The 69165-nt window shown below is 44.2% G+C and overlaps 7 protein-coding genes and 2 long non-coding RNA genes across 14 annotated transcripts; 7 read left to right on the top strand and 2 right to left on the bottom strand.

Moving 5' to 3' along the window:
* Window positions 1-482: 482 nt before the first annotated feature.
* Window positions 483-7426, top strand: LOC125543572 (uncharacterized). Of its 6 annotated transcripts, none has more exons than XR_015617394.1 (9): window positions 483-2313; window positions 3341-3398; window positions 3558-3598; window positions 3777-3835; window positions 4257-4470; window positions 4964-5403; window positions 6219-6401; window positions 6508-6923; window positions 7029-7426. XR_015617394.1 is itself a non-coding variant. In XM_048706975.2 (8 exons), exons 1-8 carry the CDS (start codon window positions 1020-1022, stop codon window positions 6661-6663), a joined length of 2388 nt encoding a protein of 795 aa, XP_048562932.2. In that variant the 5' UTR covers window positions 483-1019; the 3' UTR covers window positions 6664-6953. The 6 variants fall into 6 exon arrangements, 4 of the variants coding, with proteins under 4 accessions (XP_048562932.2, XP_048562908.2, XP_048562928.2 ...); XR_015617393.1 differs by having other exon boundaries at window positions 6508-6920; window positions 7029-7425; XM_048706975.2 differs by lacking the exon at window positions 7029-7426 and having other exon boundaries at window positions 3780-3835; window positions 4311-4470; window positions 6508-6953.
* A 7641-nt stretch (window positions 7427-15067) lies between these two features.
* Window positions 15068-19817, bottom strand: LOC147988617 (uncharacterized). Its single transcript, XR_015617387.1, has 4 exons — window positions 19571-19817; window positions 15992-16059; window positions 15776-15874; window positions 15068-15572 (listed from the first exon to the last, which is right to left on the bottom strand). It is a non-coding gene; the product is annotated as an uncharacterized LOC147988617 (long non-coding RNA).
* LOC147988618 (uncharacterized) lies at window positions 16208-19574 on the bottom strand. The gene has a single exon (XM_087544889.1). The coding sequence runs from the start codon at window positions 18562-18564 to the stop codon at window positions 16480-16482; it is 2085 nt and encodes a 694-aa protein (XP_087401015.1). The 5' UTR covers window positions 18565-19574; the 3' UTR covers window positions 16208-16479.
* A 23292-nt stretch (window positions 19818-43109) lies between the features above and the next one.
* LOC147988616 (protein FAR1-RELATED SEQUENCE 11-like) lies at window positions 43110-45123 on the top strand. Its single transcript, XM_087543927.1, has 4 exons — window positions 43110-43408; window positions 43502-43726; window positions 43927-44191; window positions 44279-45123. Exons 2-4 carry the CDS (start codon window positions 43551-43553, stop codon window positions 44975-44977), a joined length of 1140 nt encoding a protein of 379 aa, XP_087400053.1. The 5' UTR covers window positions 43110-43408; window positions 43502-43550; the 3' UTR covers window positions 44978-45123.
* An 8663-nt stretch (window positions 45124-53786) lies between these two features.
* LOC147988615 (protein FAR1-RELATED SEQUENCE 11-like) lies at window positions 53787-54415 on the top strand. Its single transcript, XM_087535277.1, has 2 exons — window positions 53787-54083; window positions 54185-54415. The coding sequence occupies exons 1-2, from the start codon at window positions 53787-53789 to the stop codon at window positions 54413-54415; spliced, it is 528 nt and encodes a 175-aa protein (XP_087391403.1).
* LOC147988614 (uncharacterized) lies at window positions 54365-55453 on the top strand. Its single transcript, XM_087543972.1, has 2 exons — window positions 54365-54472; window positions 54565-55453. The coding sequence occupies exons 1-2, from the start codon at window positions 54443-54445 to the stop codon at window positions 55339-55341; spliced, it is 807 nt and encodes a 268-aa protein (XP_087400098.1). The 5' UTR covers window positions 54365-54442; the 3' UTR covers window positions 55342-55453.
* A 2849-nt stretch (window positions 55454-58302) lies between these two features.
* On the top strand, window positions 58303-61659 carry LOC147988613 (uncharacterized). The gene is made up of 13 exons (XM_087535271.1): window positions 58303-58449; window positions 58539-58691; window positions 58770-58832; window positions 58918-59170; window positions 59294-59371; window positions 59654-59734; window positions 59829-59987; window positions 60319-60520; window positions 60598-60793; window positions 60885-60983; window positions 61062-61318; window positions 61388-61463; window positions 61564-61659. Exons 1-13 carry the CDS (start codon window positions 58303-58305, stop codon window positions 61657-61659), a joined length of 1860 nt encoding a protein of 619 aa, XP_087391397.1.
* Window positions 61660-63203: 1544 nt separating this feature from the next.
* On the top strand, window positions 63204-66233 carry LOC147988612 (uncharacterized). Its single transcript, XM_087543893.1, has 14 exons — window positions 63204-63427; window positions 63541-63693; window positions 63789-63842; window positions 63906-64137; window positions 64225-64269; window positions 64361-64426; window positions 64553-64621; window positions 64706-64843; window positions 64930-65001; window positions 65216-65371; window positions 65480-65575; window positions 65656-65821; window positions 65904-66110; window positions 66188-66233. The coding sequence occupies exons 1-14, from the start codon at window positions 63212-63214 to the stop codon at window positions 66231-66233; spliced, it is 1716 nt and encodes a 571-aa protein (XP_087400019.1). The 5' UTR covers window positions 63204-63211.
* Window positions 66234-66399: 166 nt separating this feature from the next.
* LOC147988611 (uncharacterized) lies at window positions 66400-67114 on the top strand. The gene is made up of 3 exons (XR_015616398.1): window positions 66400-66624; window positions 66721-66796; window positions 66892-67114. It is a non-coding gene; the product is annotated as an uncharacterized LOC147988611 (long non-coding RNA).
* Window positions 67115-69165: the final 2051 nt, after the last annotated feature.

Genomic DNA, 69165 nt, shown 5'->3' with positions numbered 1-69165 from the left:
CCTTCCTTCGAGCACTAAGGGTGAAGTAGGAGGGCGGAAGCACACGGTGTCGCCATGTCGATCAATGTGAAATTCGATGCTCCCAAAGCGCACGGTGTTGGCGGGGGAGGGCGGCATCACATCGTAGAGCTTAGCCATGATGGCCTTCACTCAAAAAAATGTGTGTATGGATTTGAAATGTTGATACAGGCTGGGGTTGGGTGGACCCCATGGCGTCGCCCTCGATACAACCCTACGGCGGAGCCGTGCCGGGTTTAGGCTGGACTTGAAAAAGCCTGATGTTCAACAAGCAAGCCCGAGCCCAGCCTGACATCATGGCACATTTTTGCATTTTACACAAGCCCGAGGCCGGCCCGACGCAAAAGCCCTAAGCCCAAGCCCGGCCTGACATGACACTTTTTTTGTTACAGAAGCCCGAGCCCGGCATGATGTGACAAGCCCAAAGCCCCAGGCTCTTCAAGGTGACTTTTGGGCTATCCGCCAGTGCTACTCCCAGAAAACTTAAAAAAAAAGAGTAGAGTTCAGTACTGGATCCGCTGCTGCAACCGCCGTCGAGCCGCCGTCGAGGAGCGCTCCACCGTCCGGCCGCTGCGTCGGACAGCAGCCACGCCCCCATCTTCTCCCCGACCCCGATCCAGCAGCACCCACCCACATTCCCCATCTTCTCCCCTGTCCAGCAGCCACTCGTCGCCGTCCGGCCGGCCCACCTCGCCCGCATCTGCCGCTGCGAGCCCGCGCGCTCGTCCCTACCCCTCGACCTCAGACGGGCAGGCCAGCATTCCCCCCGTCCGGCCGCCGCGTCGCAGCTTCTCTCCCCATCCGGCAGGTGCGGCGCCGCATCTGCTCCGTCCACCTCCGGCAGCCGCGCCCCTGCCCCCGCGCGCATTGTTTCCTAGGCATGGCGAGCGCGCGGCAGCTGTAGGGATTTCTCCGTTGGCGTGCAGCGGTGCTGTGGCGGAGGTCGGGATTTGGGGATCTCTCCACTCGCGGGCAGTTTGTGCGCCAAGTGCTCGTCTCTGATGGCTGAGGAGGAGGAGGAGGGCCCTGCAGATGCAGCCGTCGTCGCCAACCCCCTCCACGACGGCGATATCCTCAGGGAGATCTTGCTCCGCCTCCCGTCGTCGGCATCCCTTGCCCAAGCCGCGCTGGTCTCAGGCCGCTTGCGCCGCATCGCCTCCGACTCCAAGTTCCTCTGCCGCTTCCGCGAGCGCCATCCGTCCTCGCCCCTCGTCGGCCTCTTCGCCTCGGATGACGGCCGCGGCTGCGCGCCGTGGCCCCATTTCTACCCAGCCCGCTTCTGCAAGGGTCCCGACCGGGACATCACCGCCGTCACGCGCAAAGGCGACTTCTTCCTCACCCGCTTCGACGGCGAACCGAGCCTGCGCCTCCGGGACTGCCGCAACGGCCTCCTCCTCCTCTCCCTGGAGGACAGTTCCCTCTGCATCTACGACCCTGTCTCCAAGCGGCGAGTGGGTATTCCCCGCCGGCCACATGATGGCATGGCGGGCAGGCAATGCTTGGCAGACTGCTTGCTCGACGCCGGCCGTGGCACTGGCACGTCCTCCACCGTGCGGCAATGTGGCCCAAGGACGATGCCACAAGCCATGGAGTCCTTCCGTGTGGTGTCCCTGCAGCAGCAAAGCCAGGAGATACGAGCCCTTGTGTACGACTCCAACACTCTCGAGTGGCACCACCACCCGTGGGTGAGTCCGTGGACGGACGGCATAAAAAGGCTGCCGAAATGGGGCACCACGGCGATGTACGCAGCCGGCAATGTCTTCTGGAGGTGCGCCCAACAATCTTTGGTGCTCGTGCTTGAGACGAGCACCATGGAGTTCTCGCTGCGCCCTCTCCCGCCGGACTTGAGCTTTCGCGTGCCTTCAAGGTACGCCATCGGAGAGATCGAGGACGGCAAGGGCTGCCTCGTGTGCCTTACAGGCCTGACTGGCGAGGAAACCCCCACCTTGCAAGTTTGGGTACTCGATACCAACATGTGGAAGCTCCACTCATCATTGAACAACAAATCGTGGAAGCTTGACTCATCGGAAAAATGGTGGAGGCTCGAGAAGAAAATCCCTGTGAGCCGACTGCTTGGCGAATCTGCTCAGGTGCGGCAAGTTCGCATGGTGATCAATGGACTAGCGCTGCTTTGCAAGGACGACCACGACCCCCAGTTTGTGGTCGACTTGCAGAGCATGGCTCTGCTGGCCAAGTTTCAGTTTTGGGGATACCCGTACCAGATGTCATGGCCGCCTGCTGGGTTGGCCGCAACTAATTCCAGATCCACATCTTCTCTGAAAGATACCAACATAGGTATGGATGCACAAAGTTTCTTTGTACTCCCTCCGTTTTTATTTAGTTCGCGTATTAGATTTGGTCAAAGTCAAGCTTTGTAAACTTTGACAAAGTTTATAAACGAAGATATTAACATATACAATAATCAATCAATACCATTAGATTCATTATTAAATGTACTTTCACATCATATAGATTTGTTATGGTAAATGTTTATATATTTTTCTATAAACTTGGTCAAACTTTACAAAGTTTGACTTCAGTCAAACCCAATATGCAGAGTAAATAAAAACGGAGGGAGTAGCTCAGGCTACATGGAACCTCTTATCCTCAACCCTCCAGCCTTGCTCCGTACTCTCCAACTAACTTATAACAAGCAGATTTCTCTTTTTTGTTTCTCTTAAATGAAATAATATATGAACTTCAAACTTTGCAGATTGAACAAACATTAGAACATCAATGTGTGAAAAAACTTTCAGATTTTTTGGTCTGATGTAAATATAGAAAATGAGATTTTGTTTGACTAGAAATATTATTTTAAGCATTTAAAATGCATGAAAAAATCTGAAAGTTTTTCCCCAGATTGTAGTTAGAATGTATTGTTGTTCTGCAAAATTTGAAGTTTATATGTGTGTCGTTTGAGCAAAACAAAAAAGACAAATGCGTCTGCACGGATCGCGATGCAGAAATGGATGGCAAAGATAAGGGGTACCATGTAGCCTGAGCTACAGAAAACCACACTCGGATGGATGTTATGCTGCAAAATGGAATCTTACACTTCTCTGTCTTGAAACACTAACAAAATATAGCTCGATCACATTGCTTGCTTATTCCATAGCGCCGGTAGTTTTTTTTTAATCTGCCATCATTTTTCCTTTTTGTTTGTGAAGTGACTCACATGTCATACTATTTTTAAATGACTCACAGTTCTTACATTCGTATATCTGCTAGGATGAGTTAGGTGAGATGCTTGAATGTTGTGCAACATGTAAATGCACCTCCTAATCTAACTCCTGTTTCTTCTTTTTTGCTATTGTGATCCTAGAAATTGCACCAGTTTTACCTGAAGGGGAACAGAGCGAGAGCGGAAGCAGAAAGAAGAGGTATGATTGTCTAGTAGGGCCGTGCAATAAGTTCAAACCATTCGATGCCCTTAGAAATGCTTTCCTGCATCAATATATTTACTTCAAAAATAACAAAAAGAAGAGTTGCTTATCTTAACTGTGTTATACGGCAATAGTAATACAAATATTCTTGCGCAGTGATGAATCGGGTATGCATCTAGAAGAAAGCTGCAACCCTGGTACGCTACTATGATCCTTGATTCTCTATTGGTGTGGAGAACTATAGATCTTCTCTTAAAAAACTCCACCTTGCCCCTAATTCGAACCCTTAAAGGAATGCACAATTGCATGCTAGTGAGTGTGCTACAAATATTATTAATGAGAGTATAATATCTGAGTTCCCATGAATCATGCTAGCAGGATTCAAGGTTAATGGTGATGGTGATCATGAAGTTGGTAATCTTCGCAAATACCATGTAAAGCTCAATCCCTCTGTTTCTCTTGTTTGTTTGTTTGTTCTGTTTTTGGTTATTTGACTTTGAGAAGGGAGAGATGTGGATAGTTAAATGTGCTAGAATAGGCTTTCATAATTATTGCAAATGTTCTTTGCATGTTCCATAAAAAACAAAAACAAAATACTTCCGTAACTAATGACTAGAATATGAGAGCTACTTTGTGTGTGTGTGTGTGTTTTTAGAGAATTCTCAATGAAGTTTGCTTATTTTACCATGGTCTAACGTGTCATGTTAGCTAGTTCTATCTAAAAAGAGGCTTTCATAATTAATTCTATTATTTGGAGGGCTTTTTTGGCGAGAATTCTCAATGAAGTTTGTTTGTTTACTTTATTCTGGGACCTGGCATGTTGGCTTGTTCGTTAACTTCTGCTTTGGATGCCAGAAGCTTCCAGGGAATTATAAAAGGCCAGTAAAAATATTTCGATATGCATTCCAGGAAGGCACTCTTCTGCAGTCTGAAAATGCACGATTTCCAGAGATGGAAATGACGGGGTCTACATCGAGTGTTGGAACGCTGCTGGACAGTATGCTAAACTTTAAAGATAAAGATGGATCACATCTCATCAACGGCATACAAGCCCCACTCGTATCAACAGGTACTGTGTTTTCTCCTTCGAATTAAGGTGTTCTTTCCCCCAATTTCATTTTCATATAATTAGTAGAACATCATACATATAGTCTTTCTAGTTCCAGAAGCAAAAAGAGAGAGAAAAGAAAACAGCAAGCACCCCACACAGCACTGCAACGTGCAAACCATAACCACTACCATCATCCTTCAACCAAACAAACGTAGCCTTTTTGCCAAGCAACATGCCTGGAACACAGCCACAGCTTCTCCGACAGCAGCTGGTGAGAACAGAGCTTGACATGTACTGTAGATCTCTAACCATTTATCAGTCTCATCACCATCGGGGCCCAACCTTGTCTCCTGTGTAGGCTGGGGAATAAAAGGATAGGATGGAAGGGGAGAAATGGGGTGGATGTTCCTTATTTTATTTTGCGAGGGAAAGAGAACATATATTAGATGTTCCTTATATTTGTGCCGTTCCTGAAATAGATTCAGGTATATAACATCGTTTCGTACTGCAGAACTACACAGCAGCCAGACTCCTCTAAATTCAGAGCAACATGGCATTGGTGAGAAATCAAGTCAAGATCTGCATGGTTGTAATACTAGGATTCAGCTAATGGAAAAGGATCCGTGTCATGATGAACTGACTCTGCAAACAGCTGGTGTTTTCCCTTCTGAAAGCTGTAACGGGGATATTCTAGAAGATAAATCTGGAACCGACAACCTGCCAAAGAATACTAGAGAAGATACTGAAATGTTGGAGCAACAGAATAGTGATAAGGCTAACATAGAAGTCAGTTGCGCCGACAAAATGAGTGAAGTGCTCTATGATGATAACAACACCTTGGAGAAGAGTACAATCTGTGGTGGGAAGGTTACTGTAGAGTGCCACTTGGCCTTATTACACAATAAAAGTTCAGAAGCTAGGAGTAACGCCATTTCATCTCCAATGCAGAAGGTATTACTAGCACATTGGCACACACAGCTGCACGTGCAACATCATTATTCTCATAGATATAAATTTTTATATATGTATTTCTATTGTTTACCGAAAAGTGATTATAAGTGAGCCAAAAACATATTATAATATCCTCACTGGTTACATTTTGAATATTTTTTGGTTGCTTTGATTATAGCCAGTAGAGAACCTACACAATTCTAATAGTTTTTGGGAAATTATATGAAAAGCGTAATATTTAACATAAAATTTCGTAACAACTGGAAATCTGTTAATCACTACAATTGAACATATATAGCCACTGATATATGTGGTCAATGAAACACTAGCATTTTTGTTCTTCTATAAATTTCACATAATATTCATCTAATTTCTATGGGATCAATCAAACAGCCTTCTTTTTACCCGTCTTGGTATTTCGTATTTACTTTTTTTGTTCTCATTTGTATTTTTGTATTATGCTCTGTCCTCTCCCTGCTTCTTCAATCCCGAGGTCACATGCCGATTTCTAGAGGCTACAGTTCCGTTCTCCATCATATTTGTTTAGAAAAATGTATCAATTGTGAAACAAACTATCAGTATTGTTCAAATAGTGTCATAATTGTCATAACAAAAAGTACACTTGTTAAAGAAGAGCTTGGTCAACTTTAAAGTCTACTATCTTATGTACATCTAGTATTTAAAGTTAGTCAAGAATAATAATCTTATGTAAATGCAAGTGTGTAACTTCACTTGTATTATTTGAAAGTGAACTTTACTTTGGATATCGGATTACGATTGCTCACATATATGTATATCCTTTTAAAATGTTTCAGAGGCCCTTTGCGTGCCAGTGCCATGTAGATGGTCGCACCATGAGCTATGACAGTAAGAACAATTTGGCCAAGCCTTTTAGGGAAGTCCATAAGCAGAAGAAACGTTTCACGCGGAGATTCACTGTGTGTTTTTCTTCAAAGAAGAAAAGGAAAATCCATGAGGGATCTAGTGCTCACGTTGAGGTAAACACAAAGCAACCATCCCATACCACATAGTTTACCTCCTGTACCCATGCCTTTCTCTTTCAGAAGTTTATCAGACACACACCAACTGCTTGCCATTTTGTAGCTTTCCACCAATAGGATTAATTGTGTCAGCACCTCTCCTGCCGGTGGACCAGAAGCCCATGAAGAGCCCAGGCCCGCACAAGTGGTGGGCCGTCGCACAAGCAACCGACCACGTAAACCAAACAAGCTAGTGAGTGGAGACGACTGGTTCGTTTGAGAAGGGCAATTTAAGCAGCTCACATTGCCAGGAGGGAAGTCGTCGAAGATCAATCATGGATCATAGTTTATCTAGGCTCTCAACCCTAATTAACCCTCCCAATTCTTGGTTCTTCTATTCCGCACAATTGTGCTTGTATCAAGCTTGTAACCTGAATCCAGCATATTTCCTGAACCCTGTCTAGTGAATTCAGTGCGTGAACTAGATCCCAGTTAACAAAATGCCACTTCAAGGACTGCAGCACGACATTTACAAGGGTGGTATTTGCATTCTTACATGTTTTTTCTTTCTTTCATGGGTTTGTTTCTCTGAAATTTACTGCAAAACTGTTTTGGTTTTTCATTCTCGGCAACTTTGAATTTCAGAGACATAAATGTACCAAGCATTACAAGGAGCAACAGGAGCAGGGGAGAAGAAAGGACATATGTACAGAGAGCCTTACACATATGTGCTGGAGACACAGCCTTGCAGTCTGCACAAGTCTGAATCTTTTGTGTTCGTGCAGTATTTTTTGTACATGTTTTCCGGATACAGTTGCAGCAGTGTTTAGGGTGAGTTCTTTTTTTTTTGTAACCTGGCATAAATTATGAGGTGTCGTGGTTATGTTTACAGCATGGCTCCAATTCTTCTTCTAGATGCAGATTCTGTTCGCTGTGCTGTACTTTTGCACAAACCAAAAACTGAAGCAGATCAATGTTCAGAGTTGATATGGCCCCTTTCCTGAAGAAAATTAACTGTTGCAAAGTTTCTTGTGTGCGGTCCCATTTTTTTTTTCAGTTTCCAATGTCCTGAAACTTCCAGAACCACCCAGCATTTTGCATCTCTCCAACAAGTTTGCAGGTTTTAACTGAGAGAGGAACTTGATGAGAGTTGGATTATGTTCGCAAGCCGAATTAGTTTAATTTTCTAGCTTTTGTCCTCTCCCACTAATCTGATAATTTGCTTAACTATTTCCTGTACTAGGTTCTGAATGCTCTCACCTTTTGCTTTCGTCCTCTCACCTTTTCACTGCCGATGTTTCAGATGTAACATGAACTGATTTCTTTTGGATCCTGTAGTTTCTGCAGGCATTTCAATATCTTAAGACAGGTTAGCATCACAAGTTGTTGCCTATACTTTAGTGAAACAACATTTAATGATCTAGGCACTGCATAATTGTTATACATTCATATTGCAAGCTCCCATATCTTAGAACAGCCGCAGGATGGCAAGGACAAGATGGGGCTCTGCCACTGAAGAAGCCGAGCAGCAACTGGAGCTTGACTGGTTTGAGAAATTTGGCGCCAATCCACGTTGAGTTGGCTACATCATAACACGGCACCGCAAAGATGTTCACTTGACTGTTGCAGGAGTAATATGTCAGGTTCTGGGTAAAGGTGACCTGTGAAGAGTAAGGGCCTGTTCGGAGACTCTCCCGCTCCCCAAGTCCGCTCCAGGAGTTGGTGGAGCTGTAACTAAAAATGGTGGAGTGGGGAAAAGGCAGCTCCACAGATTCTCAGATTTCAGGGAGCTGGAGGACTGCCGAACAGCTCCTAAGTATGCATAATCTTTGGTTACGTTCGCAGCTTCTAGCCTCTGGGCCATGCACAGGTTGTATCGATCCAGTTGCAGCTGTGTGTGTGGTGGTCGTTTTGTATATGCTGGAATTATATGAAGCAGTATGTTGAGTTTAAGACTGTAACTTTGCTTATTTGCATCAAGTTGGTGTTATCATCGTGGATTGTAGCATCGATCAGTGTTCAGAATTAATATGGTTCTGCTACTAATGTTCATTCACTGTCAGCACGTTGCTTTTCTGAAACACAAGTGGACGAACTGTTAAAAAGTTTCCTGTGCACCTGTGACGTAGTTTCCCCGCACATTCAGTTATCCATGTTTTGGACATTATTTTTTACCACAGTATTTTATACCTCTTGGCCTTGGTTGGCCAGAGTCTCTAATTTCCTACATGTTCGCAGGTTTTGTTACAGTTTAGTGAGGTAATTAATGAGAAGTGGATTATGGTTGAGGTATGATCTATATTTTCATGGCAAATCCCGAACCTCTTTTAAGTCATATGTTTGCACAAAGTTTTTTTAGTTTGCGTCCCAAGATATTTTCCTAATTTTATCTTATTGGACAGGTGATATTTGCATAAATCCATTATTGTTCTCAATTACTATTTTAAAAATGGCTACTGGTCTTCCTATTGTTCAAGTCCCTTAATCTGTTCCTTGTCCAAGCAGATGCTTTGTAGTTGAACCACTGTGATATACAGTAGTACTGAATACTTGCTTAGATGCTTGTGTAAATATAAGATCTTGTTGATGTATTTGTGTAATCTTGGATACTTTTGTGTTCGTTAGAAGGAAACAACATGAGATTAGAAAATCCTGCGACACATCTTTCTTGTTACTGATTAGAAATATGACAAACCATATAGTAATCAACTACAAGATGTAATCAACACTACTAGTCACCCCCAAGCACCAATCTATAGTTCCGGTACAAAGATTGAACACAAGTAATCAACCACTTGGTTTCCGACTTGATCAGCATGACACCAGATCCTGCATGTGAAAGCCATCCCATCAAGTTCATTTTCGCACAACACTACACCATTCGATTTCTGACGCAGACAGGATAATCATTAGATCCTGGATGGGAAAACCATCACGCTGAGTTCATTTTCCAAGCATTGTATATGGTGGCATCACGCCACTATCTCTTAGAGCACAACAACCCACACCAAAAGGCATGGATTGCATGAAACACCAAAGCTGCTGCCCCACACCATCTACAGCCCGTTTTGGGCCCATCACACATATTGGTCTTTTAAATTCAAAATATGTTTTGGACTCTCATAAGGAAAAACCTTTTAAGTGTAAAACGTGCGGCAAGAAGTTTCCAAGAAAAAACAATTTGGACGGCCATGTTGAGAGGTTCTATGGATCAAGGGGGACACCCTTCACGTGTGGATTCATTGGGTGCAGTGAAGAGTTTCCTTCCAAGCATCAAAAGAACGAGCATGAGAAATCTAAGGCTCACATTGAGGTAGACACAAAACAACCACTCCCATTAAACAGAGCTTAGCTCCTGTAGCCATCCCTTTTTCTTTCAGAATTTTATCAAACACACGCCTTTTTTGTAGCTTTCCAGTGGGAAGATTAAAGGTCTCTTGAAGGACTCCACCCAGACATTTACAATGGTGAGATTTGCAATCTCACATTCTTTTTGCTTTCATTGATTTTTTATCTATAATTAACTACTTCAAAACTGGTCTGTTTTTCGTCTCCTTCTTCTGAAGGCATATCTCCGAAAGGCCTGAAATAAATCCAGGAAAATGCGATGTGACCACCAGTGCCAAGTCTAGAACTTGATCCCTGGTGGGTTGGTTCCACCACAAGGAACCTAACCATCTGAGCTACACTCAGTTCTTGACTAATAATTACTAACTTGAGGGGTGTGATCTTGATGGACTGTTTGTGGAATTCTTTTCTTGGTCTTTACGTGCAGTGCATCACTACATCTCGTTACCAGTTTCCTTTGTTGAGAAAAGTTACCCATTTTTTCCTTCACTTTTGGTACAATTACCTAACTCTGATGGTTGAATTGAGTTGGAGTATAATTGGTTTAAGTTAAAGTAGTCTAGATCTTTTACTCAAGATCGAAACATGGGAGGCCACATGGTCTGACGCACCGTTTGTGAAACCTTCTTTGCGGGAAGAAACGAAAAGAAAACACATCATTATCATGGCCTCTTATTGTGCTAGGCTGGGCTTGTATGCCTTTGAGTTTGCCAATATAGATTACATTTCTTGAATCTATGGCCTTAAATTTACTCCCTCCGTCCCACAATATAAGATAGTTTTTCACAATGCGGGTCCATGTAATCAACAACCAAATGTTTCTAATTATTGTGGGAATTTCTAGTATATCACTATATCTCTATTTGTTACTGCTATTTTGCTTTTAGTATACACTAGATATATTTGTGTTTTTTAGTTGTTATGTGTTGTCCTCTCGCTGCTTACTTCAATCCACGTTGGCCGTACATTCAAATGTTTAATATGCTCTTGATGGTCTTATATTCAAATGTGTAATTGAACGATTTTAGTGTGTGCACAGAAAAGATACTTATGCTCATAGCAAGAAAGAAAATTATATTTGTGTTGTTGAGCAAATAAATATTATGTCGAAGGAACTCTGCCTTGGATACGAGATACAATCATTTTTACGCATGTCCTTTCGAAATTTTGCAGAATCTCTTTACTTGCCATGAAGTTGATAACCCCAAGAGCTATAGCTATCCGTGTCCATATGAAAACTGCAAGCGTATCAACCAACCATTCGCGGATGTATGCTCTGCAGATCTCACACATTGATTTTTCTTCTTCATGGATTTGTTTTTCCACGATAAAACTGCAAAGCTTCTTTGTTTTTCATTCTTGTTAACTCTGAATTTCAGAAAGGCAGATTGAACAGGCATGTTTTGGACTGTCATAAGGAAAAAGCTTTCAAGTGTAAACGGTGCGGCAAGAAGTTTCCAAGACAAACCAATTTGGACGGCCATGTTGAGAGGTTCCATGGATCGAGGGGGGCACCCTTCATGTGTGGATTCATTGGTTGCAGCAAGACGTTAGCTTCAAAGCATGAAAAGAAGAAGCATGAGGAATCTAAGATTCACATTGTGGTAAACACAAAACAACTACACTCCATGCCACATAGTTTACCTCGTGTACCCATGCCTTTGTTTTTCAGAATTGTACCAAACACGTACCGAACGCTTGCCATTTTGTAGCTTTCCACCGGGAGGATTAGATGTCACTTCAAGGGCTGCACCATGACATTTACTATGGTGGGATTTGCAAGCTCGCATTCCTTTTTTCGTTCAATGGTTGTTCGTCTGTAATTAACTGCAAAACTGGTTTGTTTTTTCACTCTCGTCAACTTTGAATTTCAGAAACACAACTTTACAAAGCACTATGAGGAGCAGCATGAGCAGCCACAAGTATCCGGTGAGGATTAGGGTGAGAACACCTTTGTCGTAGGCCCTCCTAGTATTCTGTGTGGTTGAACTAGAAACATACTCCCTCCGTTTCTTTTTACTCCGCATATAAGATTTGGTCAAAGTCAAACTGCACAAAGTTTGACCAAATTTATATAAAAAAATATGAACATCTACAATACTAAAACTATATAGTATGAACATACGTTTCATGGTGCATCTGATAATGTTGATTTCATATTGTAAATGTTTATATTTTTTAATATAAAGTTAGTCAAACTCTACAAAGCTTGACTTTGACAAAACTTTATATGCGGACTAAAAAGAAACGGAGGAAGTACTTACAATATGCTATGTGAGCCCGATCATGCTAAATCACCTGTGTGCAACGATACGCTGGGTATTGTGGGGAACGGGCAGCTGCCAGGTCCAGCGATAGAGGCCACGGAAAGGAGATTCGGTGCCCGTTCATGTCGCCCATGCCCCATGGAGTAACAATTCATTGGTCCAATTGTAAGGCTCCAGCCTCCAATTGCAAGAGAAAGAAATATAGCTATTTGAATGTGGCAATGTGCAAATAGTGTAGCAACATAATTACTAATCTGCGAAGTGTAGGATGTAGTTGTACACCACCTGTTTAGTTGAATTCTTTCCTCCTGCATTGACTCGAACAATCAACTAGGCAATAAAACACGAAATAGTGAAATGAAGTTCAAGTTCAGCATACATAGCAACATACTAAATATAGCATACAGGAACAGGATTATCGCCTCCCACGTTGTGTGCACTTGATCTTCGTGAAAGAACTCTCTCAAACTGTTGTGACAAAATACTAAATCTAGTAGGTAGTTAAAGGCAAATAGTAGCAGCCCAGCCCATCCCCGTGTACATACACAGCACATGATGTGTGTATTCTTTTGATATGGAGCTGTACACACATGAGATGGAACTAGATATGGATATTTATTCTGCATTTTCATCTGCTCCTCTGTATGACATATACTCCCTCCGTCCCAAAATAAGTGTCGCTGATTTAGTACAATTTTATAATTTAGTGCCACTTCATTCATCCATCATCGTGTGTTTATATCTATCATTCACCATTGTCTGCTGTAATCCCAAAGTTTACTGGTTCAGTCTCATAGAAAATTAAAATAGACACTCTTTTTCAGTTCAGTCAATTTTATAGTAGTATTGTAATTGCAAAGGATGAGAAATGGTATGCAAGTTCTGATTACTCTATAATCTACTTTGCTAGCACTTGGGATCCATCAAGTCCTCTGCTAATTGGGTTGAACGCACAACTCTGTTTTTGCTGCTGCAGCTTAGCAGGGCTTGGGAGTTGATATCGTCAAGCTACCGTTTCTGTCACCTACTGTCTGGATTTCAACCAGCACAACTACACAAGCTAATATCAATACAAAGTCAGGCACTCGCACTTGCCTTGATCCTGCATAGATTTGCTTCTTTTTCTCCGCCAAGATCGACTAATTTGCTGTCGATTCCGTCATTGTGCTTATCTATTCACTCTCTTTGGTTAGGGAATGATTCCATCTCATTAATTCGCCTAGCTTTGTCCGATTGTTATGACGTATTAACATTGACCTGTCATAGTGTTACTAGTAGCGTTCCATGCAACATTAGACTAGCAAGGTGAATGGCATACGTATTGCTGGTAAGCCCCATGGGAAAATTTATGCCTGCACTAGTAACCGTAAGATAGCACAACTGAAGGTCACTAGGTCCATCATGTATTTCTCAAGTTATCTCAGGCTCCCCTACTATTCCATGGTACCCCCTCTGTAAAAAAATATAAGAGCGTTTAGATCACTAAAGTCTTACATTTCTTTACGGAGGGAGTACATGACAAGCCTATAACACAAACTCTCACATTCAAATACATGAACATTCTTGCATAGGACAATTCCCATTCCGAAATTATACCTCAATAGTGGCACATGACACAAACCCGATGGAATGTCTGTGTTACATCAGATAGAAACAGAATACAACAGAGACAAACTTTTTCAAGTAACTAAAAAGGGAAGAACACGAGATACTGAAACAGAATACACCGTGGTTTCTCAAAAAAAAAAAAACCACAGCGAGGAGGAAGAAGAGCACGGCGCCGACCGCGGTCACAACTATGGTGACGACAGGCTATACATCAGTTGACTGAAAATCATTTTGCGGTCGGTCACTTTTTTCCGTCGCACTGTTGTATGTGAATCAATATCGCTCGAGGTGATTGAGGTGCCGAGGGCTGCACTGTTGCATGTTATTCATGCATATCTCGTGCAAGCATGGTCCATCACAATTTGTGCATGCGATTCGTACCCCAGCCCACTCATCCTTGTTTATCCTACAACAGCCCGTTGATGAACAAAAACCACTAAAAAGCAACAAATGAAACTTTCTAGTGAAAAGTTAATTAGTTAATGCACAAAATAATGAAAAAATGCTCTATTGTACAATATGCAAGAATAAGTATTAAGAAGGATTTTAGTGACATTGGTACTTACCCTTTTAAGAATAAAATTAAAATTAGAACAAATAATGACAAATTTTGCAGACAATTTACACATAATTTTTCTTTTTATAATATGAAAAATAAGCATATAATAGTAAAATTTTCACAAAAAAGTGTTTTGTAAGAAGTAAACTCTGCCATAGGTATTACCCTTAGAAAAGTAAATAAAATAAATGAAAACTAAAATAAATAAATAAATAAATGAAATAAAAACTAGAAAATAAAGTTTTTCTAAGAAAGAATGAATTAGTGGAATTGGTATTATCCTTGCAGAAGAAAAAAAATAGTAAATCAAAATCAGGATAATAAAGTTTTCTAAGAAAGAATGAAACATGTTAAGAAGAAAGAAAGTGAAAACAAAAACCTTTAAAAACTTGGACACAACTTTACACCGAAATTGCACTTTTTGGAATATGCAGAGAATAAGCATATAAGTGCAATTTTCACATTCTACGATAATTTACACACATATTATATAGTATTTGCATGTATCCTTAAACACGCAAAAAAAATATTTTTGTCTAAGAAGAAATTAATTAGTGACATTGATATTACAAAGAAGAAACATAGTGAAAAGAATAAAAAATGACAAAAATTGCACACAATTTACACAAAAAATACTGTACTTTTTTATAATATGCAAGGATAGCCACATAATAGTGAACTTTTGCAAAAAAAAAAGATGTTACTAAAATGTAATAAATTAGTGACATTAGTATTACCCTTACAGAAGAAGAAAGAAAATAATATAAAAAGTAAAAAATAAAATAATGAAGTACTCTCTCCGTAAAGAAATGTAAGAGCGTTTAAATCACTATTTTAGTGATCTAAACGCTCTTATATTTCTTTACAGAGGGAGTATATATTTACACTCACCCAACATGAAAACCAACTAATAAAGAAAAGGAAAAACACACATAAAAACAAAACAAAAACAGAAAAAAAAAAGGAGAAAGAGGAAGGCTATGTCTCACAGTAATGGGCTTTGGCCCATTAAGGAATTGACTGGCCCAAATATGATAAAGCATAAGTAAGCATTTTTCATGAACTACACATCAATTACAAGAATCAAATTCTAGCGGAGCAAATTTTTGACAAGGAATACGTCAATAATTTTATCATCTGTTCATCTGCATAGGTCGGTTATCTCGGGAAAGAATGGACTGCTTGACAAACTGCTAGGTTTGATCAATGGACAAAGGCAACATGCATTATGTTTCTAGTCTTTTACCCATCTCCGTTTCCTAGGATGCCCTTGCCTTGCTATATAAACCCGGCCATAGACCCAGCTTCTTCAAGGTCCAGACAGAGATCTCCGCAGAGCAATGTCAAAAACTGAAGACATCCTGTGCTTTGCTTTTATGCTCTCACAGAATCTACATACAGAACTAACTGCGAAATTTCACCATATCAGTGAAGAAAGTATTGGGAAGGGATTGCAGAATATATCGCTGTGCAAAAAATTGATGTAGATTTAGCAAGATCGTAATTTGGTAAAAACACAACAGCGATCAGGTTCCCATTGAAAAAATGTTGAAAACCATACATTTTGGTACTGCAAAATCTGTACGAAATTTACAGGTAATTTCACATACCTCGAATTCAGTACGGTACTCCAACGGACACTCGCAGGCATGGCATTTTGCCTCATGGGGTGCTTCAATGGATTTATCCGTCTTCACAAATGCAAAAACCTAGCAAGAACATGCTTTGCTTACTCAGATGACCAAAATGTCGTGCTCAAAGAAACATGGATCAATTTTTAACACTAAAAGGAGCCATGATGGGCTGCTTCTAGAAGCAAAACTGACCTGCTCAATATCAAATCAATATCTCTGCTTCTAGAAGAAAATCAACATTCACATTATCAAATCAATATCTGCATCAAGAAATAACTTTCATATTGTACATCGTAAGTATTATATATGTTGATATTTTTAATGTAAGTTTTGTCAAACTCCACTAAGTTTGACTCAAGACAAATCTTATATGCAGAGTAAAAAGAAACAAAATGAGTAAATAAAAGGGAGAACAGGGAAGAACACAATATGAGATACAGAGATAGAAAGCAATCAGCCTGAACTGGAATTCCGAAATGCTACATGACCATTGTTGCATTGCAAATGATAATTCTGAAATGATACATCAATAGTGCAGTGACACGCACTATTGGAATGTCGAGTTACACCACATAGAAACAGAATACAACACAGACAAAGTTTTTCAAGTAAATAAAAGGGAAAGCAGGGAAGAACACAAATGCGAGATACTGACAGAAAGCAATCAGCCTGAATTGGAATCACACATTCGCTTGGGATGGTCGGCGCCTGGGCATGGCTTTCTTATCTTCCTCCCTGTCAATCTTGACTACACCCGCATGAGTCAGGAGCACCCAGATGTGGGTCAGGAGCTCTCCACCTTTCGCAAGAAGTTCCATGTGCCCTTTAACATTATCTGTTGGCGCGATGTAGAGAATCTTCTCAGCCCAGAAGTCTGCAATTATCTGCCAACCTTCAGCACGGTTTGGCATGGCCTTGAGCTGCTTTCCGAGCTTCACGCCTCTCATGAAGATACTCCTGCCTTCCTCTTCGTCTTGGAATTCATCCATTGCCTGCCCAAGCAAACCCAGGGGTGCTTGAATTTTGGAGAAGTCGTCTTGTACATCAGCCATGGCCACCTTTGTATCTCCGCAATTTCCTGGAAGCAATTCTGGGGCAGACTCCATCAAGTGCGCACAATATCTTGATAGGCTCAGTGAAACTAGCACGTTGAACTCTGCGTCTTCTTCAACATAAGGTCTCACAATACTGAAGTGAAAAGTCGCTATATTCCAAATTAACATGATCTCTGCCTGAGACTGACCTCTCAATGCCCAAGAAAACTCTGCAAGCACGCCATTCCGCCTTAGCGACCCTTCTCCATTAGTCGGAAGACCATCACAAGATACCAGTGACTTAACAATAGCTTTCTTGACTGTTCGGAACTCACCATCAGACAAATCAGAGTAAGTGTTCCCCGAACTTACCGAGTACAGGCCAATCTTGTTCTTCCAGTACCCGAATAAAGTAAATCTGCCAAGACAGCTGATAACCTTCTCAATGAAAGCACTGCGCTGATAACAAGATCTTGTGACATACCTACAGATAAGCGACACCTTGCACCAATCCGAGGCCAAATAAAATGCAGCTTGCAGTACCTCCACCAGCAGGATTGTGGCCAAAACAAGGAGAGTGATGATGTCGTCAGCCCTTTTGGTCTGCACTTCAATGATGGCGTTGAGTGTCTTGACGGACAGTGCACTTTGCAGGACAAAATACACAACTGTGGAAATGAGAAAAATCCTCACCAAGAAGAGAGAGAAGAATCCTGCCTCCAGTTCAAATATGACAGCATGTTTGGTAAAGAAATGGTCATGGCAGAACCCCAACTCCATTTCAACAATCCTGAAAGCCCTCTCATAGTCACCTTTTGGCTGCAGCAATTCATTCAAGAAAAAATCACGGGTTACATCCAGGCATTCCTCCGCGAGTGCCATCCCATAGTACCGCTGTTTCAATAGCTGATACATGGAGAAGGCCACGCACTTGTCCTTGAGTCCTCTGCTGTGATCAGTCTCTGAGCTGAGGAGCCTGCCTTCACACTGCAAGATCTGATCGATGGTGACTACGTCCCCATCGCTACCAAATCCAACAAAGTGAACCGGGTGTTTGTAGCCGTTCATCATGCTGGCCACATTTCCATACCTAGTTGCTGCAGGCAGCTTCTTGGTGAACTTGGCAACTCTTCTGATGCCGAAAAGATAGCCGCGCTCAGCCAACACGCACGCGAGCTCTCTACCCATTAGCGCCGTGACCAGGATAATCGCAGCCAGAAAATAGATCACAACTGCAGGAGACCTGAGAACTGCAAACTTGTTGAAGTACTGGTGGAAATAGTTCTTTATGTCAAAGCTATAGGGAAAAAGCAGCCAGGTGATGAACGTGACATAGATGGCATACTGGTAGGTGTTGAATAGACCTCGCCTCCACTGCTTGTTGTCGGCGAGCTCGTAGACCTTGACGGCGTTGGTGCACCCGGCAGCCATGAGCAAGGAGAGGGCCCAGATGGGGTACATGGCGTTCTTCACCGGCGAGGACTGCATCAGGCCCAGTGTGTAGGCGATGGCTGGGGACGGCAGAGTGTAGGCCACCCAGGTGCCAGCTTGGACCAGCCGCCCGGTCGACTGGCGTCTGAAGGAGCCGAGGATGAGCTGCAGGAGCAGCAGCATGATGACCCCTGCAGTGAAAACCTCTACCTGGATGACGGTCCTCCGGGGGTTATTCAGAAAGGGGGAGAGAGCCTCCATTGCTGCTGTCATGTTGATGGGCTCTTGCTGCTGCTTCATCGTAGCAACACTACGCGAAGCAGCTTAATTTGATATAGCTTCTCTTCTGGTAGGTTGTGTCTGTATGTTGAGCTTCTGGGCTGACTAACTGCTTGGCTACAATCTCATTCCTCCCAGAGAGAAGGTTGGGTGTGTGTTATATATTGCTCCCCTCTTCATCACCAACTAGATCTGACTTTTCCTCTGCCAGAGATGATACCAATACAGTAAGACACGGATGCTGGGCAAGGTCTTGCATTTGTGCCCTGGTAACAGCACCCACCCCACACCCATATGGCCATATGAACAAAGACTTGCATGTCCATTGACTAGCTTTCCTCTAAAAATATTGTAGCCGCACTTCTGCCCCTGATCTATCACTATTCACTATGCGTCCACTTAACCCCGTACCGAGGATTAGCGATGATGTGGCTGGGATTGCATCATGCCATAAAAGCCACGTCAACCCGGCATTGAGTGACGAGGCTTACGATTATCGAGACCTGAACCACGTAGCACCAATTAATCAATCTCCACCTCTTTTTATCCATTTTTCGATCCAGCGAGATCGCTACATCCCTGGGCTTGTTCTCCCTGGACATTCCTGCGATGCGACACGGTAATCCTCTGTCTTTTTTCCTTCCGAAGAATGCTGTCCTGTCCTTCACCATTCATGAGTAGCACCTGCTGGTGTTCGTGGAGGTCCGGGTGCTGTCTGCGTGACTTGATAATGTGATGCGATTGTATTCGGTTTTGCGCGGCTATTTGGTGATTTTGCAGGTGCCCCTGTGGTGGGTTCTTGACGAGCAGGTTGCATTAAATTATTAAGAACAAAAAATAAGCCTATGTATTAAAAAAACTTATTCCAAGTGTACAAGACATCACCAAATTCCTAAGAGGTTGCATTAAACAAATCCTAAGAGGTTGCTAGAAAAATCCTATCATGGTTGGCAAACGTGCTCGACGTGATCTGCTTGACCTTTACGTAGCCGCAGTATGGAGAAAAGATGAGCGAAAGAAGACAGACCGGCGGTGGCTGCTGCACCCGGATCGGACGAGCTTGAACTAGCGGCGGCGGCAGCTCCGCCCCGCGGATTCCCCGTCGTGCCACCCCATCGTAGCCGCCGGGAGATCCTCCGCGCTGGCGGCGCCCACGCCTCCGGCCGCCTGGGACCTAGTCTGCCACCTCACCTCTGCGCCTCCGCCGTGCGCTCGCCCGAATCGGAAGGATTCCCGAGAACAATATCGAAAAGGATTGGTAATTTGGAGTTCCACTTTTTCTTTTATTTTTTCTTCAAAAGAGAGGGGGAATTCGAGCTCCCTAGTTGGTTAAATTATTACTCCTCCCTTCCTAAATATTTGTCTTTCTAAAGATTTCAACAAGTAACTACATACGAAGCAAAATGAATGAATCTATACTTTAAAATATGTTTATATACATCCGTATATAATAGTTCATTTAAAATTTTTAAAAAGACAAATATTTAGAAATGGAGGGAGTATTTTTTAAGATGTAGTCGGTTAATTTCTTGATGACGATGTTCCTGCGTGGCAAGCTACAAACAAGTCCAAACAAAAATTGAGTTGGCAAGCTAGTACAAACGAGCAAATTTTGATAAAACTAGAAAATGTGCACCTCGCCGTGCTCTCGTTTTTTTTTGAAACTGTTGATCTATTCATCTTCAATCATAATAGTATAACGAACACCAGAAATAATAAGAATTACATTTAGATTCATAGGCCACCTAGGGACGACTGCAAGCATTGAAGCGAGCCAAAGACGCGTCGCCGTCATCGCCCCTCCCTCGCCGGAGACAGGCACAACTTGTTGTAGTAGATAGTCGGAAAGTCGTCGTGCTGAAGTCTCTGTAACGCCCCGAGACTGTTGCGCCAGGTGTCTTCCAGTTATTCGCTGTGGTTGCCTTGCCTTTCGTTTGTGTGTTGCATCTTGCCATGTCATCATCCGCATTGCATCATCATGTTTTCAAAACTTGCATTTGTCCGGGTCTCTCCGTTCTCTCCGTTGTCCGTTCTGAGTCAAGACACACTTGCACGCCCCCGCGACACGTCCGAAATATTATTTTATAAGTGGCCGGAAAATGTTCTCGGAATGGGTTGAAAGTTGGCGTGTAGTGTTGTTTTGTTGTCAGTAGGCCGCCTGCCAAGTTTCATCGCATCCGGAGTCCGTTTGACGCCCCAACGGATAACTATAGCGGCAATATAGCCGGTCTATCGTCAGAAGTTTTCGGTCTCCGGAAACAGATGCCGGGCTCCCCCTCTTTCTTCTCCCCTCGCAGTCTCGCCTCAGCCCACCTAGTCCATCCGCCTACCCCTCTTCGCGTCCGGAGCTGTCCGATACGATCGCACGATCCGAAACTCTCTCCGCGCAGTGCATCGAACCCCTTGCGCGCGTCCGGAAGTTGTCCCGAACCCGACCCGAGGAGTCGTCACCATTGGGTCCGGATCATCCTCAAACATCTACAAAACGTCTCCGTTTTGTTAATTGGACTTCCTAACATATTTTTTCTTGACCGTCTGATTTCGATCGGAGGGACTCGGTAGCTCCTAACCTATTCCCCTACCTATATATGAGCCTAACCCTAATCATAGGATGTCCCATCCGTCCATTCCGCCCACCGCCGCCAGCCCACCTGGTCTCCTCCTCGGCTTCCTCACCAAGCCAACCACCATCCATCCCGATCCACCCCCTCCAACCAGAGCCTCCGACCGCCTTCCATGTTTTCCACGCAACCAAAAAGATCACCAGCAGCCGCAGCTCCTGCCCGCGGAGCCCCTCGTCCCCGTGCCCCTGGTTCGCTCGATCCAGAGGAGAGGAGCACACCATTGTCAAGATCCTCCCGCTTGCTCCTCCCTCCATGGCGTCGTCGTTGCCGGCGACTGAACCTGCAGCAAGCCTCAACTCCTGCAGGACCCCGCGACCATGAGGAGGCTATGCGAGCGGCGCTGCTGCACCTCGTCACCATTACCTGCCCGCCGGAGCCAGGCCTCCTTGTGACTCGCGGCTACGGCGACGGTCTTCTTCTACGTCGCGCACCTGCCCCTCTCGCCTCCGCCCGGTTCCTCCTCGCCGGAGTCCTAGCACCGCCGCCGCGGATCTTCAGCGTCGCCGGAGCGGGCCTCACCAGCTTGGTCGCCGCCCGTTCATCGCCCTGCTATCGGACTTGGCAAGCTCCGGCCTCCCTTGTCTTCTCGTGTCACCGGAGTCCTGCCAGAGTCCACCACCACCGCAGTTTCGCGTCAGATCCGGCCGGGGACCGCCGGATCTCGCCGCCTCCGCCATGGATTCCCCATCCCCGATCTCTTCTACTGCTTCTAATGTCCCACCGCCATCTTCCCGGAGCCCCTCGCCGCCCCGCATGCCCTGCATCCCCTGCTTCAGGTCGAGCAGCGCACCACAACGCTCGACCGCGCGTTGACTGCGCCCGTCTCGCGCGTGGGTCGCCTGCTGGCCTCCCGATCAGGCCCAGCCACAAGCCCCGCGACCAAGCTGACTCCATGGACCTGGGCCTTGGGCCCAGGGTAAGTTACCTCCCCCCCCACCGCGCTTGTTTCCTGTTGGGCCCGTGATCAGTTTCAGCCCAATAGTGTTTTTTTCCTCTGGACGATTTTGTCTATTATTCCAGAGAACGCCAGTTTTACAGAAAAGACCCTCATGTTCATTCATTTAATATCTCACAAACTAAGCATCACATGTAAAAACTTTGTATATGAAATATGCTTAGTTTTTCATCTAGTTTCATAATATGCCTTTTTCATCCATGTTTAAAAAGTTGTTTGCATATAATTTGCCTATTGCCATGTTAAAATGATTTAATTCATAACTAAATAACCGTAGCTCCAAATTTAACAAACTTTATATGTAAATGGGGTGGAAAAATACCTAGCTTAACATCGTGGCTTTACTTTGCATGTTTAACAACTCTAAAATTGTGTTTAGGGCAGAACAGTACCATAACCAAAATATGCATATGGGGATTTACCGGAATTGTTGTTCGTTGCTTCCGGCCTCATTTAAACTTGACTAGATAGGCAGTTTTACTTTGCTTCACCCTCTTGCGATGTTTAACAACATTTAATATTATTGGGTACATAAATGAGATCGAACTAAATAACTTGAATGTGGTGTTTCGTCAATATGCAACGGAGTTGCATATTGAGCTCCACTTAATTTGTAGGGTTGTTTGTGCACTTTGCCATGCCATGCCTCATTAAACCGGACATGCATCATACTTGTTTGCGCATCGTGCCATGATTATATGATGTTTGTTTACTATGTTGTTTGCTTTCTTTCCGGTGTACTTCTTCTCGGTAATCCGGTAACGTTGCGTTTGTGAGGATCCGTTGGCTACGTCCGTTTGTCTTCTTCATGGACTCGTTCTTCTTCCTTGCGGGATCTTAGGCAAGATGGCCATAACCTCGAAATCACTTCTATATCATGCCTCCCATATTGCTAAGCCAAGCCTCTAACCCACCTTGTCCTAACAAATCATTGTTTGGCTATGTTACCGCTTTGAATAAAACTCCTCCAGCAAGGCCCAACATTGGTTTTACCATTTGCCACCTAGCCTTTTCTTTCCCTTGGGTTCTGCAGACTAAAGGGTCATCTTTATTTAAACCCCCGGGCCTATGCTCCTCTGAGTGTTGGTCCAACCTGTCAGCTGACGGTGGCCACCAGGGGCAACTCTGGGCTGGCCTACCGGAACCTTGGACAATCCGGTGTGCCCTGAGAACGAGATATGTGCAGCTCCTATCGGGATTTGTCGGCACATTCGGGTGGCTTTGCTGGTCTTGTTTTATCATTGTCGAAATGTCTTGTAACCGGGATTCCGAGCCTGACCGGGTCTTCCTGGGAGAAGGAATATCCTTCGTTGACCGTGAGAGCTTGTGATGGGCTAAGTTGGGACACCCCTGCAGGGATTTGAACTTTCGAAAGCCGTGCCCGCGGTTATGGGCAGATGGGAATTTGTTAATGTCCGGTTGTAGAAAACATGAAACTTAACTTAATTAAAATGCATCAACCGCGTGTGTAACCGTGATGGTCTCTTCTCGGTGGAGTCCGGGAAGTGAACACGGTGTTGGAGTTATGCTTGAACGTAGGTTGTTTCAGGATCACTTCTTGATCACTTCTAGTTCACGACCTTGCTTTGCCTCCTCTTCTCGCTCTCATTTGCGTAAGTTAGCCGTCATATATGCTAGTGCTCGCTGCAGCTCCACCTCATACCTTTTTCCCTACCCATAAGCTTAAATAGTCTTGATCGCGAGGGTGTGAGATTGCATAGTCCCCGTGACTCACAAATTACTTCCAAAACCAGTTTGCAGGTGCCGATGAAACCGTGCAGGTGACGCAACCGAGCTCAAGGAGGAGCTCGATGAAGATCTCATTCATTGTGTTGTGCCGTTTCAGTTGATCAGTAGTGGAGCCCAGTCGGGGCGATCAGGGATCTGTAGCATTAGGGGTAATCTTCTTTATTTTGGTTCCGTAGTCGGACCTTTATTGTATCTGGATGATTGTAATGCTTTATTCATGTATTGTGTGAAGTGGCGATTGTAAGCCAATTTTGTACCTCTTTCTTATTCAATACATGGGATGTGTAAAGATTACCCCTCTTGCGACATTGCCTTCAATGCGGTTATGCCTCTAAGTCGTGCTCCGACACGTGGGAGATATAGCCGCATCGAGGGTGTTATAAGTTGGTAATCAGAGCCTTCCCCGACTTAGGAGCCCCCTGCTTGATCGAATCGCTGGCGTTGTTGAGTCTAGAAAAATATTTTGAGACATTTAGGATTATATATATATCAGAGAGTAGGATTCTTTTTACTCCTCAGTCCCTTCGTCACTCTGGTGAGGCATCCTGACGTAGAGTTTTGTCACTTCTCTTCTCAAATTTCACTAAAACAAATTTAGGATCACACGGGTATCTTGGAATCGTTCCGATGGTTTTATGACAAGAACATTGTTCTTGGTGCCTCCTGACATTTAGGGGTTGTGGCAGTGTCCCGGGGAGTTGAGCTCCGAGGTGTTGTCATCACAATTTTATCGTTGCAGTTCTGGAATACCTGAGTTTCGCCGACATCGAAAATCTCTTTTATGCAGTTGTTGGTGAGATAACCTTGACGCCACCCAGTACTGGGGCGGGAGTTCGGGAGTATTGCCATAACTCGTATAACGGATGCTTTTCGAAGGTTGAGGTAAACGATTTCCGAAGATTTCTTGGTTATGTGTTGAAGGATGGATACAGCTGGATGTAGGATTTGTGTAGTTTTGGGTGAGATATTATGCTTCCCCTATATCCCCAACACCTGATTGCATAACCGGAAAGTTTCAGGAGTTTATAAGTGGGAATTCAAGTAGCTCTTAGGATATCTTTCCGGCAGAGGTATGATATGAAATTGGGGTTCGACGTCTAGTGGTCCGCCTATTCACGGTTGGTTTTACAGTGGTCTCGTTGTGTCTTAAAGAGTCCTTGGCTATGCTGACTCGGGGACGCTTCGTATGTCATGTGCACTACCTTGTACATGATGGTGCTATACGATCGAGCCCGTGTAGGCCCCACCACAAAAACTTCGGACGAAATCTCTATCATATGTTTGTTCCGGCTTATTCTGCAAGTCAATCATTTGTTTTGTTTTGTTGTGGTATTTGAGTTGCTTCGAAGTCAAATGTTGATTCCATACCTTCCCTAAGCGGTGTTCTCATACTCCTATGTGAATACCAATCCTTCATGATAATCGATATTGTCATGTCAATCCTTTTCAACCGGCGTGTTTCTCTTCAAGTGGAACCGATCATTTCAACATCAGCAAGATCAATTATCAGTTATTTGCAACGGTGTTTGTTTCATTCATCCCAAGTAGTCTTTGTTTTCCCGCCCTCCCATCCCTTTTTCTTCAAGGATTCGGAGTTCTTAATCAAGTACCTTTTATTGATGTGAAGTCTCTCCATTCTTTTCTGTCAACGTTCTTACCCGGTGGTTCTCTTGAAGATGCTCTACTAGCTCATCATTCTTCGTTCTCTTTCTTCTCTGGTGGATTCAAGTCAAGCTTTGTTGATCATATCCCTTTTTCCTCGTTTCAAATACCTTCTCATGCCGGTGCACCTCATAATCATTCACTTCTCGCTATTCATTTGTTCGGGAGTGCTAAAGATATCTCAGAAGATTCAAGCTTCCATTCTCAATTCGTTCAAGCTTTTGCGAGGATGTTACCTCATTCAAGCCATTTATTTCAACCGGCGCAATCTCTCTTTTAAATCTTTCAACTGTGTTTCTTTTGAGTGGGCCCTAACCCACAGGTTTTTCCCAGGATCTTACCTGACTCTTCTATTTTCCCGGAGCTATCCTAAATTCTTTTGAAGTTTGACGTAAGAATGAATTATCATCAGTCAATTGTCTTCTCCAAGATCTGTCAAAATCTTTTCATCGTTGGCTCAACCTCTTCACTTTTGATTCTTCCGGAGTGTCTAAACAATTCTTGGTGATGTTTCCCATCGTCATTCTCGGATTTTGAAGACCGAAGAAGAGTTTTTCCTCCATACCGTATCCGCTCTCTCAGAGATTCATGGTTCTAGCTTGATGTCATCCTCTCATAATTGTTTTTTCGATTGTGAGAATTATTTTCACCCATTCGGAGCATTTCAAGAGTATTTCAGTTTGTTTTCTCCGAAGCCCATCATTTTAGAAGATTTTTACATTCTAGCTTTCAGCTCTCGTTCTCCAAATCTTACCAGTGTACCGTGCAAATATCTTCTAATCAGTTCGTGATCTCTTCGTTCTCATGTATCTAAATCCTAGCAAGCATCTTCGTTCATTTGCCAATTCTTCCCGGTGTTTCTTTATCTGCTCTTCGTCCATTTTCAATTCTTACGGTGGTTTGTTCCAAGATTCTTCTTCCTTCATTGATCATATCAATGCATTCGTGCTTTCCAAATTCTTACGGTGATTCGTTCAAGAGTTCTCTTCCTTGGTTATCATATCAATTTATTCGTTGTTTCAAATCCTACCGGTGGTTCGTTGAAGACCTTCTCAATTTTGTTTTATATCTCTCTTAATCCTCTCTACCGGAATAAGTTGTATGCTATCTGTTGCTTGTCATCAATTTAATTGATGAAGGATAAGCATAATGTAATTCTTATTCTTGTTTCATCCAAGTGATTAATTCCTTATTCCGGAGGTTCATCATATCACATTCTCGATTCGAGATGCTTTATCTTTTATTCCGGAGTTCCAAGCTTCCACTTTATCTCGTCGCAAAGCTTCATCTAATCATTGCAAGGTTTCATCTTACTCTTTTCATGCTTCTTTTCCTTGCGATCTTCTTTTTTTACCGGAGTTCTTCATGGACACTCTACATGATGGTTCATCAAGGATTTAATTCCTTTTCGAAGTGTTCATCGAGATTCTTTTCAAAGGAGCTTAAGCATTCTTCATCTTGAAATCCGGAGTGCAATTCTTTTTACCTTATCTTTTGAGGTGGTGTTATGTCATTGTTGACAATTTCCCTTCATGTTTTATGATTCAAAAGTTGTCAGGAATGAGATATGTAAACCCACCAATCTCTTCATTGGAGTTATATTGTGTCATGTTTCACCTAAAGCTTTTCCCTAAGGATTGTTGCTATTTATGGTGTTTATAAATGACCCAAGTTCTTCTTTTATCCTCCCGGTGAAATACTTTCTCGTCTTCTTGTTCATATCAATCCAATCTTTTGTTTCCATTAGTGGCAGAATTTCACCTCATAGTTTTGAAATGTTCTCCATAAGCCCACTACAACCTTGTCTTTTCGTTGTTGGTTTTCCAACAACTCCGCTCGAACTTTCCCCTAAAGATGATTTTCAAGATCATTTTAGATAGAAGATATTGTTTTCTCCTCCATTCATTCCATTCCATTCTTTCATTTCTTCCGGAGGCATTGTGATGTTGCTCTCTTCAACCCATCATCTTGTTTTGTCAAGATCATGTTCAATTCCTTCCATTTACAGTCGGAGTGCTGCCCAAATTACATCATTCTTATTCCTTCTATATCTTGTTTAACCGGAGTGTTGTGTCTAGCATTCCTCTTCTAACCGGAGTCTCATCCAAGTGCTTTCATTTTGCCAAGGTCATATTCTATGCCTTCCATTTCTAACTGGAGTGTTGTCGTAATTGATCCTTATCGTTCCTTGTACATCTCGTTCTACCGGAGTGCTTGCATGTACTTCTTGCCCATTGCAACCCTTTTCTCATTTCTTTCAACCTACAGGGTTCTCGTGATGTTCCTTTTTCCTCTTTTCTAACGGAGTGTTTTCAACTTCGTTCATCTCCGTTGTGTTCTTTTCTCGAAATGGTTTAACCTCTCAAGGTTCTTTGGTTTCACTCGTTTGTCAAAGAAGCAACTTAGTTTCACCTCACCTCTTCCTCTCCCTTTTCCCTCCGGTGCCATTCTAGATCTCGGGACGAGATCCTCTCGTAGTGGTGGAGTGTTGTAACGCCCCCAGACCGTTGTGCCAGGTGTCTTCCAGTTATTAGCTGTGGTTGCCTTGCCTTTCGTTTGTGTGTTGCATCTTGCCATGTCATCATCCGCATTGCATCATCATGTTTTCAAAACTTGCATTCGTCCGGGTCTCCCCGTTCTCTCCGTTGTCCATTCTGAGCCCAGACACACTTGCATGCGCCCACGACACGTCCGAAATATTATTTTATAAGTGGCCGGAAAATGTTCTCGGAATGGGTTGAAAGTTGGCGTGCGGTGTTGTTTTGTTGTCAGTAGGCCGCCTGCCAAGTTTCATCGCATTCGGAGTCCGTTTGACGCCCCCAACGGATAACTATAGAGGCAATATAGCCGGTCTATCGTCAGACGTTTTCAGTCTCCGGAAACAGATGTCGGGCTTCCTCTCTCTCTCTTCTCCCCTCGCAGTCTCGCCTCAGCCCACCTAGTCCATCCGCCTACCCCTCTTCGCGTCTGGAGCCGTCCGATGCGATCGCACGGTCCGAAACCCTCTCTGTCGGTGTCAAAACCAGCGGATCTCTGTTAGGGGGTCCCGAACTGTGCGTCTAGGTCGGATGGTAACAGGAAGCAGGGGACACGATGTTTTACCCAGGTTCGGGCCCTCTTGATGGAGGTAAAACCCTATGTCCTGCTTGATTAATATTGATGATATGGGTAGTACAAGAGTAGATCTACCACGAGATCAGAGAGGCTAAACCCTAGAAGCTAGCCTATGGTATGATGGTTGTTCGTCCTACGGACTAAAACTCTCCGGTTTATATAGACATCGGAGAGGGCTAGGGTTACACAGAGTCGGTTACAATGGTAGGAGATCTACATATCCGTATCGCCACGCTTGCCTTCCATGCCAAGGAAAGTCCCTTCCGGACACGGGACGAAGTCTTCAATCTTGTATCTTCATAGTCCAGGAGTCCGGCCGAAGGTATAGTCCGGCCATCCGGACACCCCCTAATCCAGGACTCCCTCAGTAGCCCCTGAACCAGGCTTCAATGATGACGAGTCCGGCCCGCAGATTGTCTTCGGCATTGCAAGGCGGGTTCCTCCTCCAAGTACTTCACAGAAGATTTTGAACACAAAGGTAGTGTCCGGCTCTGCAAATAAGTTTCCACATATTGCCATAGAGAGAATAATATTTACACAAATCTAATCTGCTGACGTATTCCGTAGCGTGTCATCACACCACGGCCAAGTCTTTATTCGAGTCATTTTGTCGTCCCACCTCAACGCGTTTAGCGAGGCGGTTTCCTTGGCACTTCTTGTTAAAGCAGAGATCGTGTCCCCTTATTCCGGGATTCTCATCAATACGGGTGTGGGTAACCCAACCGTACCCGTTGGTATATTTTCTCGATCAAAGGCGAGTCCCAAACGGTCACGGGGAAGGCCCTTGGTATTCAACCTCTTATAAAGAGACCAAGGCCTTACTCCTTTCTTTCAATCTCAAACGAGTTCGCCCTTCGCCTCGAGTTCCAACACCCAAGGCTCCAGATTTCAGGCGCTTCGGACCTTCGACAATGTTTGGTTCCGACCTTCGAGGCCGATGGATGCCCTCCCCCGTCACGGAGGAGGACGTGCTGAAGTTGAGAGAGGCCAGGTTCTTGACCGGCAAAATCTCGCATAGGCTGCCTACTCAAGGGCAGGTCATTCCCACTCCCAAGCCCGGTGAGAGTGTGGTGTACATGTCTCACTTCCTTCGGGGGCTAGGCTTCCCGACGGATCCCTTCGTGAGGGGGCTCATGTATTATTATGGGCTGGAATTTCACGACTTAGCCCCGGAGTCCATCCTCCATATTTCCTCATTCATCGTCATGTGTGAAGCCTTCCTCCGTATCACTCCTCACTTCGGACTATGGCTCAAGACCTTCAAAGTAGAGCCGAAGATGATCGAGGGACAGCATGCGGAGTGCGGAGGTGCTTTTACAAGCAAGAATGCTGGTACTCCATGGCCTGAGGGCTCTTTTCAAGAGGAGTCCAGCTTATGGCAGCGAGAGTGGTTTTATATTACCGCTCCCAGGGCCCCTAAGTGGGTGGCGCCACCTGCCTTTCGCTCGGGTCCCCCGCCACGACTGGTATCATGGGTCAATACGGGGCTGGACTGGGGGCCGGCAAAGGACGTGCCCCTGTTGCAGGGCCACATCCGAGATCTCCTAGAAAGAGACATCAGTCTGGTCATGGTGACGCAGGTTATGTTAATTCGCCGAGTTCTGCCCTGCAAACGTCGCCCCCTCCGCCTGTGGGAGTTCAACCCGGAGGGACCACGAGTTCTCCAACATTTTCTTGGCATGACACCCGTGGAGATGTACAAATTGTTCTTCGGACCACAAGTAGTGTGTCAGGATTCTACGGAGGACGTAGATCTGAGCTGCAATCGTCCGGATACTCAAGTAAGTAGCCTTGTGCCCAGAGTCGCTATCCGTATGTTTATCATAAAATTGCCCCTAAAAGATCTGTCCTTTAAACAGGAGTGGATAGCGAAAGCAAAGCTAATCAGGTGTCCGGCCCCCCTCCCTGAGACCATGCCGGGTCCCGTGCTAGTCAGGATGTTGGAGGTTGTGCCTTCAAAGGGAAGCGAGGGAGGGGACAAGGGAGCTACAGCCTCCTCAAAGGAGGTTGTCCGGAAGGGGGCAATCGAAAATTCTTCTCCTCAGGGGAAGAAGAGGACCGCCTCTGAAGACCCGGAGACCATGGCCTTAAAGCGGGGGAAGAAAACTTCGCTAGAGGGTCGTATGCTGGGGGATACTTCGGCCAATTATGCCCTCAAGGGGATCAGCCCTCCACCGAAACGTAAGTAGAGAGAAGTTTTTGTTTTTAAGAAACGAGAGAAATCCCTGCTTTATATCTGAGAAAAGTAATCGAAAATTTACCTCGTAGCTCGGACCTTAGCCCTTCTCAGCAGAGCTCGTCTTCGGGGGATCTTCTTCCGGAGATGATGGAGAGCGGAACGCCTGCCCCTGCCGTACCGCCTTGCGAGGCGGGCGACCCTGAGGTATTGTCGCGGAGGGTTTCTCCGAATCCGGCAGGGCCGGAAGGTAGTCATATGGCCCCCCAAATCCCTCCGCGTCCGGCCTTCGAAAAAGGGCCATTGGACGAGTTCGGCGCCGTCTGGTGCGCGGTCGGAGGAGCTGAAGGATCTGCTAGGGCGAGCATCTATCTCAGAGGAGCACCGTGCATTGATGGGTACGGTGATTGAGAGGATTTCATCCGCGGAGAGCGGATTGCACGAGGCCGTCAGGAGTTTACTGACAGGTTTTGAGGTACGCGAAATAATGTACCCTTTTTGGACAGTTGCGCATAAATAAGATGCGCCATGTGTAGATAGTAGCCTCTGAGACTCCGTGTGTTGTCAAAAGTGACGGCGCACAGAGGATCATAATCCCAGGTCTAATATGCCGCCTTTATACGTAGGTGGCGAAGTGTCTGGTGGCCAGCCGGACTGATGGATTTGCCGAGCTAAAGCGGCAACTTGACGTGGCAGATGCCGACATCGCGCTTGTCAACAAGCGGCTTGACGAGGCACAAGGTATGTAATTCCTTTGGCGGCGCCTGGTAAGAGGAGCTTTATGCCAGTATCTTACGATGTGTGCGCTTGATGTAGATGGTGCTGCTGCCATGGAGAATCTTCGGGCGGAACTTGCCCGAGCCAAGGAGCAAGCCAGGAAAAGTGATGCGGCTGCCGGAAAGGCAATTGAAGAGCTGAAAGCCGAACAGGCTGCTCACTGCCGAAGCAAGCAGGAAATGGCCGAGATGGCCGTGAAGCTGAAGAACGCTGCTGACTGTTGCAAGCTTCTTGAAAAAGAAGATCGGGCGGAACAGACGGACTTGAAGAAGGCCATTGCCGATGCCAAGGATGCTCGCTCTGCGATGAGAGCTGTGAAGGAGGAGCTGCGTCAGGCCGGAGAAATCGCGGCTGGAAAGACCTTTATGCTGCGGAGGAAGTTCTGTGATCCTAAACATGCTCCGTTAGACCAGATGTGGAGTACAGCGGACACCTATCTGGATTTAGCAGCGAGTGCCGCAGATGCGACCGAGCACTTCTGAGATCAAGAAGATCGCGAAGTGGAAAAGCTCTTCTGGTCGCAGTTCCACAATCCAGAGCGTCCACTGTCATTAGCCGATCGTTTGGCCGAATGGGCCGAGCTAAATAGGTTGCCCGGACTCGCCATGAAGTATGTCATGAGTCATCTGTGGCCAGAGAGACCAGAGCCGAAAAGTTATTTCAACTTGGTGCAGCAGTTCCTTGGTGCGGCGCCGCATATCAATGCGATGAAGAGGTCAGCATGCATAGAGGGTGCGCGGATGGCTCTTGCCCGTGTCAAGACATACTGGGCGGAAATGGAAGCCACCGCTGTTGCATCCCCAGACTCGGATGGAAGCCGAGTACCTGCCGAGCGCTATTTTCAGGAAGTTCTGCAAGGCGCTCGTTTAATAGAGATACAGTGCTCGAAGGATACTATATTCGAATAGCATGTATTATTGTAAAACAATATTTTGATAAATTGTAGAAGCTTTTTATACTTGTGCCTGCAAGTATTATGATACCTCCTGTGCGGCCGTTTAACATATATTTATATATAATCTGAAAGATGGCAGTCGTCGGCTTCAGCCCCCACGCACATAATGCGGGGGTGTTCGCAGAAGGCGCATTTTCACACTTGATCCAACGTCTTGGTCCTACAAAGGAGGTGATAGCGCAGCGAACTAGGCAATCGGACTATGATGCTTTATCACTTTCACTTAGCCATAGGAGTTTGACATTGAGGCTACTTATATAGCCCCTAGTGGCGCCTGCGCTCGCCCGAACTCGGGGCGCGTATGTGCCTGGCCGGGAAACGGCCCTTCGTTAATGCGGAGGAATCCTAAAGATTCCGGTATGTCATCGAGTGGTTGACCAGTCTCACGCTATATCATGACAGTCAGTTTTCGGCTTTCTCTACTGAGGTGCTCGCCTGGCCGAACCGGGGCACAATCGCAGTAGTTCTCCTGGTGCCGCCTTAGCCGATAGAGCGGAATGTAAGGCAGCAAAATACAGGAGCCGGGCAAACCCAAAATTTGACCAAAGACATGATTCGGAGCTGATGCATATAAGGCCAAACTCGCGACGCCGAACACTCCCTAAGGTATTCGGTCTTTATGAGGGCGGGCGGGATAACGCCCTTAGTAATAAGCCCCTAGTGTCCAGGTACGCACAAAACTCTGACGTGGCCACATGCCAAAACGCCAGCCTCCTCCTTGGTTATACCAAGAAACCAGGGGATGTGTATCAACAAGAGACAGTAAAAAAGGTTTACGCAGGGTCTTAATCGGAAAAGAATCCTTGGAACGGGTCCCTGCTGCACGTCTGCGCCTGTGTCTCCGTTGTGCCGTATCCTGCACGGGCGTAGCACGGTGTTCATCTGTAAAAGAGAGGAACTTAGTTAAAGAAAGATCGTGCCGAACATGAGTTATACTAAATAAACAAAGTATGAATCGAAATGGGTAAAATTGAGCTTTATTGTCTCTTGTTTTATATGCGCGGAGCCCCTAGTACAGGGGTATACGGCTATTAAGCCTTTATCAATTGTATGTTTATGCCGGACTCGTCTAGCCGTGTCCGTGGTCTTGACGACCTGTTTAGATGCTTTGGCTGGTGAAGCTGCTTTATTGTGGGGCTGTCAAGGCAGCCGCACTATTTTCCGCGCGGGGAGGAACACTCAATGTTTTCCCTTTAATGAGATGATGCCTCATGGACCGGGCATCTTAAGCGTAAGAGATGCATAATGCGGTATTGCGTTAAAGCGGGCGAAAGCTTCGCGTCCCAGCAGTGCTTGATAGCTACTTGAGAATGGGGCGATGTGGAAAGTTAGTTGTTCGCAACGGAAGTTATCGGGGGAGCCGAACATAACTTCTAGACGGAGAGAACCCATGCAGCGGGCATCCGGGCCTGGCGTTACCCCTTGAAAGGAGGTTTTGCTATGGCGAATTTTTGTTGGGTCTATCCCCATGTTGCGGATTGTGTCCTGGTATAACAGGTTTAGACCACTGCCGCCGTCCATCATGACATTTGTAAAATGGAGTCCGCCGATTATTGGATCTAATACTAAGGCAGTCCAGCCTGCGTTCCGGATACTTCTAGAGTAATCCTGATGGTTGAAGACGATTGGTTTTAACAACCATTGGCGAGACTCCTCTGGGATAGGCCTTATGGCGCGTATCTCTTGTGGCGCCGTTCTGTTCGTCACGTGAAGTAAGTTTACTGTTTTGACTTCTTGTGGGAAATCCTTTTGTTTCCTGGTGCTCTGCTTGTGGGGTTCGTCGTCGTCCTCACTTGGTGTGTCGAGCCCCTTGTGTTCGGCGTTGAGCTTGCCGGCTTGCTTGAAAACCCAACAATCTCTCTGGGTATGGTTCGCAGGCTTCCCGGGAGTACTGTGTATTTGACATATCTTGTCCAAGATTTTGTTTAAGTTGTTTAGCTCGTCCCTGTTATCCTTGAGGGGCGGCTTTCTCTGATTCTGCCGCGAGCTTTTGAATCCGGCGTTGACCGCCGTGCTCTTTGGGCTGTTTCCCTTATTTCGGCGCTGGTCCTTGCTGCGTCGGGGTTTTCCGTTTCCATCCCTAACTTCGGATGTACTTGGGTCGCTGGTGCTGCATCTTGCCAACCAGCTGTCCTCTCCTGCGCAAAAGCGGGTCATGAGGCTTGTCAATGCGGCCATTGTTCTTGGCTTTTCTTGGCCGAGGTGTCTGGCGAGCCATTCGTCTCGAATGTTGTGCTTAAAAGCTGCTAGGGCTTCGGCGTCCGGACAGTCGACTATCTGATCCTTTTTAGTAAGAAATCTGTTCCAGAATTTCCGGGCTAACTCTCCGAGCTGTTGAGTTATGTGACTGAGATCGTCTGCATCCGGAGGGCAGACATAGGTCCCTTGAAAATTTGCCCGGAAAGCATCCTCAAGCTCTTCCCAACTTCCAATGGTGTTTTCGGGAAGGCTTTTGAGCCAATGCCGGGCTGGCCCTTTAAGCTTGAGGGGTAAGTATTTTATGGCATGGAGGTCATCTCCTTTGGCCATATGTATGTGGAGGATATAATCCTCGATCCAGACCCCAGGGTCTGTTGTTCCGTCGTACGCCTCTATGTTTACGGGCTTGAATCCCGCTGGAAATTCATGGTTCAGCACCTCATCGGTGAAACATAGGGGGTGTGCGGCGCCCCTGTATTTGGGTGTGCCGTGATGTTCGGATATTTGTTGTGTTGCATTGCTTACTAGAGCTTGCTTTCTTGGCCCGTATATAGATCTGGCTGGGCCGTCTTTTTGATGCGGATCCTTTGGTGGATCGCGTGCCGGCTTGTGTGCGGCGCCGCTTGCCGCTCCATGCTGGCCATGCGGTCGTCCATCCGACCGGATGGCTTTTCTATTTTTTGACTGCGGGGGTTCTAAGGCCTCCTCGTCAAATTTAGGCAGTAGCTTTCGCTTTGGATAGCTTTTTGTGTGGCGACTGCCGGCATATTTGTCTGCGGTGTTGCGTACTTTGCTCCATCTGATTCTGAGTGCATCTTCCGCAGTTTTGAGCTTCCGCTTCTGCTTTTTCAGGCTATGCGCAGTGGCGACGAGCCTTTTGTGGAGGCTCTTCTGCTCCATGAGTTTATCCGGCGTAAGGTTGTCCGGACTGTTGTTTTCGCCGGGGACGGGGTGTTCGGTTTGTTGATCCAAGTTTCCCTGTTCGGACGCTTGCTCGAAGGCATGTTCGTCATCCGCCGGCTCCTCCTGCTCTATGGCTAGGTCTGTATGACTGCTGTCTCTGACGAGGCGGGGCTTGGAGCGGCGCTTACGTCGCCGCTTTGATTGCTTTTCGAGTGAACGATCCCTTGTTGCATCCCTGTGTTCCTCGTCGTCACTTCCTTTGGGTGTGTCCACCATGTATACATCATGAGATGAGGTGGTTGTCCAGTGCCTTATAGGCGTTGGTTCGTGTCCATCTCCTACATCGTCGTCCATACCATCGATGTCTTCGGAGTCGAAGTCGAGCACGTCGTTTAAATTATCGACAGTGGCTACAAAGTGGGTGGTGGGTGGGCTTTGAATTTCTTCATCATCCGCATCCCAACCTTGTTGACCATAGTCTGGCCAGGGCTCTCCTGATAAAGAGAGAGACTTTAGTGAATTCAGAATATCGCCAAAGGGCGAGTGCTGAAAGATGTCCGCAGCGATGAACTCCATGATCGGCGCCCAATCGGGTTCGATCGGTCGGGGCGTGGAGGGCTCGGAGTCTGGAGAGGAGTCCGGCTCCTTGGAGTCATGGGCTTTGCAGAGAATAGGGCTGGTGTTCGGCTCGATCGCCGTAGAGATTGCAGCCCCCGAGGCGGTGTCTAACCACCTATCCTCAATTGGCGTGATCGGCTCCGAGCTAGGGGTCGGAGCGGACATAGGTGCGGCCTCCAGGGCACTGCTCGGCGGCAGAGCTAAATCATGCCCATCGTGACAGTGTGGCGCGCTCGGCTGTGGCTTGAATCCGTCGAAGATCGAGTCTCCGCGGATGTCGGCCGTGTAGTTCAAACTTCCAAATCTGACCTGATGGCCAGGGCGTAGCTTTCGATCTGCTCCAGATGGCCAAGCGAATTGGCCCGCAGTGCAAAGCCGCCGAATACGAAGATCTGTCCGGGGAGAAAAGTCTCACCCTCGATCGCATCGCTGTTGATGATTGGGGAAGCCATCGGGCCTAAAAGTGATGAAACAGAGGAACTCTCAATGAAAGCACCAATGTCGGTGTCAAAACCGGCGGATCTCGGTAGGGGGTCCCGAACTGTGCATCTAGGTCGGATGGTAACAGGAGGCAGGGGACACGATGTTTTACCCAGGTTCGGGCCCTCTTGATGGAGATAAAACCCTACGTCCTGCTTGATTAATATTGATGATATGGGTAGTACAAGAGTAGATCTACCACGAGATCAGAGAGGCTAAACCCTAGAAGCTAGCCTATGGTATGATTGTTGTTCGTCCTACGGACTAAAACTCTCCGGTTTATATAGACACCGGAGAGGGCTAGGGTTACACAGAGTCGGTTACAATGGTAGGAGATCTACATATCCGTATCGCCAAGCTTGCCTTCCACGCCAAGGAAAGTCCCTTCCGGACATGGGACGAAGTCTTCAATCTTGTATCTTCATAGTCTAGGAGTCCGGCCGAAGGTATAGTCCGGCCATCCGGACACCCCCTAATCCAGGACTCCCTCACTCTCCACACAATGCATCGAACCCCTCGCGCGCGTCCGGAAGTTGTCCCGAACCCGACCCGGGGAGTCGTCACCGTTGGGTCCGGATCATCCTCAAACATCTACAAAACGTCTCTGTTTTGTTAATTGGACTTCCTAACATATTTTTTCTCGTCCGTCTAATTTCGATCGGAGGAACTCGGTAGATCCTAACCTATTCCCCTACCTATATATGAGCCTAACCCTAATCGTAGGATGTCCCATCCGTCCATTCCGCCCGCCGCCGCCAGCCCACCTGGTCTCCTCCTGGGCTTCCTCACCGAGCCAACCACCATCCATCCCGATCCACCCCCTCCAACCAGAGCCTCCGACCGCCTTCCATGTTTTCCGCGCCACCAAAAAGATCACCAGCAGCCGCAACTCCTGCCTGCGGAGCCCCTCGTCCCCGTGCCCCTGGTTCCCTCGATCCAGAGGAGAGGAGCACACCATCGTCAAGCTCCTCCCGCTTGCTCCTCCCTCCATGGCGTCGTCGTCGCCAGCAACTGAACCTGCAGCAAGCCTCAACTCCCGCAGGACCCCGCGACCATGAGGAGGTATGCGAGCGGCGCTGCTGCACCTCGTCACCATCACCTGCCCGCCGGAGCCAGGCCTCCCTGTGACTCGCGGCTACGGCGACGGTCTTCTTCTACGTCGCGCACCTGCTCCCTTTGCCTCCGCCCGGTTCCTCCTCGCCGGAGTCCCAGCACCGCCGCCGCGAATCTTCAGCGTCGCCGGAGCGGGCCTCACCAGCTTGGTCGCCGCCCATTCATCGCCCCGCTGTCGGACTTGGCAAGCTCCGGCCTCCCTTGTCTTCTCGCATCACCGGAGTCCTGCCAGAGTCCACCGCCGCCGCAGTTTCGCGTCAGATCCGGCCGGGGACCGCCGGATCTCGTCGCCTCCGCCATGGATTCCCCATCCCCGACCTCTTCTGTTGCTTCTAACGTCCCACCGTCGTCTTGCCGGAGCCCCTCGCCACCCTGCATCCCCTGCATCCCCTGCTTCAGGTCGAGCAGCGCGCTACAGCGCTCGACCGCGCGTTGACTGCGCCCGTCTCGCGCGTGGGTCGCCTGCTGGCCTCCCGATCAGGCCCAGCCACAAGCCCCGCGGCCCAGCTGACTCCATGGACCTGGGCCTTGGCCCAGGGTAAGTTACCTCCCCCCCGCGCCTGTTTCCTGTTGGGCCCGTGATCAGTTTCAGCCCAATAGTGTTTTTTTTCCTCTGGACGATTTTGTCTATTATTCCAGAGAACGCCAGTTTTACAGAAAAGACCCTCATGTTTGTTCATTTAATATCTCACAAACTAAGCATCACATGTAAAAACTTTGTATATGAAATATGCTTAGTTTTTCATCTAGTTTCATAATATGCCTTTTCATCCATGTTTCAAATGTTTAAAATGTTGTTTGCATATAATTTGCCTATTGCCATGTTAAAATGATTTAATTCATAACTAAATAACCGTAGCTCCAAATTTAACAAACTTTATATGTAAATGGGGTGGAAAAAATGCCTAGCTTAACATGGTGGATTTACTTTGCCTGTTTAACAACTCTAAAATTGTGTTTAGGGCAGAACAGTACCATAACCAAAATATGCATATGGGGATTTACCGGAATTGTTGTTCGTTGCTTCCGGCCTCATTTAAACTTGACTAGATAGGTAGTTTTACTTTGCTTCACCCTCTTGCCATGTTTAACAACATTTAATATTGTTGGGTCGAGATCGAACTAAATAACTTGAATGTGGTGTTTCGTCAATATGCAACGGAGTTGCATATTGAGCTCCACTTAATTTGTACGGTTGTTTGTGCACTTTGCCATGCCATGCCTCATTAAACCGGACATGCATCATACTTGTTTGCGCATCGTGCCATGATTATGTGATGTTTGTTTACTATGTTGTTTGCTTTCTTTCCGGTGTACTTCTTCTCGGTAATCCGGTAACGTTGCGTTTGTGAGGATCCGTTGGCTATGTCTGTTTGTCTTCTTCATGGACTCGTTCTTCTTCCTTGCGGGATCTCAGGCAAGATGACCATACCCTCGAAATCACTTCTATCTTTGCTTGCTAGTTGCTCGCTCTTTTGCTATGCCTACGCTGCGATACCTACCACTTGCTATATCATGCCTCCCATATTGCTAAGACAAGCCTCTAACCCACCTTGTCCTAGCAAATCATTGTTTGGCTATGTTACCGCTTTGCTCAGCCCCTCTTATAGCGTTGCTAGTTGCAGGTGAAGATTGGAGCTTGTTCCTTGTTGGAACATGATTTTTGTTGGGATATCACAATATCTCTTATTTATATTAATGCATCTATATACTTGGTAAAGGGTGGAAGGCTCGGCCTTATGCCTGGTGTTTTGTTCCACTCTTGCCGCCCTAGTTTCCGTCATATCGGTGTTATGTTCCCGGATTTTGCGTTCCTTACACGGTTGGGTTATAATGGGAACCCCTTGACGGTTCGCCTTGAATAAAACTCCTCCAGCAAGGCCCAACATTGGTTTTACCATTTGCCACCTAGCCTTTTCTTTTTCTTGGGTTCTGCAGACTCAAGGGTCATCTTTATTTAAACCCCTGGGCCAGTGCTCCTCTGAGTGTTGGCCCAACCTGTCAGCTGCCGGTGGCCACCAGGGGCAACTCTGGGCTGGCCTACCGAAACCTTGGACAATCCGGTGTGCCCTGAGAACGAGATATGTGCAGCTCCTATCGGGATTTGTCGGCACATTCGGGTGGCTTTGCTGGTCTTGTTTTACCATTGTCGAAATGTCTTGTAACCGGGATTCCGAGCCTGATCGGGTCTTCCTGGGAGAAGGAATATCCTTCGTTGACCGTGAGAGTTTGTGATGGGCTAAGTTGGGACACCCCTGCAGGGATTTAAACTTTCGAAAGCCATGCCCGCGGTTATGGGCAGATGGGAATTTGTTAATGTCCGGTTGTAGAAACCTGAAACTTAACTTAATTAAAATGCATCAACCGCGTGTGTAACCGTGATGGTCTCTTCTCGGCGGAGTCCGGGAAGTGAACACGGTGTTGGAGTTATGCTTGAACGTAGGTTGTTTCAGGATCACTTCTTGATCACTTCTAGTTCACGACCTTGCTTTGCCTCCTCTTCTCGCTCTCATTTGCGTAAGTTAGCCATCATATATGCTAGTGCTCGCTGCAGCTCCACCTCATACCTTTTTCTCTACCCATAAGCTTAAATAGTCTTGATCGCGAGGGTGTGAGATTGCTGAGTCCCCATGACTCACAGATTACTTCCAAAACCAGTTTGCAGGTGCCGATGAAACCGTGCAGGTGACGCAATCGAGCTCAAGGAGGAGCTCGATGAAGATCTCATTCATTGTATTGTGCCGTTTTAGTTGATCAGTAGTGGAGCCCAGTCGGGGCGATCGGTGATCTGTAGCATTAGGGGTAGTCTTTTTATTTTGGTTCCGTAGTCGAACCTTGATTGTAATGCTTTATTCATGTATTGTGTAAAGTGGCGATTGTAAGCCAATTCTGTACCTCTTTCTTATTCAGTACATGGGATGTGTAAAGATTACCCCTCTTGCGACATTGCCTTCAATGCGGTTATGCCTCTAAGTCAAGCTCCGACACGTGGGAGATATAGCCGCATCGAGGGTGTTATAGTCTCATAGGACCAACGCCCCAGAACAGCAATCGTCGCTGATGAAGAGAATTTTAGATCGAAAGAATCCAACCTGAATACACATGAACAAAGATGAACAAAGACCGGATCCGAGCGGATCCGGCGCTGCCGACGGAAGGCAAAAACCCTAGTCACCTCTTCTTGGAGGAGGGACAAAGGGCTCAACCAGGGCTCTGTAACGATTTTTCTAAAAATGGCTAAACCAGGGCTTCATCAATTTCTTTCATATAGAAGAACCCGCGGGATCGATGTCTAGAAGACTAGCGATGATATCCGTCTACACGCGAGTTTCCCTTCTCATCACCAACCGTCGAAGCGGCAGGCCGAAGAAAGACGAATTCACTGGCTCACTGATGTAGCACGAAAGGGATAAGTTTGCCCTAGCCGCCACGAGGAAGAGAAAGAAATGCTTCGCGTCTAGTCAAAAATGCAATGCGGCCTTTTTCAAGGGGAGTTGGTCTTTTGCCACAAGTTTGTTTGCACGTTGTTAAGAGTGTTACAATGTAAAAAAACGGGTTGATCCACTACCTCTTGCCCTTTCTCCACCCCCCCCCCCCCCCCCTCCCCGACCTGCTGCCCCGTCCTTTTCTTTCACCGTTGCCTTGCCCCATTCTCTTTTTGCCACCGGCATGGACAATTTGATCGAAGGGTCATTTTGGTTTTTGTATGCCAACGAACTTCTTCAAGAAATGCAACGGCTGGCCATATTTTTCCAAAGTGTCCGACCACCCCAAACCCAAGCTCATATACGAGGAGAATTGGGATTGTTCGAACATGCCATCACATCGGTCCTAACAAGCCGGCCCCACCACCAAATTGCCCCACCCACCTCTCCACTCTCTTCCTTTGCTTGCTCACCTGATCCCCACCTCCTGCCAAAAAAGAAAATATATTCCCTTCGTTTCTTTTTAGTCTGCATATAAGACTTGGTCAAAGTCAAGCTTTGTAAAGCTTGACCAACTTTATAAAAAAAAATATCAACATCTACAATACTAAAGCTATATGGTATGAAAATTAATTTCATGATGCATCTAACAATATTGATTTCATGTTTTGAATCTCGATATATCTTTTCTATAAACTTAATCAAAGTTAACAAAGTTTAACTTTGACCAAATCTTATATACGAAGTAAAAAGAAGCGGAGAGATGGTTCAGTGACTTTGGCAAAGTACTTTCTATCAAGTCGAGAATACAATAATGCGTAATCAGGCGCTGGAGTATATTCCTCAACAGCAAAACGTAGTCGTAAACAACCCCTCTCACAGAAACGCACTATACTACTTCCTCCTTTCCGGTTTATAAGGCTCAATTCAAAAATCTCACCAACCAAGGTAGATGATGAGTGGTGAAATATTTTTTATAGTTTGCAAAAGCACCCAATTAATGCTTTTGTTTTCCTCAAAAAATTATGTTTACGAATGCATTAATTGCAATGCATGCATGCATAAAGTGCATGTATTGGTCAGTTTTCTCTTAATACTTGCATGCAATGATTTAATGCACCTTAAAGACTAAACATATGATGGGAAATAACCAAATTGAGCTTTATAAAATAGAAAAACTAAAATTTTAAGATAAGCCCTATAAACCGAAAAGAAGGAAGTACTAGTATAGTAAAGCAAATCCCCCCGCAAAAAATTAGAAAAATGATGGGGACCTACCGTAAAATGCATGACTTGACCTCGAGCAACTAAAAGCCAGTGCTCGTATTTTTGGGGACGGGAGTACTTTTAGGGAGTAGCAGTGCGTAGTTTTCTACTTGTATTTCCCCGCAAAAAAAAGTTTTCTACTTGTATACTCCCTCCGTGGCTCCGTCAACCAGACGTAATGGGTTTTTCTTTTCAAAGACCGAGGAACCCTCAGTACGCCATAAAAGCATGACTTGACCTCGGGATGCTCGTCACGCTCTTGTGTAAAACTCAAGGTAAAACTACAAAAATCCCGTCGAGTCAATGGTCCTTCCGGTCTTGCTAAAAATATCAATGTGTTTCGACAAGGAACCTCACACTAGCTGTCGTTCACATGGAGGTGGATTAGGAACACTCGGCGATGACCACCTACGGAATCGCTGCCGCACGCATGCAACCTTGGGATCTGTGCCTTTTGTCTTTAAATGATTATAGCCTGTTAATACGGCGCACGCGTTGTAGGAAGGAACAGTCTATACCTGTTTTTGCTCATTTATTGTTTCCTGTCCTGGCCACCATCATATAGAAAGTTGTCCCTACCTAATTAATGTACTCAACCATCGCCTACCTGTGGAGTTTTCTGCTTCATCGCAAGGACTCTGTAGCCAGATCTGAAAACCAGCTCTCCTCTCGGCTCTTTGTGGTGATTTCCAGTCATAAAATTTTGCCACAGAAGTAGTTGATTTCAGTTTGGTATAGCTTCTGTTCGTGTGCTGTTTAGCAGTAATCTTTTTCTTGAGTTCTTCGGCGCGAGAAGATGAGCAGTCCGGCAGATCCGCTTGACCACGAACCCACCGCCATCAAATCCATGTAAGTTCTTTAGTTTTAGAACAGATTGGTAAGCAGAACTGCTGTATTAAATGAGTATGTGTTTATTTTCCTTTTGCTACTCTCCCCTTCAAGATCGACAGAAGAAAAAAGAGCCGACTAGTACGCCGCGGGGATAGCTCAGATGTCCGTCAAAGAGGCGCGGCCACTGTCGACGGTAGCTGAAGCAGACGAGCTAGATTCTTCTAATGGCAGCACAGAGCAGCACGTCTCAACAGTAGTAGATGGAGATCCTGGATCGAAATCAAGGACTCCAAATGTGATTGATGTCGAAAGGGAAAAGAGCGGCTGGGTTCGACGGTATGTTATATCTGTACAATTTCCTTCATGAACTCGATTTATGAGCTTGATGCACACGCACAGAAGGTTCGAATTCTTGAAAAAATTGTTGATTCTATGGACATACCATCAACATAGAAATTTAATGTGTTCTCCTAATTTGTATGTACCGTTAATCGTATTTGTATGGGATTGACACTGGTCTTTTTTTTCAACTACAGTCACAGACACGGCGCAATGCCTGACGAACGAGCCGCTAGTGCAGAAAGGATTAGTGCACTGGAATTAGCATTTAGAGGATTCGCTGAGAGGAAAGGAGATGAAGTCGTAGTGCCTTCTATGGGGTTGACATTTGATTCGCTAGGAGAGGCCTATGACTACTACAACCTGTATTCATGGGAATGCGGTTTCGGAATCAGGTATGGGAAGAGTCGTACAAATGTCAAAGGTGCTAAAAGCATGCAAGAGCTGCTTTGCAACTGCGGGGTAAGCAAACAAACTCTATAATCCCTGTTCATTTACACCTTTTCAGAATATTGGATGGTTATTCAATTTAGTTTACTTTCTCATTAGGGGAAACCAAAGAAGGTGAACTCTACCTCTTCCAGAACAGAGTGTCCAGCGATGATTAGATTGCTGAGGACTGAAGATGATGGCTGGTACATATGTGAGTACAAAGTCTCTCACAACCATGAGATGTTACACACATGCGCCCAGAAACTCCACTTCCCTTCCCAACGGCACATAGACAAATACACAAGAGAGCTGGTATCTCAACTGCGTCAGAATAATGTCAACCTCAGCAAAGTTTACAGCATAATAGGGACATCTTTTGGTCACATAGAGAATGTTCCTTTCACCAAAAGATACCTGAGGACCTTGTGCGCGAAACTAAGCAGAGACCAAGAAGATGAAGATGTTAAGAAGACAATGGATTATTTTGCTGAGCTGAAGCAGAGTGACCCTGAATTCACTTATACAGTTCGTGTAGACAGTGAGAGTAGAGTTAGAACACTGATATGGACAATTGGGAAGAGCAAATTACAGTACCACTACTTTGGTGATGCTGTTACATTTGATACTACCTACAGGACAAATCTATACGACATGCCATTCGGACTATTTGTTGGGGTTAACAACCATTTCCAGAGTGTTATATACGCTGGTGTACTTATGCATGATGAGAAAGTAGAGAGCTTTAACTGGGTTTTTTCAGAGTTTGTCAAGTTGATGGGAGGGAAGAAACCAATTACCATTCTAACTGGTAAGTAAGTTGTCAATTTGGTAATATATATTTTTGTAATGAAAACTAGTTGGATCTGATATTGACCAATATTAATGTAATATTCACAGACCAAGCAAGAGCCATGGAGCTAGCTATCGAGCAAGTTTACCCAGATGCAACACATCGTTGGTGTAAGTGGTGTTGGGGAACGTAGCAGAAAACAAAAATTTTCCTACGGTTTCACCAAGATCCATCTAGGAGTTCATCTAGCAACGAGTGATTAGATGCATCTACGTACCTTGTAGATCGCGAGCGGAAGCGTTCAAAGAACGGGGATGATGTAGTCGAACACGACGTGATTCAAATCACCGATGATCTTAGCACCGAACGGACGGTGCCTCCGCGTTCAACACACGTACGGAACGGATGACGTCTCCTCCTTTCTTGATCCAGCAAGGGGGAAGGAGAGGTTGATGAAGATCCAGCAACACGACGGCGTGGTGGTGGATGTAGGGCGTCACAGTAGCAGGGCTTCGCCTATACTACGAGAGAGAGAGACGTAACGGGGAGAGAGGGAAGCACCAAAGGCTGAGGTATGAAGTCCCTCCTCTCCCCCACTATATATAGGAGGGCCAAGGGGGGGTGGTGCGCAGCCTAGGAGATCCAATCTCCTAGGTGCGGCGGCCAGGGGAGGTTTCCCTCCCCCCCAAGGCACTCAGGGGTGCCTTCCACTAGTGGGACTCCTCCCCCATGGAAACCCTAGGCGCATGGGCCTATAGGGGCTGGTGCCCTTGGCCCATATAGGCCAAGGCGCACCCCCTACAGCCCATGTGGCCCCCCGGGATAGGTGGCCCCACCCGGTGGGCCCCCGGGACCCCTCCGGTGGTCCCGGTACAATACCGATAACCCCGAAACTTGTCCCGATGGCCGAAACAGCACTTCCTATATATAATTCTTTACCTCCGGACCATTCCGAAACTCCTCGTGACGTCCGGGATCTCATCCGGGACTCCGAACAACATTCGGGTTACTGCATACACATATCTTCATAACCCTAGCGTCACCGAACCTTAAGTGTGTAGACCCTACGGGTTCGGGAGACAAGCAGACATGACCGAGACGACTCTCCGGTCAATAACCAACAGTGGGATCTGGATACCCATGATGGCTCCCACATGCTCCACGATGATCTCATCGGATGAACCACGATGTCGAGGATTAATCAACCCCGTATACAATTCCCTTTGTCAATCGGTATGTTACTTGCCCGAGACTCGATCGTTGGTATCCCAATACCTTGTTCAATCTCGTTACCGGCAAGTCACTTTACTCGTACCGTAATGCATGATCCCGTGATCAACCACTTGGTCACCTTGAGCTCATAATGATGATGCATTACCGAGTGGGCCCAGTGATACCTCTCCGTTATCCGGAGTGACAAATCCCAGTCTCGATCCGTGTCAACCCAACAGACACTTTCGGAGATACCTGTAATGCACCTTTATAGTCACCCAGTTACGTTGTGACGTTTGATACACCCAAAGCACTCCTACGGTATCCGGGAGTTACACGATCTCATGGTCAAAGGAAAAGATACTTGACATTGGAAAAGCTCTAGCAAACGAACTACACGATCTTTGTACTATGCTTAGGATTGGGTCTTGTCCATCACATCATTCTCCTAATGATGTGATCCCGTTATCAATGACATCCAATGTCCATAGCCAGGAAATCATGACTATCTGTTGATCAACGAGCTAGTCAACTAGAGGCTTACTAGGGACATATTATGGTCTATGTATTCACACGTGTATTACGATTTCCGGATAATACAGTTATAGCATGAATAAAGACAATTATCATGAACAAAGAAATATAATAATAATGCTTTTATTATTGCCTCTAGGGCATATTTCCAACAGTCTCCCACTTGCACTAGAGTCAATAATCTAGTTACATTGTGATGAATCAAACACCCATGGAATTCTGGTGTTGATCATGTTTTGCCCTAGGGAGAGGTTTAGTCAACGGATCTGCTATATTCAGGTCCGTATGTACTTTACAAATCTCTATGTCTCCATCTTGAACATTTTCACGAATGGAGTTGAAGCGACGCTTGATGTGCCTTGTCTTCTTGTGAAACCTGGGCTCCTTGGCAAGTGCAATAGCTCCAGCGTTGTCACAAAAGAGTTTGATTGGCCCCGACGCATTTGGTATGACTCCTAGGTCGGTGATGAACTCCTTCACCCATATTGCTTCATGTGCTGCCTCCGAGGCTGCCATGTACTCCGCTTCACATGTAGATCCCGCCACGACGCTCTGTTTGCAGCTGCACCAGCTCACTGCTCCACCATTCAACATATACACGTATCCGGTTTGTGACTTGGAGTCATCCAGATCTGTGTCGAAGCTAGCGTCGACGTAACCCTTTACGACGAGCTCTTCGTCACCTCCATAAACGAGAAACATTTCCTTAGTCCTTTTCAGGTACTTCAGGATATTCTTGACCGTTGTCCAGTGTTCCTTGCCGGGATTACTTTGGTACCTTCCTACCAAACTTACGGCAAGGTTTACATCAGGTCTGGTACACAGCATGGCATACATAATAGAACCTATGGTTGAGGCATAGGGGATGACACTCATCTCTTCTATCTCTTCTGCCGTGGTCGGACATTGAGCTGAGCTCAATTTCATACCTTGCAAAACAGGCAAGAACCCTTTCTTGGACTGATCCATTTTGAATTTCTTCAAAATCTTATCAAGGTATGTGCTTTGTGAAAGACCTATGAGGCGTCTTGATCTATCTCTGTAGATCTTGATGCCTAATATATAAGCAGCTTCTCCAAGGTCCTTCATTGAAAAACTTTTATTCAAGTAGGCCTTGATGCTGTCCAAGAGTTCTATATCATTTCCCATCAAAAGTATGTCATCTACATATACTATGAGAAATGCTACAGAGCTCCCACTCACTTTCTTGTAAACGCAGGCTTCTCCATAAGTCTGCGTAAACCCAAACGCTTTGATCATCTCATCAAAGCGAATGTTCCAACTCCGAGATGCTTGCACCAGCCCATAAATCGAGCGTTGGAGCTTGCACACCTTGTCAGCATTCTTAGGATCGACAAAACCTTCCGGCTGCATCATATACAATTCTTCCTTAAGGAAACCATTAAGGAATGCCGTTTTGACGTCCATTTGCCATATTTCATAATCGTAGAATGCGGCAACTGCTAACATGATTCGGACGGACTTCAGCTTCGCTACCGGTGAGAAAGTCTCATCGTAGTCAACCCCTTGAACTTGTCGATAACCCTTAGCGACAAGTCGAGCTTTATAGATGGTCACATTACCATCCGCGTCTGTCTTCTTCTTAAAGATCCATTTATTTTCTATGGCTCGCCGTTCAACGGGCAAGTCAGTCAAAGTCCATACTTCGTTTTCATACATGGATCCTATCTCGGATTTCATGGCTTCTAGCCATTTGTCGGAATCCGGGCCCGCCATCGCTTCTTCATAGTTCGAAGGTTCACTGTTGTCTAACAACATGATTTCCAAGACAGGGTTGCCGTACCACTCTGGTGCGGAACGTGTCCTTGTGGACCTTCGAATTTCAGTAGGAGCTTGATCAGAAGTATCTTGATCATCATTAATAACTTCCTCTCTAGTCGGTGCAGGTGCCTCAGGAACATTTTCTTGAGTTGCGCCATTTACCGGTTCAAGAGGCAATACTTCATCAAGTTCTACTTTCCTCCCACTTACTTCTTTCGAGAGAAACTCTTTCTCTAGAAAGGATCCATTCCTGGCAACAAAGATCTTGCCTTCGAATCTGAGGTAGAAGGTATACCCATAAGTTTCTTTAGGGTATCCTATGAAGACGCATTTTTTCGACTTGGGTTCGAGCTTTTCAGGTTGAAGTTTCTTGACATAAGCATCGCATCCCCAAACTTTTAGAAACGACAGCTTAGGTTTCTTCCCAAACCATAATTCATACGGTGTCGTCTCAACGGATTTTGACGGTGCCCTATTTAAAGTGAATGCGGCAGTCTCTAAAGCATAGCCCCAAAAAGATAGCGGTAAATCGGCAAGAGACATCATAGATCGCACCATATCTAATAAAGTGCGATTATGACGTTCGGACACACCATTACGCTGAGGTGTTCCAGGCGGCGTGAGTTGTGAAACTATTCCACATTTTCTTAAGTGTGTGCCAAATTCGTGACTCAAGTATTCTCCTCCACGATCTGATCGTAGAAACTTGATTTTCCTGTCACGTTGATTCTCAACTTCACTCTGAAATTCCTTGAACTTTTCAAAGGTTTCAGACTTGTGTTTCATTAAGTAGACATACCCATATCTACTTAAGTCATCAGTGAGGGTGAGAACATAACGATAGCCACCGCGAGCCTCAACACTCATTGGACCGCACACATCAGTATGTATGATTTCCAACAAGTTGGTTGCTCGCTCCATTGTTCCTGAGAACGGAGTCTTGGTCATTTTACCCATGAGGCATGGTTCGCACGTGTCAAATGATTCATAATCAAGAGACTCTAAAAGTCCATCTGCATGGAGCTTCTTCATGCGTTTGACACCTATGTGACCAAGGCGGCAGTGCCACAAGTATGTGGGACTATCATTATCAACTTTACATCTTTTGGTATTCACACTATGAATATGTGTAGTAATACGCTCGAGATTCATTAAGAATAAACCATTGACTATCGGAGCATGACCATAAAACATATCTCTCATATAAATAGAACAACCATTATTCTCGGATTTAAATGAGTAGCCATCTCGTATTAAACGAGATCCTGATACAATGTTCATGCTCAAACATGGCACTAAATAACAATTATTGAGGTTTATCACTAATCCCGTAGGTAAATGTAGAGGTAGCGTGCCGACGGCGATCACATCGACCTTGGAACCATTCCCGACGCGCATCGTCACCTCGTCCTTCTCCAGTTTTCGTTTATTCCGCAGCTCCTGCGGTGAGTTACAAATATGAGCAACAGCACCGGTATCAAATACCCAGGAGTTACTACGAGTACTGGTAAGGTACACATCAATTACATATATATCAAATATACCTTTGGTGTTGCCGGCCTTTTTGTCCGCTAAGTATTTGGGGCAGTTCCGCTTCCAGTGACCCTTCCCTTTGCAATAAAAGCACTCTGTCTCAGGCTTGGGTCCATTCTTTGACTTCTTCCCAACAGCTTGCTTGCCGGGCGCAGCAACTTCCTTGCCGTCCTTCTTGAAGTTCTTTTTACCCTTGCCCCTTTTGAACTTAGTGGCTTTATTCATCATCAACACTTGATGTTCCTTCTTGACTTCTACCTCTGCTGATTTCAGCATTGCAAATACTTCAGGAATGGTCTTTACCATCCCCTGCATATTGAAGTTCATCACAAAGCTTTTGTAGCTTGGTGGAAGCGACTGGAGGATTCTGTCAATGACCGCGTCATCCGGGAGATTAACTCCCAGCTGAGTCAAGCGGTTATGTAACCCAGACATAGTGAGTATGTGCTCACTGACAGAACTATTTTCCTCCATCTTACAGCTGAAGAACTTATCGGAGACTTCATATCTCTCGATCCGGGCATGAGCTTGAAAAACCATTTTTAGCTCTTCGAACATCTCATATGCTCCATGTCTCTCAAAACGCTTTTGGAGCCCCAGCTATAAGCTGTAAAGCATGCCGCACTGAACGAGGGAGTAGTCATCAGTACGTGTCTGCCAAGCGTTCATAGCGTCTTGGTTTTGTGGGACGGGTGGATCACCTAGCGGTGCTTGTAGGACATAATCTTTCTTGGCAGCTATGAGGATGATCCTCAGGTTCCGGACCCAGTCCGTATAGTTGCTGCCATCGTCTTTCAGCTTGGTTTTCTCTAGGAACGCGTTGAAATTGAATACAACGTTGGCCATTTGATCTACAAGACATATTGTAAAGGTTTTAGACTAAGTTCATGATAATTAAGTTCATCTAATCAAATTATTAATGAACTCCCACTCAGATTAGACATCCCTCTAGTCATCTAAGTGTTACACGATCCGAGTCGACTAGGCCATGTCCGATTAACACGTGAGACGGACTAGTCATCGCCGGTGAACATCCTCATGTTGATCGTATCTTCCATACGACTCGTGTTCGACCTTTCGGTCTCTGTTTTCCGAGGCCATGTCTTCACATGCTAGGCTCGTCAAGTTAACCCTAAGTGTTTTTGCATGTGTAAAACTTCTTACACCCGTTGTATGTGAACGTAAGGATCTATCACACCCGATTAACACGTGATGCTTCGAAACGACGAACTGTAGCAACGGTGCACAGTTAGGGGAGAACACTTCTTGAAATTGTTGTAAGGGATCGTCTTATTTACTACCATCGTACTAAGTAAACAAGATGCAAAACATGATAAACATCACATGCAATCAAATAGTAATAGTGACATGATATGGCCAATATCACATAGCTCCTTTGATCTCCATCTTGGGGCTCCATGATCATCCTGTCACCGTCATACTCATCGACATGTAAGTTGTGATTCCTATTACAATAGCATGAACATCTCATACATCACATATGGATCATTCATCATTCATCACAACTTTGGCCATATCACATCACATAGCATACCCTGCAAAAACAAGTTAGACGTCCTCTAATTGTTGTTTGCATGTTTTACGTGGCTGCTATGGGTTTCTAGCAAGAACGTTTCTTACCTATGCAAAGACCACAACGTGATATGCCAATTGCTATTTACCCTTCATAAGGACCCTTTTCATCGAATCCGATCCGACTAAAGTAGGAGAGACAGACACCCGCTGGCCACCTTATGCAACTAGTGCATGTCAGTCGGTGGAACCTGTCTCACGTAAGAGTACGTGTAAGGTCGGTCCGGGCCGCTTCATCCCACGATGCCGCCGAATCAAGATAAGACTAGTAACAGCAAGCATATTGAACAAAATCAACGCCCACAACTACTTTGTGTTCTACTCGTGCAAGAGAACTACGCATAGACCTAGCTCATGATGCCACTGTTGGGGAACGTAGCAGAAAACAAAAAATTTCCTATGGTTTCACCAAGATCCATCTAGGAGTTCATCTAGCAACGAGTGATTAGATGCATCTACGTACCTTGTAGATCGCGAGCGGAAGCGTTCAAAGAACGGGGATGATGTAGTCGAACACGACGTGATTCAAATCACCGATGATCTTAGCACCGAACGGACGGTGCCTCCGCGTTCAACACACGTACGGAACGGATGACGTCTCCTCCTTTCTTGATCCAGCAAGGGGGAAGGAGAGGTTGATGAAGATCCAGCAACACGACGGCGTGGTGGTGGATGTAGGGCGTCACAGTAGCAGGGCTTCGCCTATACTACGAGAGAGAGAGACGTAACGGGGAGAGAGGGAAGCACCAAAGGCTGAGGTATGAAGTCCCTCCTCTCCCCCACTATATATAGGAGGGCCAAGGGGGGGTGGTGCGCAGCCTAGGAGATCCAATCTCCTAGGTGCGGCGGCCAGGGGAGGTTTCCCTCCCCCCCAAGGCACTCAGGGGTGCCTTCCACTAGTGGGACTCCTCCCCCATGGAAACCCTAGGCGCATGGGCCTATAGGGGCTGGTGCCCTTGGCCCATATAGGCCAAGGCGCACCCCCTACAGCCCATGTGGCCCCCCGGGATAGGTGGCCCCACCCGGTGGGCCCCCGGGACCCCTCCGGTGGTCCCGGTACAATACCGATAACCCCGAAACTTGTCCCGATGGCCGAAACAGCACTTCCTATATATAATTCTTTACCTCCGGACCATTCCGGAACTCCTCGTGACGTCCGGGATCTCATCCGGGACTCCGAACAACATTCGGGTTACTGCATACACATATCTTCATAACCCTAGCGTCACCGAACCTTAAGTGTGTAGACCCTACGGGTTCGGGAGACAAGCAGACATGACCGAGACGACTCTCCGGTCAATAACCAACAGTGGGATCTGGATACCCATGATGGCTCCCACATGCTCCACGATGATCTCATCGGATGAACCACGATGTCGAGGATTAATCAACCCCGTATACAATTCCCTTTGTCAATCGGTATGTTACTTGCCCGAGACTCGATCGTTGGTATCCCAATACCTTGTTCAATCTCGTTACCGGCAAGTCACTTTACTCGTACCGTAATGCATGATCCCGTGATCAACCACTTGGTCACCTTGAGCTCATAATGATGATGCATTACCGAGTGGGCCCAGTGATACCTCTCCGTTATCCGGAGTGACAAATCCCAGTCTCGCTCCGTGTCAACCCAACAGACACTTTCGGAGATACCTATAATGCACCTTTATAGTCACCCAGTTACGTTGTGACGTTTGATACACCCAAAGCACTCCTACGGTATCCGGGAGTTACACGATCTCATGGTCAAAGGAAAAGATACTTGACATTGGAAAAGCTCTAGCAAACGAACTACACGATCTTTGTACTATGCTTAGGATTGGGTCTTGTCCATCACATCATTCTCCTAATGATGTGATCCCGTTATCAATGACATCCAATGTCCATAGCCAGGAAATCATGACTATCTGTTGATCAACGAGCTAGTCAACTAGAGGCTTACTAGGGACATATTATGGTCTATGTATTCACACGTGTATTACGATTTCCGGATAATATAGTTATAACATGAATAAAGACAATTATCATGAACAAAGAAATATAATAATAATGCTTTTATTATTGCCTCTAGGGCATATTTCCAACAAGTGGCACGTTTTAAAGAAAGCAAAAGAATCGCTCGGGACTTTGTACAACAAATGGAGTGAATTCAGGGTTGAGTTCCACAAATTAATACAGGAAATGTTGACTGAAGAAGAGTTTGAAATACAATGGAAAGAGTTGATTGACAAATATTCACTGCAGAAGAATACTTTCCTCATACAGACTTATGAAAAGCGACATATGTGGGCGAAACCTTATTTTGCAGGGAAGTTCTGTGCCAGGATGACTAGCACACAGCGTAGCAAAAGCGCGAATCACATGCTCAAGAACTACGTACCTCCAGGCTGCCCTATGAATCTTTTTGTGAAACAATATAGCAAGCTTCAATTCGACAGAGACCAGGAAGAAGGTTTCCAAGAAAAACGTACTAGATTGGTAAAAGTTTCAGTACTCATCTCTGTAGTAATATGCTTTTGAAAATGAAATTTATCTTAGAAACGCTTATTTTATAATAACAATAAATCTAAATTTTACAGGGAGGTGTTGTACTGAAGGCAAACATTCCACTGGAGAAGCACGCAAGCAAAATATACACGAGGACAATGTTTGAAATGTTTGGTTCTTATATGTATGCAGCTAGCTCATACACTGTATCAGAGATAACACCGAAGAAATTGTACAGAGCAACTCATGTGAATGCAGAGAAAAGAAGCAAGTACTGTAAGACTGATTTTGAAATAGAAATAACTGATGATGGGGAAAAGTAGAGATGCCAATGCGGACTATTCAACCACATGGGTATGGTATGCTGCCACATAATCAAGGTATCTTCGGTGCAAACTATGAAATACTGAAAATCTAATAATGACCTATGATTGCTAAGGTAGATTGACATGATATTCTTTTGTATTGTCAGGTGATGATGGTATTGGATGTTAAAATGATCCCGGCACACCATGTCATGAAACGATGGACAATAGATGCACGTGACATCCTACCTGACCATCTTAAACATTACCAGAAAGACATGGGTCCTACTGAATCTCCAACATACAGAGACTCTTCTTTGTACAATGCGGCACTTGAGCTGGTCAGACTTGGCGACACAAATGTTAAGAGTTACGAGTTCACTAGTAATTACATAAAGGAAGGATTATTGAATGTGGCCCCTCTTTGCAATAGGGGAGATGGCATGAGTGTGTTGGACAAAGCTTCAAGTGTTTCTAGGTCAAATGCAACAAGCAAAATCAGGGGAGATATGAGCATGAACATGCCAGCTGATGCACAAGAATTTTCAGAACTCCGTCACATTCATATGGCAAAACGCACAAGGTCTGAAAGTTCGTGCATGAATGGAGGTGATGCTAACGAAGGTGAAAGTTCAGAGTCAATGAACGATGTATTCTCACCTGATAGAAGTCACCATGAGTTATCCGCACCACCTCCAAAGAGGTTGAAAGGCAGAACTACGACAGCAAGAGAGAAGGCGCCTTATGAGAAGAATGTTAAGAGATCGAGATTCTGCAAGATTTGCAGGGGCGAAGGACACAAATGCACAACATGTCCAATGAGAGGTGATCCACCGGTTAAACCGCGAAAACAATCTACTTGCACAAATTGTGGTGTAGCAGGGCATCGACGGAACAGTTGCGGCAAGAAGGCAATGTTCAACGACAAGATTGTTATGGAATGAATCATGAAGTGTTGAACCAGAATAATGAAAAAGGTACATTGGCATTTGCAACATGTATCTGCGATGAAACAGTCTCTTTTGAATAATTCATGTTGTTTGAGTGCAAAATGGAAAACAGCATAATGATTAGTTTTTTTATTGTATTGGTTCTTAGATGCACCGTGTTTCTTATATTCATTTCTTGCTTTTAGTATAAATTTATATTTATATGATCGAATAGTAACTTATTTTATTAATGAGTTCCTCAACGCTGGGGAGATATTATTATCCACCTTGTGTAATAATTATGTTATATTGCAAAATGTCTTCAATTTCCGCAATTAATTATGTATATACAACTATGAAACATATTTATCTATTTATTTATTTTACATTAAAAAAACTTCACGTACCGCCGCCATGTTGCACAACATTAAAAATAGAAACAAGGAATAAAGGTTATAATGGGCCGTTTGCCCGTACATGTTCATTCTTTTGTCATGTAGGGTGAAATGGACATAACTGATGGGCCGAGGCCAACTTGAAGGAGTGGGGCGAAGGGCCTGCAATTAATACAATCAGTGCCGGATTCAAATTTCAAAAAAGGATGGCAGGACCGAGCGCGTGCGGTCGTCTTTGTTTTATATATAGAAGCAACGGCTGTTCTCCAGGCACATAGCCTATACTTGCAAATGTGAGTTAGACCTGCGGCTTCATCAAAGCTTTTATATCCATAAGATATTTTTGAATTTCAAGAATGGCTAAGAGGCTGAGGTCTGGTGGCCAGATCCATGCGGAGGTTAGTGAAGATATTTTTATTGCATATTCAAATTGTTGCTATTTTACTCCACAGGAACTAGTTCCACACGAGTTGTTGCTATTTTTATGTATATTGCATTTTCAAATTTATGTTTTCTAATGCAGCAAATAGTGCTCATGCCTCCTATGTCAACAGCCATAGCTGTGATGGAGGTTGGAGATATACTTGATAAGAACTATTCTGGAGAGGTAAACACTAAATAATATGTTAAAACTATTTAAAGTTTGTTTATTATGATCAATCTAAAAACAATTAAACCTTCACTAACTCAGGCATCCGTGGGTTGTTACATTAAAAAAACAACTAATCAGGTCGTGAAGGAAGATAAGCTGCTACTAGCACAGGTATTTTTTTTCTAAATTTTGTAAACTAAATTATATTATTTTGTGGTTTATTTTTGTAATTAACTATTATACAAAATCTTTGATATTTTCTATTTTAGGAACATGTATGTTTCGAGATCGAAGAAGGATACGGAGAGACCGATCCATATGTGTCTACCTTGTTCGACGAAATATGGTACGTGGAAGACGTTGGTGACTGTTGCTCCCGCATTTCTTCAAAATTCAAAACAAAGAAGGATGACAACGATGAAGATGGAGAAGAGGTTGACAGCTTTGCGTGCAAAAGGCGTAAAACTGGAAGCCAGCCAGTGCTCACTGCCATTTAGGGAAAATATATTAATAAGCACTTGACGGTTGTGTTGGCTATCTATATATGAGAATAAAAATATGCTATTTTCATTTGAATTTAGTTATATCACATGTCTCACCTAAGAATTAATTTCTATTTCAGATTAATGTGTATCTTTAAATATGTGTGTGCTTGTATAATGCATTTTATTTAACTTTAAAAATAAGTATTACTCGATGATTCAAACTAAATATATATCCGTTTAATTTTTACATTGTATCGGCGCTGGTCATATTTACTTTAAACATTACAAAGAGAGGACCTAGGGTCTTCTCTTAATGAAGACGGCCGCAGAGCTATAAATTCTTTGCATTTAAAATCAAACGTGTGCACAGAAGCCGGTTTCGTAGTGCCAAAAGTCTTATGTCGTATGCATAAACAGTGACACATATTAAATGTTATGTCATATTAAATTGGGTCGACAGCTAATTTCCGAACGTGAAGCTATCAAATATAAAGTTAAAACTTAAATGTGTGCTTGTAAAGTTATCCCGCACTTAATTCAGCTTTTAATGGACTGCGTACTGCATGGCGTGAACAGTATGCAAAATGCATTGTTTACCCGCCGAATAATGTGTGTAGAAAAAATGTTTCACGGTCAGGGCTATAAGTATAGGATCGCGTGGAGGGCGTATACGTTTGCGCGGTGCTCGTTCTTTGCTCGACAGACGTTTGCTCTCACGAGCTTGAGTAGATCTGGTCGTTTGCGAGCGAGAAAACGGATTTGCAATAAGGTAAGAGTTTGTATCTAAGATCTATAATTTTTACATACGAATGCGTCGGCATATATTGTTCTATATGGTTTCTTACACATATATTGATTTTTTTGCATTTGTTTTGTAAAACCAGAAACATGTCAAATTCGTATACTTTTGCACTAGAATCGGGCGGTGGCTGGGGACTAGGGGACGTCTCCTTGATGGGTGCTGGTGGGCGTAGTTTAGTTCTCAGTAGTTTTGCGCCAAAGGACATCAAGCTTGGTATAGCTGGTTGGTGTGAGAACAAAAAATCTCTTATCAGATCAATTGGTCTAGGTGGGATTCTTACCATGCCTGATATGCAGACATTCAACCGAGATTTCACACAGTGGCTCTATCAACGGGTAGATAGTAATGAACGTTGCCTCAGAGTCGGAGTCAAAGAGGTTGTAGGGATAAACGAGATCCAGGTATCTAGAGTGCTAGGCATTAGATATGGTGGATCTATATCTATTAAAAGAGATGATGGAATCCCAAGCATTGAAGACGTAAGGAACGCAAGGGTTATGTTATGTCTGGTTAAAGATGGTTTGCAAAATACGAAATAGATAACAGTTCCAGAGGTGATCGAGGTCCTGCGTAGAGTTTGCAGCAATCCAATGACTATTCAAGAAGAGGTTATGACAAAGGTGGCCTTTGTAATGCTTTGTACGGCAGTTTTTTTTCTGTCCAAGAGAGATTCGGACATCGATACCTTTAGATGCATACGAAATGGTGAAAGATCCATCTATTCTTCACAAAATGAACTGGGGGGAGTATATAGTTGCTGAAATTTTTGACGGTGCGAAGAAGGTTCAAAATTCTCTTATCACCGGCAAAAGAAGATTCCACGTATACGGATGCATAATATTCCTTCAGGTAAGCATCGTGTCTTGTCATGACTTTTACAAACAACCACGATGCCTTCCTTAAACTAACAATTTTGGTTCCAAAACATCTGACTGCAGATATTGTACTTTGACACGGTCGACACGAGGTTTATCCGCGTTGACCAAACATCGACGCCTAGTGTTTCTTACTACACAGGTGTCTGCATAAAGGCACTTATCGAGGATGATACAATTTTAGTGAATGGGAAAAAGTTATATGGCTCCATGTCGGTAAGTTATAAATTTGTGCTAGAAGATTGGATTGTATTTTCTAGTCATAACTATGATTTAATTAAAATATTTCATCAGGCCAAGGCATCGGATCAAGCTATAAATGGACAGCAGCGCCAGCTGGAAGGTACAACCGGACAGGTAAGTAGAGGCATGTCCTTATTGGACAACCACTCGAGTAATTAATTGAATACATGATGATTCATTTTCATCGAACAATGCACAGTGCAAGGCATGGATAATTGATAGGATAGAAGAATACCGTACGAGCATGGAGGAGGGAACCAGGGACTTCTACGCAGCCGGGGCAACGTCGGCTGACTTTACAGTGCACACAGTACGTGAGCACGAGGCCAAAATGATCCAGAAAGCTGCCAAGCATAGAATAGAGTTGGTGGCATACATGAAGGGCAAGGGTTACTACGAGCATGTTGAAAAATTGAATTGTAGATTGGAAGAAATGTCTTCTATGATAGCAGGTGATTGTTATTTTAATAGTTTTACACATAAATGATAATTTATAATTTGTTAAAAATGTAAGAAATTATAAACTTTGCCGGCACTGATTTAATATGTTGTCAATTTGAAACTTACACAATTAGGTTTGCATTTTAGCATGGCGAATTGTTTTGACGCAGTGGGCGACAGAACACTGCAAAACAATATGTCTATAGATGAAGGTATGGAATATAGAATGTAAATATAAAATTTAATGACATTTTATCTTACAGCAAAATATTATTATGATATATAATTTATGTTGATCCTAATGAGTGAAGGCGGTCATCATGACGACATTGTTTTTGCAGCTAAAGTTGACTTCAAAACAAAAAAATAATTATTTGTTTAAATTTCATATAAATACTTTTGTCATTAGGCTTATATCGAATTTTTGTTAAAAGACGTCCAAGATGCTCGCATTTAGCAAACAATAAATATAACATCACAATCGGGACTTGTAGGACAATTTAGTATGACAGGGAAACGTTCATCGACAGGAGTAAATGGTAGATACCTTCTGCTTCGACCTGGATCAACATCGGGTAATTTTGATTTGAATTAATAATTAAAAAATGTATTTGTAAGTAATAGTAATTTTGAATTAAAATCTGAGCATAATTTCTACAAGTTTTGCAGGTTTTGCTTTGTCGGACCTTAACAATCCAAGTTACCGCAATGAGCATGATTTGTTAGTTCAAGAAAGGGAGGAAGCAAAAAAATTTGAAGAAAGCAGACTTTCCTTCGACAAACATGACCATTTGGACGAAGATATTGTTTACGTACCTGACAATGCTAGTGAGTTTCCTTTTCTCTTTTTAACATGATAATTATGATTAACAAATAAAAATTGGACGTTTCATTGGAAATTACATATTTGAATTTACCTAAATTAAATGTTTAATGCCGCGTCTTATTATACAAAACTTACATAATATATAACTATGACTATTTGAAATTCTGGACGAGGAAAAATTAATCCTTTGTGCTAAACTAACGTTAATAGATTTTGAATAAGATTTACATATAACTATTTCTTTAATTTTTTTCACTAACTATCTGTAATGCAAATGATCTACTTGTTATCTTAACATGCATAACCGTGCCAGTAATATTTTAATATATATAGGGAAGAGGGCACATGTTGTATCTTCTGGTTCAGATGAAGACAGTGATGAATTTGAGCTTGAGCTACTGAAGAAACATATAATTAATGAAAAATGTGGTACATCACCGTTTGACATTGGTGCAAAATATCCAACATTTGGAACAGGATCTTCGGAGTTAGCTTATCAGAATCTAATAGATTGTTCGCGTACAATCAAGTCAAGGTTCGTTGTAAACTTATTATACCTATACAAGTTATTTAAAATAGAATTTTATGTTGAAGGATAATGTTAAAAAACAGGATATGGGTGGAACTTACAAGACCTACTAAAATTAAGTTGGATGGGAACACAATATTTGAGTTACTAAAGCCGGGCGGGAGGATGAATTATGTCGGTTTTGATATGTTTTGCCGCATTAGCCGGGAGTATGAGTCGAGATGGTGTTTAAGCGGCGATAACAGCCGTTGGAGACACTTTCTGCATCCTATGTTTGCGGTGAGTGTAGCTAATTATTATATTAAAATATTAGAACATGTTTTAATTTAACTTTTATTGGAATGCTAAGTTGTTGATATTTAATATGCAGGGCTCTATTCTACACACAACGAATCCATGGTTTAAGAAGCCGATAAACGACCTTGTCGTGGGTGAACACATTGGCTACGACGTGGAGTCATGCAAAATGGTGCGTTTATTAGATAATTTTTTTATTTATAGCAATATATGAAAAAAAATGACGAGAATTGAAATGAATTGTTTACAGTTGTTCGCTCCATACCAAGAAAATGACAAGAGCTGGGTCTTATATATATTCGACCATATCGAAAAGAAGCTACATGTGCTAGATCCAGTAAGGTCTTGCCTAGGAGAGACATATGTGGAGGAACATCATGTTGGTAGATGTTCAATACTTATAAAAGGATTGGCAATGTGCTTCGAGACGTCTTTTGAAGGCATTGACATAGGAACCAATGGGTGGGAGTATATCTTCCATACAAATCTAAATGCAAAGGCATCAAGGTTGGTTAAGGTACCATGGTTATGTTTGTTTGGTATGATTTTCAACTAACATTTTTGAAAATAATGCAGCGGTGAAAGTGGTTACTATGTGGTTCACTACATGACAAATTTTGATGGATCAGAGGTCCGCGAGAAGATTAATGCGGTATGATACATTAAAATGTTTTTTAATTACGTCTCTATTTTGTAAATTCATTACACTGGGTCATATATATGATTTTCTCCTTCTATTCATAACTTTGCAGATGGATCTACACGTATTAAAGAGGAACATGCTACAGCTAGCATGCAGGATGGAATCAAACATGGTGGTGGCACCCGAATGTATCATCGGTTTTTAATCAATGTTCAAGATCTTGATTTGTAATAAATAAAATCAGAGGGCAGAAAAGCACATTGTAACAATTAATCCTTATTGCTTAAAATCGTCAGAAGGTAGACAACCAATTTGTAATAATTAAAATTAATTGCTTGTAGCCGAAAATCACTCCGTTCAATTATCAGGTTCGGTCCGCAAAGGACATGGCTAGATAAAAGAAAACAAAATTTAGGTATGTTGACCGTGCGGATGCATTGGGAAAGAAATGCATGTACTGGTTTGACGCATTGTTTGTTCCTGGGTAGCAGCCCTTTGTCGTGGGGTAGCCGGCTCTGTAGATCTGTCTGAAGTTAAAATGATCCAGGGTCGGCATACACGGGTGCGTTGCCCCTTCGAGTGCGAGGCGACCCGACTGCTGGAGCGTAACTAGCATACGTGTTGGTTGCACGGCACACGGATCCTTGTCGTTTGTTGTGTGGACATTTTGCGTGACAAACAGTAGACATGTGCGTGCAGACATCTGCAGTGTATGCTATAAACAGTAGAAAGGGATAAAAGAATTAGCAGAAACAGTGTCACATAACGCGTGCTAGGATGCTAGGATGTACTACTGGCGTGCTGTAGCCTCTGCACTGCTAGCCGCTCTTAATTGCTGAATTGTCCGGCTGTTCGGGCGAGACGTTTTACAGGCCAGAGAAATTGGTACCCCAAATTCATTGCGTGTGTACTACATTACCACTCCGATGGAGAAACTTAGATCCGATTGACTTAAAGACCGGAGCGGATGGGAGCTGGTGAATCTTATCTCTTCAGCAAGAACCAGAGCGGTGGAAGCGAGTTCTACGCATCCGGTGGCCTCGCATCATCTTCCAAGGTAAGTTTCTGAAAACTTTCACCGTCGGTACAGGTCATTTGTTTCTTCTATTCCGACCGCTGGTTTAATTTGTTTTATGTCCTTGTGTAATCTATTAGGAATCAAATGAACTTGGTTAGAGGCCGCCATGGAAATGGCAGACCACAAGGTGTAGATTTTAGATCAAGTTCAAGTCTTAATCGTTTTGGTGGTAGCCGCGAGTTGAAAGCGGAGGCGTTCGGTGAGCATCTGGAATCTGTAAGCTTAGATGGATGCATAGTGAGGAGCAGTTACGTGCCTGATGCTGTAGGATTAGCGATGCAGAACTGGGGCGAAGAACAGAAAGCATTAGTTCGTGCGATGGGCCTTGGTGGGTTACTGCATCTTCGGAAAACAGGGAATTTTTTTTATCTCTTTCACACGATCTCTGCTTGATAGGATCGACCCCAATGACAGTACGATGAGGCTGCCAGGCGGTGCGAAGTCGATCTTGGGCGAGATGGAGATTTGCTCTTATATGGATATAAGGAGAGGAGGTTTGACACTGCAGAGGAACGGCAACAGTCCAAGTGATGATCACTACATGAGTGCTAGGTATCTTCTGGGAATGGCTCTGATTCCACAAGAGATCACTGTGAACGATGTAGTTAGTATACTACAAGAACACGTGGACTCACCGATGACTCAAGAGCAGAGGATTAAGACGGAGGTGGGAACGGCCATGCTTGCTGTTTCCGTTGTATTTGGACCACGAGATGGTCGCAACCACGTGACAAATGATGCATACCGGCTTGTCGAAGAACCATCCAAACTTAGTGTTTGGAACTACTCTAGATATGCTCTAGAGGAGATAATGCGAGGTGCCCTGTGCCTGGCAGAGTCCAAACGAAAAGGAGAGCAAAATGTTTGGCTATATGGATGCCCAACTATTTTGCAGGTATGAAGAACTTGTTATATCTACTTAATTCAGCATTGCAATTTACAACATGTGAATCCATTTGTTGATAACAGGAAAAAATCTAACTGTGCATTAATACATTTGAAAAACAGATACACTACTTCAACTCGGTTGATACCGGTTATCTCACCATCGATACAACAAAGCAAGCCGCGGTTAAGCTGTATTCAACTTCTGTAGTGAGAACTTTCATCGAAGCAGATACCTTCGAAGAGGATGGCCAGGTCAAGTATGGAGGCTTGAAGGTTAGGAATGTAGTTATGTTATTAAGCAATTGTATATGATATATATTTAATCGTGGTATATATATATTTATATATATAACTGTCTATGGATGCAGGGCAAAGTTGCTTGTTCTGGAAAAGCTATAGCTGCCGGTTGTATACACTATGAGGTAATCAGAAAAGCTGAAACACTCACCATGTTTATCTTTTGTATGGTTAGTAAACTTAATTAGATTGAATGGTTAATTTTTTTGCATACACTATTATACCTAAAAGGAAAGTTGAGAATGTCTATGTTAAAGGCAGATTCAGTATGTCATGAGTTCAACGAGCTCATGTCCAGGGATCATTCAAATGATGTTGGCATGATAAAGAGACGGATAGAAGAGCATGATATGGCACAGACTCTATCGAGGCTTCATGAATGGAAAGATAACGACGCCAAAATTGAACCAGCCTTAAAAGGTAACTTATCGATCATTATCGTTCTTAGTTATATGAAATCAGCTCCTACTGCTATGTACATAAGCTATGAATAAAATGATGATTTAGGTAAATGTGGATGGATCCCAAATATGCCACCACGCATATTAGAAGGTATTATTTATAGTTATGCTGAGTTATTATGTATTAGTGTAATCATTAATATATATGAATTGTTAATCATGTGAGCATGTTTCTTTTTAAGGTGTGGTTGTTAGTACAGAAGACTGTAATGATATTGAAAATTGGGAAAGGAAGAAAATTGCAACAGGTTAGTCACCTTCAAAATTGTTCAATTATGGCATTGGTGAAATTACCTAAGATGGAAACCTAGTATATGTGGGAACTGTAGTTTGTACAAGCTAGGTGAGTGATTTACCCTGGATGTACTTTCCAGGATCTGCAAGTACAGATGAGGACCATGATATCAAAACAGTAGCAGAGGCACTTGCTGGGATGAAAGCAGGTCTGTAATTAACTCCCAGTATGTGACGTACATTTGTTTCTGGATGGCACATGCCAATTAATAGATATCCTCACTAATGTGCAGGTTTGTTTGGTGCTGGGTTAAGTGGGGTATGTGGCTCTAGGCAAGGTACATGCACACGTACAGCTGCAGTCAATTCAACAAAGCAGACACTGATGGTACAACAAGCTAGTTCACTTACTGGAGAAATAAACAAGGGCGGTAAGTTTGTGTTCTTGTTTACTGTTGAAGATAAAGCATCATGTTCCATATGATGTGCCTAACAGAATTGCAATTATGAAATCTAGTTGCATTGATTGGAGATGAAATTAAAACTAATGAAGGTACACTTGAAGGAGATGGCGGAAAGCAAAAACCAGGTTAGTTGGGTCGCTAATTTTATATTTGAATAGGTTTGCTGCTGATAAAAAGTATATTTGAGATTATTTGCTCCATAATAAAAACATAATATGCAAATAATTTAGATTTTTTCATTTTGTTCCGTAAGAATGTAAAATTGCAGATATGTATGATATATATAGTTGGTGCTGCGGATGTGTAACGGGATTCTGACATTTTAACAAAATTCTATAGTGTTGAAATTCTATGTCAGGAGATTGGCGAAAAACAGAGATATTTTTTTGGATCGTGAAAGAACCAATGAAAGCTGTACCGTTTTGTCTGAAAGTGTTAAGACAGACGAAATGAACCCGGTACTAGCACATGACGCATTCAAGAAAAATTTTTTGGGTGGGTTAATAATAGTACAGACCTTTATATATAGGATGGAACTTTTCTGTTCGATTCTAATTGTGACAACATTTTACGTTGTACGTTTTTTTCTTAATTGTACTGCAGGAGGTAATAATTTAAGTGGAGAGAGCATTACAGCTGTTGCAGATGCAGATATTGGGAAGAAGAGGTCAATCTCTCAAATAAATCGACTGATTGAAGGTTAGAGTAATTTGTTTTCTGTATGTATATGTAGGTAGTATATATTGTTTTGTAATAATATAATATAGTTTGATTCCCAGTTTGTAAACGGCAACGTATCGCCGGGAAGATGGATGTTCCAATCATATCAAATGGACTTAGCAATGGTGGGTTAGGAGGACCTGGCGCCTACTTTTTAAGTAGTAGGAAAGTACTGAAGGATTCTATAGAGCAGCTGGAGAATACAAAGGGAATGGAACTAAGGAGGTGAATATAATCTAAATCCTATAACAATTAGTTCATTTTTCTTCCCTAATATAAATTTGACTGATTAAGTTCATTCAATTAGGATCTGGATTGAGCATCCTATACCTGTTGTGCTGCAAATTACTGGAACTGAGATATATGCAATGATGAAACCTGGAGGAGAAGTTGGTGCAAGACAATTTGATATTTTCCGTAGGCTTGTGTATTGTCAGGATAAGAAGTTATATGCTCCTAGGTCAATTTTGAGGCTGAGGAAGGTTCTTCATCTAAACTGGGCGGTTAGTTCATTGTAGGAAAATAAGTATATAAGAAAACAATTTGCGCGTAGTTAAGATTTCTAATTTGGTAGTGGTAATATGTTTCCAGGAGAGAGTGCTTAATGGTGCAGCCGTACAGATTAATGATGAAATAAAAGCAAGTTTGGTTGGTTTGAACGGAAAATTTGATTTGAGGACTTGCAATATGGTAAGGGGCTTAGCAAGTAGATCACATAATGTATATTGTTTACCAATTAAATCATCTTATGAAGTTAATTGTTGTGTGCAGATAATGGTTCCAGACAGATCTGTAGAGGGGTATTACGTTCTGTATGTCTTCAATATGTTTACTCATGTGGTCCATGTGTTTGATCCAACAAACTCATGGCAGCTTGAGACAACATTGGAGAAGAAGCACTGGGAAAAATATATGTTGTTGCTTAATGGGATGTCGTCCTTGATACCTCAGTTATACCCCGGCTATCATGTTGATGCTTCTAAATGGAAAATGAAATGCCATAAAGTGTTGGCGGACCGAGTGAAGAGGTGAACATACTGAGCTTTGATTTTTCATTTAGATATAATTATTTATGTTTTTCAATATTTGGTAGTCTCTAAAGTTCTGCTGCAATGTGCTGGTAGGGGTGATACTGCATTCTATGTTTTACTCATCATATTGAGCTTCAATGGGCAAGAGATAAAGCACATTCTTAACACGGTTAGTAGTTATTATTCTAGAAAATTGCACATGTAATGTGGAAAATCATTAATCAATTTGTAATGCTGACATAAGTAAGTTGTTTCTTAATGCAGAATTCTCTGGCATTATTCAAGCTTAATGTGCTGCAGTGGTTGGGTAAAATGCATGCGAACAGATCAAGTTTCCCAAGGGAAATCATACCATGTTAAATTCTGAGTTACCTAAGTTATTTAACTGGTAGAGCGGCAACAAGTCGTGGTATTGTAATGAATGTCATACTACTTATTATTTAAGACATATATCAATTGTTTTAAATTAGTTAAGCGCTATGAAGAATGTGGGATATATTTCGTAAGCTTAAATTCGACAAGTACTATGGCTATGTCTCTGAATGTTTGTTTGGTTTTATTTGTCTATATTGTCGTTGTATTGTTTATCAGCATGTTTCGTTTTTTGAAGCATGGTTGAGTTTTTATTTATATTTGATTCACTGTATGCTACGTACATTAGGGTGTATGTATTGTTGGGAACGTAGTAATTTCAAAAAAATTCCTACGCACACGCAAGATCATGGTGATGTATAGCAACGAGAGGGGAGAGTGTTGTCTACGTACCCTCGTAGACCGACAGCGGAAGCGTTATGACAACGCGGTTGATGTAGTTGTACGTCTTCACGGCCCGACCGATCAAGCACCGAAACTACGGCACCTCCGAGTTCTAGCACACGTTCAGCTCGATGACGATCCCCGAACTCCGATCCAGCAAAGTGTCGGGGAAGAGTTCCGTCAGCACGACGGCGTGGTGACAATCTTGATGTTCTATTGTCGCAGGGCTTCGCCTAAGCACCACTACAATATTATCGAGGACTATGGTGGAGGGGGGCACCGCACACGGCTAAGAGATCGATCTTGAAGATCAACTTGTGTGTCTAGAGGTGCCCCCTGCCCCCGTATATAAAGGAGCAAGGGGGTGCGGCTGGCCCTAGGAGGAGGGGCGCAGGAGGAGTCCTACTCCCACCGGGAGTAGGACTCCCCCCTTTCCCTAGTTGGATTAGGACTTGGGGGAAGGAGGAGAGGGAAGAAAGGAAAGGGGGGGCGCCGCCCCCCTCCTTGTCCAATTCGGACTTGGGGGGGAAGGGGCGCGCGGCATCCCCTAGGCCTCCTCTCCTCTTTCTCCACTAGGCCCATTAAGGCCCATTAGGTTACCGGGGGGGTTCCGGTAACCTCCCGGTACTCCGGTAAAATGCCGATTTCACCCGGAACACTTCCGATGTCCAAACATAGGCTTCCAATATATCAATCTTTATGTCTCGACCATTTCGAGACTCCTCGTCATGTCCGTGATCACATCCGGGACTCCGAACAAACTTCGGTACATCAAAATATATAAACTCATAATGAAACTATCATCGTAACGTTAAGCGTGCGGACCCTACGGGTTCGAGAACAATGTAGACATGACCGAGACATGTCTCCGGTCAATAACCACTAGCGGAACCTGGATGCTCATATTGGCTCCTACATATTCTACGAAGATCTTTATCGGTCAGACCGCATAACAACATACGTTGTTCCCTTTGTCATCGGTATGTTACTTGCCCGAGATTCGATCGTCGGTATCTCAATACCTAGTTCAATCTTGTTACCGGCAAGTCTCTTTACTCGTTTCATAATACATCATCTCGCAACTAACTCATTAGTTGCAATGCTTGCAAGGCTTATGTGATGTGCATTACCGAGAGGGCCCAGAGATACCTCTCCGACAATCGGAGTGACAAATCCTAATCTCGAAATACGCCAACCCAACATGTACCTTTGAAGACACCTGTAGAGCTCCTTTATAATCACCCAGTTATGTTGTGACGTTTGGTAGCACACAAAGTGTTCCTCCGGCAAGCGGGAGTTGCATAATCTCATAGTCATAGGAACATGTATAAGTCATGAAGAAAGCAATAGCAACATACTAAACGATCGGGTGCTAAGCTAATGGAATGGGTCATGTCAATCACATCATTCTCCCAATGATGTGATCCCGTTAATCAAATGACAACACATGTCTATGGTTAGGAAACATAACTATGTTTGATTAACGAGCTAGTCAAGTAGAGGCACACTAGTGACGTTTAGTTTGTCTATGTATTCACACAAGTATTATGTTTCCAGATAATACAATTCTAGCATGAATAATAAACATTTATCATGATATAGGGAAATAAATAATAACTTCATTATTGCCTCTAGGGCATATTTCCTTCAGTCTCCCACTTGCACTACAGTCAATAATCTAGATTACACAGTAATGATTCTAACACCCATGGAGCTTTGGTGCTGATCATGTTTTGCTCGTGGAAGAGGCTTAGTCAACGGGTCTGCTACATTCAGATCCGT

The sequence above is a fragment of the Triticum urartu genome, chromosome 1A (assembly GCF_056163025.1).
Source record: "Triticum urartu cultivar PI428250 chromosome 1A, HENAU_Tu73, whole genome shotgun sequence".
Classification (NCBI taxonomy): domain Eukaryota; kingdom Viridiplantae; phylum Streptophyta; class Magnoliopsida; order Poales; family Poaceae; genus Triticum; species Triticum urartu.
The sequence above is the reverse complement of the archived record's forward strand: the minus strand, read 5'-3'. Positions and strand labels throughout refer to the sequence as shown.

What these genes read in the sequence shown, in the direction of transcription:
- LOC147988615 (XM_087535277.1), top strand. Translation starts at nt 53,787, where the DNA reads ATGTTGACTGAAGAAGAGTTTGAAATACAATGGAAAGAGTTGATTGAC. An exon ending in AAGAAAAACGTACTAGATTG is followed by an intron (nt 54,084 to 54,184) that starts GTAAAAGTTTCA and finishes TAAATTTTACAG; the next exon opens with GGAGGTGTTGTACTGAAGGC.
- LOC147988616 (XM_087543927.1), top strand. Translation starts at nt 43,551, where the DNA reads ATGTCCGTCAAAGAGGCGCGGCCACTGTCGACGGTAGCTGAAGCAGAC. An exon ending in AAGAGCGGCTGGGTTCGACG is followed by an intron (nt 43,727 to 43,926) that starts GTATGTTATATC and finishes TTTCAACTACAG; the next exon opens with TCACAGACACGGCGCAATGC. An exon ending in AGCTGCTTTGCAACTGCGGG is followed by an intron (nt 44,192 to 44,278) that starts GTAAGCAAACAA and finishes CTTTCTCATTAG; the next exon opens with GGGAAACCAAAGAAGGTGAA.
- LOC147988614 (XM_087543972.1), top strand. Translation starts at nt 54,443, where the DNA reads ATGGGTATGGTATGCTGCCACATAATCAAG. An exon ending in TATGCTGCCACATAATCAAG is followed by an intron (nt 54,473 to 54,564) that starts GTATCTTCGGTG and finishes TTGTATTGTCAG; the next exon opens with GTGATGATGGTATTGGATGT.
- LOC125543572 (XM_048706950.2), top strand. Translation starts at nt 1,020, where the DNA reads ATGGCTGAGGAGGAGGAGGAGGGCCCTGCAGATGCAGCCGTCGTCGCC. An exon ending in AGAAGAAAGCTGCAACCCTG is followed by an intron (nt 3,599 to 3,776) that starts GTACGCTACTAT and finishes GAATCATGCTAG; the next exon opens with CAGGATTCAAGGTTAATGGT. An exon ending in GATCTAGTGCTCACGTTGAG is followed by an intron (nt 6,402 to 6,507) that starts GTAAACACAAAG and finishes GCCATTTTGTAG; the next exon opens with CTTTCCACCAATAGGATTAA.
- LOC147988612 (XM_087543893.1), top strand. Translation starts at nt 63,212, where the DNA reads ATGCTTGCTGTTTCCGTTGTATTTGGACCACGAGATGGTCGCAACCAC. An exon ending in CCGGTTGTATACACTATGAG is followed by an intron (nt 63,843 to 63,905) that starts GTAATCAGAAAA and finishes AAACTTAATTAG; the next exon opens with ATTGAATGGTTAATTTTTTT. An exon ending in GCCACCACGCATATTAGAAG is followed by an intron (nt 64,270 to 64,360) that starts GTATTATTTATA and finishes TTTCTTTTTAAG; the next exon opens with GTGTGGTTGTTAGTACAGAA.
- LOC147988618 (XM_087544889.1), bottom strand. Translation starts at nt 18,564, where the DNA reads ATGAAGCAGCAGCAAGAGCCCATCAACATGACAGCAGCAATGGAGGCT.
- LOC147988613 (XM_087535271.1), top strand. Translation starts at nt 58,303, where the DNA reads ATGGTGAAAGATCCATCTATTCTTCACAAAATGAACTGGGGGGAGTAT. An exon ending in TGGAAGGTACAACCGGACAG is followed by an intron (nt 58,833 to 58,917) that starts GTAAGTAGAGGC and finishes AACAATGCACAG; the next exon opens with TGCAAGGCATGGATAATTGA. An exon ending in TCCGCGAGAAGATTAATGCG is followed by an intron (nt 61,464 to 61,563) that starts GTATGATACATT and finishes ATAACTTTGCAG; the next exon opens with ATGGATCTACACGTATTAAA.